A 72,089-nucleotide genomic window follows, 5' to 3' on the forward strand; every position below is an offset into this window, starting at 1 on the left:
GTGTTGGCAAAAACTGTCATGGTGGTTTTGGCCTTCATGGCCACCAAGCCAGGGAACAAGACAAGGAAACTCTTAGGAAAACCACTGACCAACTCCATTATCTTAGCCTGTCCCCTAATCCAAGCAGTTCTTTGTGCCACATGGCTGGTAAGATCTCCCCCATATCCCAACATGGACTTCCACTCCTTGGTAGGAGAGGCCATCTTGGAATGTAATGAAGGCTCAGCTTGGATGTTTTATACTGTCCTTGCCTACCTGGGTTTCCTTGCCCTTGTGAGTTTCATGGTAGCCTTTCTGGCTACCATGAAATATTCTCATGTTGTCTTTATTGTCAGTGTTTTTAAACATGATTGTTTGCGTGCATCCCTGATATTTTCCTGAGTTCCTTACTTAGTATTTCATTTCATTGATTATTAGATGGTTGTAGAGTTTTATTATCTATTAACATATTAGGGAAAGAAACTTTATTAATAAAGAAGATTATAATAAATAAGAATAAATAGAATAAATCATGACTTGTTCATTATAAAATAGGGTAAAAGACAAGATTATTTGTTTTTCTTTTGTTGTTTAACAACTTAAAGATAAAAGTACAGAAAACGCTTAGACATTTGCTATTTGGGTACGCAGTTGTCTGTGTACTTCTATATGAAGATGATGGTATGTTATCTAAGGCAGTGGTCCCCAACCCCCGGTCCGCGGACCGGTGCCGGGCCGTGGAGTACCTGGCACCGGGCCGCGGAAGCCGGGTGTTCGCTGTCCCAGGCGGCCCCGCTGCGGGGAAACGGAAGCCCCGAGAACAAAACAGGCGTCAATGCAGAGAACGGGAGCCTCGCAGAAACAGCCCTTCGGGCGCTTCCTCTGCAGCCAGAAGCTTCAGCGGCCAAGGCGGCTCCGCTTGAAGAGGCTCTTCGAAGCTTTTTCCGGCGCCGAGAGGAGGGCTAACCCGCCCTCCCTAGCCAGGGCTCCGGCTTCGCCACATGCGATGCTCGGCGCATCCCCCGCTGCTGCATGGCCTGCGAACCCCGGCAGCTCCGCTTTCCAGCTGCAGCGAAAGCGACAAGGCACCTGCCGAGCGGCCCCAGCCCAGTTGGCAGCGGGCATACGGTCCCAGCCCAGCCAGCCTCATCGCAGCGAGGGGCTCTTGGGGAAGCCGCCTTGCTCGCCCCCCGACCGGCTAATTTGCAGGGCGAGGCTTCCCTGGATGCGAGGGCGAGGCTTCCCCGGATGCAGTCCCGGCGACTTCCCTTTGGTTCGTTGGAGCTGCCCCGCGGCCAAGAAGTAGCCGGGAGGGCGGCCGCGGCTCCCCTGGGCAAGGCCTGACCGTGTCTCGGGAGGCGCCCACGCGAGCACGGCTCAGCCGGCAGCCGGGCGGGCCTCTGGAAGCGCCGGCGTTCCTCTTCAGTGGGATCGCCGAGAGGCCGAGGGCAGAGCCGCTCCCTTCCTCCCCATGGAGCCCACCGTGGGGAGGGGGCGAGGAGGGAACCGCCGCCCGTCCCGGCAGGTGGGGGCGGCGGTTCACCGGGGAGACGATCCGGAGGTAAGCACGGCTGACGACCACGCCCGCCCACCCACCTCCTTGCGGGCCACTTTGGCCTCGGCGTGCCGGAACTTGGACACCCTGAACAGGCTCATGCACCTTTCCCCGCACCTCTGAAGGACGCCGACCAATGACCGCCCTCTGGGCTAGTGCCCAGAACCGCTTCGCGGGAGCCCTGTGGGCGGAGGGGGTGGGCAGGCAGGGGCGCAGGGTCGCGAACAACGCCCCCCCACCCCTGCGCGCGCTCAGCGGGCCACGGTAAAATTATCAAAGGCTGACTGGTCCGCGGCGATAAAAAGGTTGGGGACCACTGATCTAAGGACTCAAATCATTTCCACCAATATTCCATAGATTTGACATATACAGACTTGTTTTATGTATTTGAAAACCAATATATCAAACACCAAGATCATCATGTCTGATAGAGAAATGGAGTGCCCAATCAAGGATGATATTTGTATGTGTGGTCCTTTGTGCTCTCTGACCTTGGTTGATTTCATGCAGACATTTTGTTATCCAAACTAGGTAACATCATCAATGTTAATGTTGATGAGCTAGCACTGATGATGTTATCTAGTTTAGGTCATGAAATGTCTGGAAGAAAACAACCAAGCACCAATGACCTTCAAATAGAAGGATTTATAAGAAACCCTTATCAGAGAGAACTGATCTATTCCCAATGTCTGCCTAGAAAAAATCATGCTAAGGGTAGGTGGATGAATTAGTGTACCATAAGAGAAGCATAAAGATTGAAAAATGGCTGGAAGAATTATGAGATGTGCAAACATTTGTAGAAACATTGTTGATAATATTCGGTGAGGAATGAATTTTGATGAAAAAGCCAATGTCATTAAGGACATTTGCTTAGAGGGAGTTGATGACACCCCCCCCAAAGAACCTGAAAGAAGGAAAGGGAATTATTTGGATTTGTTGGAAATAATGGAGGTCTATAGAAAGGAAAAGTAGACTGAATGGGGCTGGTGGAGATTAGTTTTTGCTAATCTTCCTTTGTTTATTTGCAATTCAAAACAGTCCTCAGTTCACTAGAAAAATAACTTTAGTACCAATAAAGTTGAGATCAAATACATTTCAGAGAAATTCTTCTGCAAATAGATTGGGGAACATGGGAGATCACAATGGAAGCTAATTTACAGTATAGGGTCCAGTGGTGGCGTTCAAATTTATTTACTACTAATTCTATGAGCATGGCTTGGTGAGCATGGCAGGGGATGGATACGGCAAAATCCCCATTTCCTCCTATCAGCTGGGACTTGGAAGGCAGAGAACAGATGGGGGCAGGGCCAGTCATAGATGGTATCTACCGGTTCTCCAAACTATACAAAATTTCTGCTACTAGTTCTCCAGAACTGGTCAGAACCTGCTGAATACCACATCTGATAGGGCCCGCATGAGAAAAGCAGGACCTGCGTACTTTTACACTCTTCAATTGTGACCAAAAGTGGACTGCTATTGCAGACATGGTTTAACGTCAGACCTGCACAGCTTGGGTGTCCAGGAAAGAAAGACCCTCAATTCCACTTACAGTGAAACATATATTTTTACTGAAGCCAAGTGGTTACAGCATGGCAAAGCCCGATCTGAGAATTTCTCTCTTAGTCACAATAGTTTTCCCTCCTCCCATGTCCTGCCTCCCTCCCACAGTCATCCTGGTGATGCCCAATAAGTTTCAAATTAGGTGTTTTGGTAACAGTTCCACATTTTGACATCTCTTTTGATGGGCGATCCACATTCCATTCCCAGGCTTGTGGCCTTGGATCTTTCAACCGTTGTCTCTGGATGGCACCTTTGGTTCCTGTCACTCCCCTTCTCTATCCTCCCATTCCCCCTCCCCGGACTTTATAGCAGGATGACATCAATGCAAAGAGAAGCAGGACTGAATCAGTTTGATGGCAGATCTGACAGCAGGGCTCTCAAGGTTTCTACCGGCACTCCATGGATCTGGTGGTCACGTTTATAGTTAGCAGTTTCAAATTATTTTTTACAAGTCCACTAAACTTCCCTGCCCTTATGAAATATTTTCTTACGCTGTAGGTATGCGAGTCTGTAACAAGAACATTATTCTTATTCCAATTCTTTTGACTTGAGTTTATGTTAAGCTGGTTAAAATATATTATCTGACTCTAATTTCATTAGTTTGGTCTCACCATTATTTCTTTTCTAAATAAAGTTTCCTGAGCTGCATTTTGAGGGCTACTCAGTCTTTCAATCACATCAAACAACAAGGATCAAAACATGGTTTTAAATGTGGTTACTCGAACCTTTAGCCATTTGACATTATTTCAATGAAATATCAGTCACCACGATTGGTAGTGTCTAGAATAAAAACAACATCTTTGGTAAACCTTCATCAGAATTACAGGAATTCTACTCAAAAAAGATAATCACAAATTTATTCCTTCTCAGTAAGTCTATTTTCATTTCATTTCTAACAGGGACAAATTTATTTTGGAATGGGTGGGCATTTGTTAGTGTCACCTCAAGGTATTTACTTTACCTTATTATGTGATGTCTTTATCAACATTTCATAAACGTTACTCCTATTTGAAACCAGCTCCTTCTTTATTTTAAAACTGGCTATGTGTCAGCATTCCAAATACCATGCAGAATTAAATCAGAGTCCAAGGCAGAGATATCCTTAAAGTTCCAATTTAATAAGACAGATATTTTGGCACATCTTTGGGAATCCCAATTCTGAAAACTTCCTGGGATTCCACCCAGTTGAACGTTCATGATCTTATCCCCACACCCATAAATCCATCACATGGGCCAATTTTCTTCGGCCACGCTGGCATCTCCACCCAGCTGGTTCCGGTCAGATGCAGAGGTGCAGAGACAAAAGATGACCTTGGCTTCTAGAAAGGAATGACAACAACACATTCCATAATTCTACTTCTTTCTATTCCCTCCTCCCAATTACTACACTAATGAAACAGCATAGTGAAATAATAGAAAGTGTGAAAAAAACCTCAATAAAATCTGAGATTTCTATTCTAAACAGCATCAAATATGGCTAGGCAAATTTAAACTACTGGCACATTTTTCCCTGTAATGTTCCCAATGCTTTCTTTACTATAGACCCATACCCAAGAGGTACCAGCAGATATTTGCTTTAGTGTTTGCTGTCACACAGATCAACAAAGATTTGCTTCTTCTCCCCAACATCACACTTGGCTTCCAGATTTGTGACAATAATCAGTTTGAGAGGATGATTTCTGTAATCAGCCTCTCCTTTCTCTCCACATGGGGCCAAATGGTTCCTGGTTATAAATGTGACAGGCAGGACCCTCTGCTCTCTGTCATTGGAGGTGACAACCCCAAATCCTCAAGGCAGGTGGCCTCCCTCTTCAGCATCTACAAGGTCCCACAGGTAAGGGGGATCCACTGAATATGGAGTAGACAAAGAACAGAAGCACATAGAGAAGTCAAGGATGAAAATGATGTTGTTGAAGGGGATATTTTATAGTTTAATTCATTTTTATAGTTTATGTTTCAAGATATATAACCCCAACAGAGAAATAATGAAATAATCCTGAAATATTGTACTTGACAGGAAGAATTAATTCCTGACTTTCATAAAAGTGTAGCCACAATTTCCCTGCAATTTATTACCTGGATCAGGTTGACAACTTCTTCCTTTGGCTTCTGACATATCCAAACCAGGCAAAGTATTGAGCTAGCAGCCCTTCCTAGGAAGGGAAAAAGCTGAAGCTTGTAAATTGAAGACAGCCTGAATGGTGGGTAAAAAAAATATGCAGCAATGACCCCTAAAATCATCAGGAAAGTTTAGTTTGTCTTTGAAAGAGGACTCTCTCTTCCTCCAGCTCGGTGTGGGCTTTGAGTTCTCTCTGGGAAAGAGAGGCGTTTATCCTTCCTTCTTCCGGATTAATCCCAGTGACTTTCCGGAGTGTGTGGGTTTAGTCCAACTGCTCCTGCATTTCCAGTGGAACTGGGTTGGGCTAGTAGCCCCTGAAGATGACACTCGAGGACAGTTCATCTCATCTCTGGTGCCAATGCTCAAGGAGAAGGAGATCTGCCTGGCCTTCATTGAAAGGTTGAAAGTTGATGGAAGTATTGATTTAATAAAAGAATTAATTGACAAAATTGGATTGAAAATTTTATTGAAAGCTGAAGTGATTCTTCCGTTCGGAGACTCCAAAGATATTGCAATTTTTTTGTCTATTCTGAATATTATTGTGAACTCCATAAAGATACCACTTCCAAATGTTTGGATCCTAACTTCTGACTGGAAATTTTCAATGATTGGGGATTCTTCTCGAGGGTTAAAGATCTTGCATGGGGCTTTGCAGTTTAGACACCACACTGGTGATGTCTCAGAATTCAGGCACTTCCTCCTGTCTTTATACCAGTTGATCAAAGAAGGGGCCAGCTTTCTCCTGGATTGGTGGGAACAAATATTTGGCTGCATTATCCCCAAACCAGGCAAAGTCCCTCCAAAAGGGAAAATACATTGTACAGGAAATGAGAATTTACAGGATCTTCCAGATTTTCTTTTCGAAATGAGCCTGACAGGTGAAAGTTACAATATCTACAATGCCATTTATGCTGTGGCACATTCATTACATTCAATTTATGGAGCAGGAGTCCAACGAGCCATGCTGAAGCTTGGAAAGAGGATCTCAAATCTCCAGCCATGGCAGGTAATCTCTGTGATATTTTATCCAGTCCACAGATCAAAAGAGAGGAAGCTACTCATGTATATTTCTTGAGTTACTGATGAACTATCTTTATACTATCTCTATATCATTGCATCTCAGAACAGATTAAAACGGGAATTATTTAAAAAAAATAATTATAATGTCTTTTTGAAAGAGGGTGCAAAATAGAAACAAAGGAAACAAAATCAGTTGTCCATAACTTCAGTAGAGGAAAGATCTTCATATATGGTCCTGAAAGTTCTTCAACAGTTCACTGAGTTTTATGGGGTTTCCAGGGAGGAAATGTAACCCCATAACAAGATGATAATCTGGATGCATTTGTGCCAGGTGCCTCCAGGACAGTTGAGGTCTTAATGGGCATATTTGCAGAACCCTCCTTATTTTCCCTCAGTATTTAATCTAAATTCAACCTGTAAAAAGATACTCAGCTAACTTAATTTTCACCTTCTTTTATGTTTCTCTGAGTTAGGATCCTACATGACCTCACAAGATTGGTCTTCTAGTCCATTCCCCTGCTCAAGCAGAAGACCCCATTTCATTCCAGACAAATGGCTCTCCAATCTTTTCTTGAAACCTCCAGTGTTGGAGCACAAAGAACGTCTGGATGCAAGTCATTCCACTAATTAATTCTTCTCACTCTCAGGAAATTTCTCCGCAAAAAGGAGAGGGTCAATTCATTTTCCAAGCATCAGAGGGCAGGATAAGAAACAATGGATGGAAACTAATCAAGAGAGAAGCAACCTGGAATTAAGAAGGAATTTCCTAGCAGTGAGGGCAATTAACCTACCTTGCCTTCAGAAGTTGTGGGTGCTTCATCACTTCATCACTGCAGGTTTTGAAGAAGAGACTGGACGTTAAGTTGTCTGAAATGGTATGGGATCTCTTGCTTCAGAAGGGGGTGGACTAGAAGACCTTCAATGTCCTTTCCAGCTCTATTCTGATTGTAACCTTTGTTCTATATTGTTTCTCACCTTGGTTAGTTTCCATTGCTTCTTGTCCTGTGTTCTTGGTGACATCAGCCTTCATCAACCTAAGTTGACAGAACAGACTCAAAGTGGACCTAATGGGTTCCTTGTCTGAAATTACTCAAAATGTTCTGCATTGTTCTGGCTAAAAACTAGACCTTTGGGGGCACTGAAGAGAGAATTCAGGCCAGGCACTTCATTGCATTTGACCCCACTTGATCACATCTGGTTCCTGCATTATTTTCTCTTGGATGATCAACTAGAGAAAGTCTTAAGAATTGTGCACTCTTCTGATATCAATTATTTAATCATTCAAAAAATGCAGTTGTTATATGGAAGCCTTTAAATGTACATTAAAAAAACTGTATAGCCAAATATCACGCGAGGAAAACCACAGTACAATAAAAATTTGGAATGTGGGCTTAAAGTTTTTGTATTTAACTACCGTAATTCTACCTTTGGTTAAATCTTGTGGAAGCCAAAATATAAAAGCCCAATTATAAAGAGAAACTTTTGCATTGTTATGTCAAAGGAGCCAAATATTTGGTGTTACTCCTCATTGCTCAGATATCAAAGAAGGGACCAACTCTTATTTTTTAGTTATATACCTGTTTCCTAAGATGATGGGCAGCAAAGAATTATAGAAGCCATAATGTCTCACTTCTGACTTTCAGCTAATTGCTCCCATTTCTGAAGATCCTTTTTCTTTCAGATTCTTGCTAATTTGAGGAATGTCCACTTCAACAACAGTGCTGGAGATGAAATCTCCTTCTCACAAAATGGACTGGGAACTCCTCATTTTGATATCGTCAACTGGGTTATCCACCCCAATAAAACTTTAGTCTCTGTGAAAGTTGGGCACAAGGATCCCAGGGCTGCCCCAGGCCAGGATTTCACCATTAACTCTGATGCGATCATCTGGGCCTCAAAGGTGAGCAGGAAGGAAATGTTGTAAATTCAGTAAAAGAATCACTCTCTCCTGGCGATGCTGAACATCCTTCTAAGGTCTATTGAATCTGAAAAGACTTTTGGTATTTGGTGAATTATCTTCATTTGAGGTTAACACATTTCAGGTCTAATTTGTGAAGGGTTCATCAATGGGTGGGAGTGGGAAGAACCTCTCCTTGAAACTAGGATGCTATTTGATCAGGCAGTGGTTTTCATGGACCATTCCTGTTCAGTTGGCTCTTCATCATTCTTTCTTTAAGAAAAGCTGTAGCTCAAAGTAACAAGCCTTCCTTTGCACTCTGAGGTTCGAGATCCAAACCTTAGATATTCTCAACAGCAAAATAGGAAATGAATAAATGGAGTATGTTCATTGCACAGAACAGATCATACATTTCTTATTTTCTCTTTCAGAAGGTGCCCTTTGCCAGGTGTGGCAGGGAGAGATGCCAGGCAGGAGAGAGGAGAAGAGTTCCAGAGGGCGAGCCGGTTTGCTGCTACCAATGTGCCCCTTGTCCAGAAGGAACCATCTCAAATCAGACAGTTAGAACACTTTTCAAATGCAGATTTCCCAGGATCTAAGAGGTCATTGAGTAGATAAAGATGTTAATTTTATCATTTTTGTTAGGATTGACCTACTTTGGAGATTTCATACCTACCTACCTACCTACCTACCTACATACATACATACATACATACATACATACATACATACATACATACATACATACATACTGTACATACATACCGTGTTTCCCCCCAAATAAGAGAGGGTCTTATTTCCTTTTGACCCCCAAAATATGGCTGTGGCCTTATTATCAGGGGATGGGCGGGGCCGTGAGACTCCTCTTCAGTTTCTGAAAAGTGTCGCTGCCAAGCAAGCGAGTGAATCTGGCTGGCTATGATGGCTTGGGTTCATCAAAAAAAAGAGAGAAAGAGAGAGAGAGAGAGAGAGAAAGAAAAAGAGAGAGAGAGAGAGAGAGAAGGGCAGGAGAGGAAGGGAAGGGAAAGTGGTGTTTGGGAAGGTGCAGCTTAATGGGATATTAGATATCCCGCAAGGGGCATTTCTTCCCCTGGGACTCCCCCCCCTTCTCCTCCTTTTCTTTTCTTTGCAAAAAGCAGAGTCGCGCCAGCTGGACAGGGCAGAGACGAGGTGGAGGGTGTGCTTGGGATGGGGCTGGGAGACTGCTGACAAAAAAGAGGGAAGGAGGGAGGGAGGGCTTTGACTTTTTCAGCGCCTCTCCCCTTCTCCTTTAACCTCCAAGCTCCCCCACTTGTGCAGCCTCCTCTTCCTCTTCCTTTTCCTCCTCCTCCTCTGATAGAGGGGAATAGATGACATTTGCAGCTACTTGCAAGGGAGGCTCTGAACTCCTCGAAAAGCCGCCCGGCTGCTCCTGGACATGGTGACAGTTGTCAGTCAGTGCGGAACACCCCGCGTCCACCAAAGTTGGCTCCCAAAAGCAAGGAAAGCTGAAAAGCCTCGCCGCTGCCTGCTAAGAACCGCAGCGATCACTGTCGGAGCATTCAAAACCCGGTTCCCAGAGTGAAAGCAGTCTCCCTCTGTGGGAGCAGTGCTTTCCAAAAGGCACCGAGAGGAAAGGGAAGGGCGAGCGACTTCAGTGGCCAACTCTGACCATCACCCCTTTGGCCATTTGGGCACGCTTAAACAAAAGGTAAAAACGCAACCTGGCTGCCCAAAGGAGGCGCGGCACCCGCTTGGCATGGGCTTTGCCAGGCAGCGTCCCGAGATGTTGATGAGCCACGTGGAGAAAGCGAGAGAGACAGAGGGGGGGCAGGGCTGTTGGGTTTCCTTCGCCGGACTTCTTCTGCATGACTGCTGGGGGCGACGTGTGATGGGTTGGGCAAAGGACATCATTTTTCCGGAGCCTTGCTAACCTTTGGGGGCAAGTTTCCTCCCCCACTTCTCCCTCGTGGAGGTAGTGGAGGGCGACTAAAGAGCTGCGTCCACCTGACCTCTGCCCCCAAGTTGCTGCAACGATCCAACACAGGACTGAAGGAGACCTGGATGCAAAACGTGACACGTTTAAACATGTGCAAAAAAAAAATCACAACCCACTCCTTTCATCCCACTTCCCCCCACATTACCCCCACCTTTTGTATTTGGTGAACTCCTGAAAAGCCTGCTGTCTCTCCTTGTGCATGCAATTAAGTGGTTGGGGGTGGGTGTCTTATTTTAATCCATGTGCTGAAAAGTCCGACTGGGCTACGTATCGGGACATGTCGTATGTTGGGAGAAACATGGTACATACATATATACACACATACAGGTAGTCTTCAACTTATGACCATAATTCCCAAGATTTCTTTTTTTAAAATGAGACATTTGTTAAGTGTGTTTTGTTCTGTTTTATGACCTTTCCTGCCTCGGTTGTTAAGCGAATCCCTGCAGTAATCTGGTTGCTAAGTGTATCTGGCTTCCCCATTGACTTTGCATGTCAGAAGGTCACAAATGGTGATCACATGACACCAGGATACAGCGATGGTCCTAAGTATGATGCCGTTGCCAAGTGTCTGTATTTTGATCACATGACTCTGGGGATGCTGCAACGGTTGCAACTGTGCAAAAAAAGGTCATAAGTCACTTTTTAAGTGCCATTGTAACTTTGAATGGTCACTAAATGAACTTTTGTGAATCGAGGACTACTTTTCAGCAGGAAGTTTATGGACCTTGAGCTGCTCTGCCCCAACAGGCCACTTTTCTGTTCCTCGATAATTTGATGCAGGATACTTTGAGGGTAGAGTGTATGGGTCCCCTCCTAGCCTTCCCTGTTGTCACATCCCATCAGTAAAAGCATCTGCCAGGTCTCTGAAAGAGGGGCTACTGCGAGGGAAGATTTAGCACTCATTACTTAAGGTGTCCCTCTTCTGTCGGCATCTTCTGTCCCCAACAGAATTGATACACCTGTTGGAGAACGAGGAGATCCACCCTTCTCTCTCTACTAGCTGCCAAGAGCCGCCTTAGAAGTGAGAGAGGGGGCATATAATATGTAATAGATAATAATAAATAATAACCCTTAATAAATAATAATAACCCTTCCTGCAGAATAAGGCTGAATGAGCAGATTTGAAATAGAAAGCAGAGAAGCATGAGGAAATCAGGAAATTCAAGCAGTTCAAATGAACATAAATGCTTGTTGTAATCTTAAGATCCATTCAAGAATCTGAACTACTAACAGTCAAAGCGAATTGGCGGTGAATAAGAATCCATGGTATTCAACATGAGCTGGACTTAGATCTCTTGTGGGTGTGAAGGGACTCATGACTGATGATGCATTTCACCTCCGCATCAGGCTGGCTTCTCAGGGGTAACCAACAAACAGTGTGCACACAAACTACAGGATTCCTGGCTGATAGATCTTCTGGGGATTCCAGTTTAAAGTGGAAAAGGAAAGTTTGCAATCTCTCCCACACTGAAAGCCACAGCAGTCACAAGTTAGCAGTGAATGGAGATGGACTTTTCTTTCTCACAAACACTGACCAAGCCAGTTGGAACTGAACAGATTCTATTCTCTGGCTTACCTTTCCCCACAATCATCCTGAATGACGCATGATTTCCCTTTTTTGATGCACCATCAATTACATTTTATCACTATGTACATCATTTGTGGGTTGGCCAGAGCAAAAAAGGGACAGTCATGTCAATCCTTGGGGAGGGATAATGCTCATGGCAGATGAAGCTGATATCCTTACACAAAATTCTTACTTTCAGATGCAGCCCACTGTGACCCCTGCCCAGAAGACCAATATCCCAACAAGGAGAAGGACCACTGCATTGCCAAGAAGATCCACTTCCTCAGTTATCAAGAGACCCTGGGATACATTTTGACTTCTCTAGCTCTTTTCCTTTCTCTGATCACATCTGCAGTACTGGTGATTTTCCATAAACATCATGAGACACCGATAGTCAAGGCCAACAACTGAAATCTCACCTACATCCTCCTGGTCTCCCTCCTGCTCTGCTTCCTCTGCTCCTTCCTTTTCATTGGTCAACCTGGGAACTTCACCTGTCTCTTACAACAAACTTCCTTTGCCATTCTCTTTTCCCTTCCAGTTTCCTCTGTGTTGGCCAAAACCGCCATGGTGGTTCTAGCCTTCATGGCCACTAAGCCAGGGAACAGGACAAGGAAACTCTTAGGAAAACCAGTGACCAACTCCATTGTCTTAGCTTGTCCCCTGATTCAAGCAGTTCTTTGTGTCACCTGGTTAGCAACTTCTCCCCCATTTCCCAACTTTGATTTCCACTCCTTAGTAGGAGAGACCATCTTGGAATGTAATGAAGGGTCAGCTTTAATGTTTTATGCTGTCCTCGCCTACCTGGGGTTTTTGGCCCTGGTCTGTTTCACTGTTGCCTTTCTGGCTAGGAAATTGCCTGACAGCTTTAATGAAGCCAGGTTCATTACTTTCAGCATGCTGGTCTTTTGCAGTGTTTGGATCTCATTCCTCCCCACCTACCTGAGCACCAAAGGGAGGTCCATGGTGGCTGTGGAGATCTTCTCCGTTTTGGCCTCTGGGACTGGTCTCTTGGCTTGCATCTTTTTCTCCAAATGCTACATTATCCTATGCAGGCCTGATCTGAATTGTCGAGAGAATATAATGAGACACATATCTGATTTATGTAGGGTCTGGGAACTTTATTTTGACTTTTGGAAATTTTTATATCTGATATTATGTCTGATGCCCATATCTCATTTTATTTATTTTAATCATATGAGATTTTATTTTAAAATTCTCAGGTTGTTTTTATTGTCAGTTCTTAAACATGCTTGTTTGCATACATCCCTGATATTTTGCTGAGTTCCTTACTAACCTTTTCATTTAATATAGTATTAGATGATTCTAGAGTTTAAATGAGCCATATTGTTTTATTCTCGATTAACATACTAGAGAAACAAACGTTAAGGAATATAATGTGAAATAGATGTCAGTGGATATTTTCTTATCATTGGCATTGTTAATTAGTATTTTTAATTGGTAAATTATTATCGATAGGTGTGGATCAGTGGTGAAATCTAAAAATTCTCTCTACTGGTTCTGTGGACGTGGCTTAGTGGGTGTGGCTTGGTGGTCATGTGACTGTATAGGCATGGCCAAGTCGCCATCACTTCTTTGCACAAAAGAACCCTTTACATAAAAACAACATAAAAGCAACACAACTGGCTCACACACAACACCCAGAAGCAGCTGTACCTCACAGAAACTGACCCCTGCAACAGACTTAATAGATTTAACAGATTTAACAAATTAACAGATTAACAGAGTTGGAAGGGACGTTGCAGTTCATCTAGTCCAACCCCCTGCCCAAGGAACAGTGCAACAGCACATAAAATGGCCCCTGCCAAAAGCAGGAAACTTAGCCACAAAGAGCTCAAAAAGCAACTTTCACACTTAACAAAAACACAGTGCTATTGTGCAACTTTCATACAAGTTAAAGACACACAAAATGTACCCTGCACCAACAAGCAGGAAACTCACACTCACAGAGAACTCACAAAACCAACTATCACAAGCACAAAATGTCACATAAAGCTTGGTGTGATTTTTGTGCTTTGTGTAGTGAGTGTGAAACACTACACAAACACATAAAATCTCAGAAAGCTCCACAAACCTAAAAATGTAAATCTAGATAAAAAAGCAGTCCAAAGAGTGAAGGTAAACAAGCTGGAAACTGGGGGAAAAGTTGGTAGTTAGCTGACAGTGAAAAAACATGGTTATGGTTAACAGCAGGTACATTAAAGAAAGAAACAGGGTCACTAATCCTGGCTGTGCAAGAACAAGCTATCCGCACAAATGCCATTAAGGCCAAAATTGAAAAATCCTCTGATGATGCCAAATGCAGACTTTTCAAAGAAGCTGATGAAACTGTTGATCACATACTTAGCTGCTGTAAAAAAAAAAGTGCAGACTGATTATAAATTGCAGCACAATTCAGTAGCACAAATGATCCATTGGAATTTGTGCAAAAATTATAATATTAAAACAGCAACAAACTGGTGGGAACATCAGCCTGAAAAAGTCACTGCAAATCAGATGGTCAAGATCTTGTGGGTTTTTCGTATACAAACAGACAAAATACTAGAACCAGACATCACACTGGTTGAGAAAAATAAGGTTACAATCATAGTCATCGCAATACCAGGTGATAGCAGGGTCGACGAGAAGGAACATGAAAAAATTGCGAAATACCAGGACTTAAAAATCAAAATTCAACAATTATGGCACAAACAAGCAGTGGTAATTCCAGTGGTAATTGGCACACTGGGTGCTATACCAAAAGCACTGGAATTACATTTAAAACAGTTAAAAATTGACAAAATCACCATCAGTCAAATGCAAAAAGCCGCACTGCTTGGATCCGCACGCATATTGCAAAAATATGTTACGACGTCCTAGGCCCCTGGGGCCCGACTAGTAATCAATGCCAAATCCGGTGAAACAACTGGCCGCTGTGATACAATTCTGTTGTTGCGATAATAATAATAATAAAGAAGTAAGTTGAATACAATTAAAGTTTTGATTATTAGGGGAAAAAGTTGTGATACAGGATATAGTCAAATAAAAGAGGGATAAGAATAACAACGTTTATATAGATATGGGTATAACATAAAGAAACTGGATGTAAACTTTAAACAGTGATTTGGAAGGGAGGATTAGAAAACTTTGTTATAAAAAAATTAGGATGTTTAGGTAGAATAGGACATAAGGATTTAGTGTTAGTGGAGGATTTTAGAAATAGTAATTGAAAGGCCAGTGTGTGGTTATGTATTAAATTTTGGTATATTTTATGATGAAGGACACTTAAACAATTATAGTCAAATGAAAATGGAGATATGATGATGGTAACATGTATAAATATTTGAGTTAAAATACTTAAATTAATATGAATTATGTTTGTTGACTGTGGAAGAGATGCACGAAAGTCTTTTTGTAATCAACTGATACACTTCCTATAGCATGTAAAGAAAGATGCTGTATTTGTTTTAAATTAAAAATTAAAAAAAATGTTATTAAAAAAAGAATGGCTAGAGCAGGGGTGTCAAAATCAAGGCTATCTCTTTCTCATTCTCTCTCTCTTTCATTCTCTCTGTCTCATTCTTTCATTCTCTCTCTTTCATTCTCTCCCTCCTTCTCCCTCTCCCTCTCTCTCTCATATTAAAAGAGAATTTGACAACTAGACAGATTCTTTGGGTATTAAAAGTTTCTTTACCATGTGGAATGGGAAAAAAGGAATGATTACCCTTAAGATTAGTTGTTCTGTTTGCTTCACTTAACTAAAACAAATGAAACAGGATATTTGTACCAATACCCCCTGTGGGGAGGTAAATGAGTAATGAATGTCATGTCTCTGTTTTGGGAGATTGTGTATGAGGTCTACATGACACAGGAAAGGGGTCTATGTGACAGAGGAAGGCCAGGTACTTTGGGATGATCAATAAGTTGTCTAAGAGTATAAAAGACTGTAAACAACTGCCATTCGGGGTTCAGGTTTTGCTCCTGAACCTTTGCGCAAATAAACCTTTCCCTTTGACAAAGAGCTGGTCTTGTCTCATTTTCTGCTACAATATTGTCCCTCTCTCTCTCTCTCTCTCATTCCCTCTCTCTCTTTCTCATTCTCTCTTTCTCATTCTCTCTCTTTCATTCTCTGTCTCATTCTTTCATTTTCTGTCTCATTCTTTCATTCTCACTCATTCTCTTTTCCTCCTCTTCCTCTCTCTCTCATATTGTTCCCTCTCTTTTCTCTCTTTCTCATTCTCTCTCTCTCTCTCTCTTTCATTCTGATTCTCTCTCTTTCATTCTCCCTCATTCTCTCTCTCTTGGTCCAATCTTCTTCTTCCACACTGGCATCCACACCCAGCTGCTTCTGGTCAGGTGTACTGGTGCAGAGACAAAGGATGATCTTGGCTTCTAATAAAGAATGAAAACAATACATTCCAGAATCCTACTCCTGTCTATTCCCCCCTCCCATCAACTATACTAAAGAAACAGCATAATGAAATAAGAGAAAGTGTGGCAGGCCAAAATTCTAAAAGGAATATAATTGCAGGCCTGGATCAGTTGGGATCATTACTTCTGTACCAGCCTTCCTGTTGCACAGCAACCTCCTTGTCTGAGCCTCTGGAGGGCATTTTACAGTTGACTGGGGGGTTCCCCAGACTTCTGGTCTTGAGAGAGTTCAATTTGCCATCCCCAGAGCTGGCCTTAGAGCCATCTCACCATGGCCCCCCATCAATCTTGGCTCAAATCAAAAGAGACCACTTCCAATGGGATCTGAGCAGGAGCTATCCTTGTCCCCTTTGTCCTGGCCAGAACATGGCCTGATGACTTTGATTATACCTGAGGCTCTGCTGCATGGTCCTTCTGAGGTCTTGGCCACTACCTGGAACAGGAAAGCTACTCAGGCATTGGAGGGGATCACTTACATGCAGCATCTCTTCATCCAATGTTCCCAACTTACTCATTGATTTAACTGAGGGAGCGGAAAGGATCAAGAGACATCCAGAGCTCTGCTGAAGGAACATGAGGGAAGAATCTGACTCAACATGAGCTAGAGCAGGGGTGTCGAAGGCCATTTCATTGAAGGCCAGATCAGGATTGTTGTTGCCCTCAAGGGAGCAAGGGTGTGTGTCTGTGTGTTATTCTGTGGTTGTGGCTATGTTGGCGGCCATGACCAGAATGGGTGTGGCCAGAGTTTATGTGGCCTGTTCAATGTCCCTCATGCCAGGGGTTGGGACCAGGGTGAGCGCCATGCCCTGATCCACTGGAGGAGCCTCACTGACCCTCTCAGGACACTTGGGCAGTTCACAGGGCACCAGGGCTTTCTGGGGCCCTCAGCAGCTGACACTTGAGTTCACAGGGCACCGGGACTCTACTGCCCAGCCCCACTTCCCTGAGGGGATGCCCAGGCCTGCTTCCCCCTGATCCTGGCTGCTGCTGCTGTTGCTGCTGCCACTGCTGCAAGGCATGGAAGGAAGCAAAGCAGGGGGGTGGCCTGGCTTCAGGGCCCTGATGTACATGGGTGCAGGGCATGTGGGTCAGCTCTGGGGCTGGGCTCAGGCAGGGCAGAGTGGGAAGGGAGTCCCAGCTGCTACTTATGGATGGGGCCTTCCTGCCCTCCTGGACTCACAACTCTTTCTGGTGCTATAGGTTGTCAGCAATTTCCTTCTCCAGCACATGGATAAATACACCTGGAAACATCTACCTACCTACCTACTCTCTCTCTCCCCCTACTTATCTACTGTATTTCTCTCTCTCTCTCTCTAGCCCTCTACCTACCTACCTCTCTTCCTACCTATCTACTCTATTTTTCTCTCTCTATCTCTCCCTATTTCTCTCTCTTTATCCCTCTACCTACCTACCTATCTACACACACTCTCTCCCTACCTACCTACTGTATTTCTCTCTCTTTTTCTCTCTTTCGCTCTCTATCCCTTTATTTACCTACCTACCTAACTACTCTCTCTCTCCCTACCTATCTATTGTATTTCTTTCTCTCTATTTTTCTCTCTATCCCTCTACCTACCAACCTACCTACCTACTCTCTCTCTCTCCCTATCTACTGTATTTCTCCCTCTCTATCTCTCTCTATTTCTCTCCCTCTCCTTTCTTACCTATCTACACATACTCTCTCTCTCCCTCCCTCCCTACCGTATTTCTCCCACTTTCTCTATTTCTTTCTCTCTTTATCCCTTTACCTACCTACCTACCTACCTACCTACCTACCTACCTACCTAACTAACTAACTAACTAACTAACTACTCTCTCTCCCCCTACCTACTGTATTCTCTCTCTTTCTTTCCCTCTCTATCCCTCTATCTGCCTACCTACTTTTTTAAAAAAACTGCCTCTTCAAAACCTGAGTGCGTCTTATAGTCTGAAAAATACGGTAAATGGTTGTCCACTAGGACTACAAGATACCTCTCATAGTCCCACTATTGAGCAAGGTACCACATATACCTGTGCATTAAAGTCGTCTTCTCCTTCCTCTTTGTCCCTTGCAATCTCCCCCAATATATCTTATGTCCTATATTCAGGGTCCCCAACCTGTGGCCCTGTGGCCCACTACCGTGGCGGGCCATGGGCTATTTGCAACTGGCTCACTGTCACTTGCAGCCCCAGTCATGTGAGTAGCGGCCACCGGTGCTTGCAACCAATGTTCCCTCTAATTTTTTTTCACTGTGAGCAGAAAAGTATAGTGTTTGAGTGGCATATTTTTATGCCTGAGCACCTGAATTTTTTTCACATATGTCACCTAAGACAACAAAATCAGTATTATTTGAAACTCAAAGTTATGTTTATTCAAGGTACCCGCTTAATTAAAAGTGTTATATAATATCAGTATCACTTAACAACGCTCCTGCTTAGCAACCAAAATGTTGGCTCAGAAAGTCTGGCATTTGAAGCACGCAAGTCTTAAAGCTGTTGTTACAAGACCCTTGCACCCCTAACCCTTTAGGGGAAAAAAAAACCCAGGGGTCTTCAAACATGACAGCTCTAAGACTTGTGGACTTCAACTCCCAGAATTCCTCCCTGAGGGGAATTATATATTTGGACTGTTTCATAGTTACATTAGAGAAGTACATTGTTAGAACTTAGCACAAAAGATACCTTTTATCTGAAAATCCAAATAGAGTAAACCTGCTATTATCCCAGAGCACTAATGTCATTTGTCCCAATCTGTTTTATGAGTCTGTATTAAAATAGATATTTTCACTAAATTTTATAGATCTATATTTCAGGAACCTATCAGAAGTTAGGGCAAGATAAGAGTGGAAGAATGAATTTTGTTGCAGGTCATGGGGATTTTTTCAGCATCTTAAAAGTGGAGCGCATGTGCATTGAACTAGCAATACCCATTTAATAACAAAAGGAAATGGCTGAATTAAATTTGGTAAAGTTGCAAGCGAGCTGTAAAAAGCTTGTGGTTTTTAAAATCATAGAATCAGAAGGGATACTGGAGGTCTTCTAGTCCAGCCCCTTGTCCAAGGCAGGAGTCTTTATATCATCTGAGACAAATGGCCCTCCAGTCTTTTGAAAACCTGTAGCAAATGAATTAAGATTCCATTGATTTTAATTGTTCTTACTGTCAGATTTCTCCTTATTTCCAGCTTGAGTCTCCTGACAAGTTTCCATTGGTTCTTGTCCTGTCCTCAGGTGCTATTGCTGCCTCCTCCTCCTCCTCCTCCTCCTCCAACAGCACCAACACATTTGCTGCCCAGCGCTGCAGCTGAGGTGAAGCCGCCAAAGCTCCCGCTGGCGCCCCTGCAGTGTTGGGCGGAAATCCGGCAGTGCTGTTGGAGGAGGAGGAGGCAAACCAGCCTGCCACCACCGGCCACCGCCAGCCCCGCCGCTCTTCCCACCCCCTTCCCAGCCCCACAGTCCAGCGGTCGCAGCAGAAGCAGCCCCGGGGCTCCGCTGCCGCTCCCCGCATTTTCTGGATGGGGATCCCTTGGAGAGGGGATTCTTTCCTGCGAGACCCCATCCATAAAATGCGGGGAGTGGCAGCGGAGACCCGGGGCTGCTTCTGCTGCGACCGCTGGACTGTGGGGCTGAGAAGGGGGCGGGAAGAGCAGCAGGACTGGCAGTGGGCGGTGGTGGCAGGCTAGTTCGCCTCCTCCTCCTCCAACAGGCAACAGCACTGCCGGATTCAGTTGTAGCCGCCTGCAAAGGACTTCCACACGTTTCCTTAAGAAATCTCTGCGCGGCAGATAAAAACTGCTGTGCGGGGTTTTCTTGTAACGTGCGCGGCCGCGCAGGCGCGCACCTTAGAGGGAACAGTGCTTGCAACCCCACTTGTGCGAGTGCTGGGTGCCGGCGTGCAGTTCACACAAGTGAAACTAAGCATGCACGTGTGCATGTTGTGCCCTGTCCCTTGCACAAAATCATTCCACCTCTTCTCACCGTCACTGCCCCCCCCCCAACACACACACACTGGGCTGCCAACCCAGAAGTGTTGGGGAATGCTGCCCTGTTTGATTGGGAAGTAGATAATTCCCCTTCTAAGTAAGAAAAGGCTTTTGTAGGAGTTAGTGGGGGAGGGGGAGGGGGAGGAAGTATACCTTTAAAATTGCAGACAATTTAAACATGGAGGTGAACTGGGTTACTGCCTTTTACTTGCTAAATGGGTGAATGCAATTTTCTCTTTCTTTTTTAAAAAAAGATTTTATTGATTTTCTATTGTTTACATTTTGTTAGTGTTTAAAGACAGTGTGTATTCTGGGTTATTTAATCTGTTTAACAGTACAGATGACATTCTTAATCTCCACCTCTTTTTTCCAACCACTGGTAAAGCCCATGTTTGATAATGTTCGGTGTCTTCTTTCTGTTCAATCTTCAACCTAAATCCGTCCTCTTTAACACATTGCAAAGTACACAATGTACAGAACAGGCTAGCAAAGGAAAACCACAAGAGTGCATCTCCTCCCTGTATTTATTCAACTTCTATGCTGAGTATATATATCTTGAGGGAATTAATATATACTGTAAGAAGATGAGCCTGGATTTAGGAACAAGCATCAACCACCAGTATTACGCTGATGTCATCATGCCCACAGCCAAATATGCACAGGATCTGCAGGCTGTAGTAAAACGAAAAGTCAAACCACGCCGAGAAAGACTGGGATTAACAAATGAGGTGAGAAAAGTCACAAAGCCTTTTAAGATCCACCATCAACACCCAAGGTCAGCCCAGCCTCAACTTGGGAGTATGATGGAGGCCTAGTGGACGATAGGTTAAATATGAGCCAGCCCTGAGCAGCAGCAGCTGAAAAAGCTAACGCAATTCTGGGTTGTATAAACAGAGGCATTGAATCAAAATCACATGAAGTCTTAGTACCTCTTTATAAGCTTTAGCAACCTGGATAGAAATTGATGATTGTTTAAAAATGGATTTTTTAAAAATTTAAATTGGATTCTAAGGATAATTTTCTATTGAAGATACATTAATAATTTAATTTATTCAGCATGGAGTGCAGCTTAGTTATGTAGCATGAGGCTGTAAATTCTGCAACATTAGGACTGTCAGTGAGTGAACAGCAGATCAGAGGAGGAAAGAGTTAACAGTTGTTGTTTAAAAATTAGGATTTAAATTGAGTTGTTTTAAATAAAGGCTGTAATTGATTGTAATTGTACTAGTGATTGTAAATGATGTAAATTGACTTGATTTAAATCAAATCCAACCTGAACCTTAGTAAGGCCACACCTGGAATCCTGCATCCTGGGTAGTTTAGAGAAAGGAAGGACTGGGGGGACTTGATAGCAATATTTTAATATTTGAGGGGTTGCCACAAAGTAGAGGGGGACAACTTATTTTCCCAACTCCAGAAGGCAGGACAAGAAACAATGGATGGAAACTAATCAAGGAAAGAAGCAAACTGGAATTAAGGAGAAACTGCCCAACATTGAGGACAATTAGCCAGCGGAACAGCTTGCCACCAGAAGTTATGGAGGCTTTTAAGAAGAGACTACTAGACAGTCATTTGTCTGGAAAGGTGTAGGGTTTCCTGCCTGAGCAGGGGGTTGGACTAGAGGACCTCCAAGGTCCCTTCCAACTCTATTCTGATTGAAGTTGTGGACCTGGCACCCCAAAGAAAAAATATGCAAGGTCACTGAGAGCCTCACTGGGGGCTCGAGAGGTGCCGTTTTTGCTTGCTGCATTCTCTACACCTCCACTGCTGTGGTGGGGCAGTGCTTAGAAGGCAGTACTGCAGGGCTAACTCACTGCTCACTGCCAGGAGTTCGATCCTGACCGACTGAAGATTGACTCAGCCTTCCATCCTTCCGAGGTCTGAGAACTGCACTAATAAAAGAGAATATTTGTAGCTAAGGGTGAAATGAGAAGTACGTGGTGCTCTCTGAACTTGTTTCCTTGCAGACGTTTCATTACCCAACTAGATAAGATCATCAGTGCCAGAAGGGAGTAAGATTTGCAGAGTGGAGGGGAAGGAGTAGGAAGAGGAGGAGTGTGGGGGTCCTTGGTGCTCTCTGAGCTTGCAGACATTTCATTACCCAGCTAGGTAACATAACAATAGCAATAGCAATAGCAGTTAGACTTATATACCGCTTCATAGGGCTTTCAGCCCTCTCTAAGCGGTTTACAGAGTCAGCATATTGCCCCCAACAACAATCCGGGTCCTCATTTTACCCACCTTGGAAGGATGGAAGGCTGAGTCAACCCTGAGCCAGTGAGATTTGAACAGCCGAACTGCAGAACTGCAGTCAGCTGAAGTAGCCTGCAGTGCTGCATTTAACCACTGCGCCACCTCGGCTCTTCCGAGGTCATCAGTGCTAGAGAGAACATTTCAGACAGCCATCTCTAAGTGATTTACAAAGTCCGCATCTAATCCCCAACAATCACAGTACTCCTTTTACCTACCTTGGAAGGCTGAGTCTACCTTGAGCCAGTGAGAAATATTCCACACCCAGCTCCTTCTTCTCCTTTAAACAACTTTCACACCCAAGTTTCTTTTTTGAACCTCTGCCAAACAAGCTCTTAATAGAGCTAGAAAGTACAGAGTGTTCCCTGTTTACAGAACTTCTTAATTCATTAACCTAATTAGAGTTATTATCTGTGCCCTGAGGGTCGCCTAAGTCAGAGAACAAATGGGTGCGGAACCTTCTTGAAGATTGCTGAAAGGATTGTCTGGTAGACAGGAGGGGTTGAATCCTTTCCCGGCTGTTGACAGAGGGCTGGTCAATTTTAATACAGATGGCCATGTTGACCCCTCTTTCTATCCAATGGCCCTCTCTGTCCAGAACTATTCCACACACATTTGCACTCTGGTTCAGGTGACCCTGAAGGAATAGATAACGCCCCCCACCCAAAAAAGTGGCCTCAATGACTCTCAGAAAAAGTGCTAATGACCAGATACACGTAAATCCTAATAAAGAAGAATATTTGTAGCTCAGGGTTGACAGGAGGGGTCCTTGGTGCTCTCTGAGTTTGCTTGTTTCTTACTGATCATGTTACCTAGTATGGGTAATGAAGGTTCTACAAGACAACAAGCAAGCTCAGAGATCACCAAGGACCCCCAATTCTCCTCCTCTTCCTCTTCCTCCTCCTTCTCCCCACCATTCCCTCCTCCTTCTCCTCCACTGCAAACCCCACTCCCTCCTAACACTTTTTTTAAAAAAAAATATTGAATAAACATTACAAGCATTGGACATAGAGCGATCTTTCGGGCTTTGTCATTTCCATACATATTTTAACATAACAAGTATAGTTTCTACTTATCGTATATAGCTACATTAATCTTATTAACACATCCCTTATCCTCCTTTATATAGGTATCTATGGATGATCCAGCTCCAATATTACAATCCTCCCAAATGTTCTGTTCTGACTCCTCTTCCTCATTTCCAACCATTGATCCATTTTGTTCCAGATTTCATAATATTCTGTCTCATCTCTATTTTTTATTTCTAGTGTCAGTCTGTCCATTTCTGCACAAATCTAAAATTTTCTTTATTATCTCTTCTTCAGTGGGGACATCTCTGTTTTTCCAATTTAGCACATATACTAATCTTGCTGCGGTTATCATATGCAGCATTAAATATGTTCCCTTCTTTACTATATTTTTCTTTTATTATTCCTAATAGGAGTAGTTCTGGTTTTAAATCTATTTTTTGATCTAACATCTCTTCCAACCATGTCTTTATCTGATGCCAAAAATCCTTGGCTTTTGTATATAATCACCACATATGATGAAAAGGTGAATAAGTTCTCCCCCTCTACTTTGTAGAAGCCCCTCAAATATAGGAATATTGCTATCAAGTCCCCCCTAGTCCTTCTTTTCTCTAGACTAGCCAAACTGTATGTTATGTTGGCTCAGGGTTGAAGTGAGAGGTTCTTGTGCTCTCTGATATTGTGTAAGGTCCTGCCTCACCGTCTTTCTCAGAAAAGCAGAACTCTTGAAATGAAAAGCATTTCAAAAGGAACTTTTATTGGAGGGCAGTGATAGCAGAGAGAGTGTAGGCAGGATCTGAATTTCCCACGCCAAAGTGTTAGGTTAAGCCGCTTTCCCCGAGGCCCCTCCCAATGTCTAGTTCAACTTCCAGCCAATCCCAAGGGGAGAGCTAAATAGCTTGAAATAGATCTGTATTAGTTTCCCTTTATATCTTTGTCGGTAAAACATAAATTCAACACAAAAATGGTTTGTCCCAAAATCGACTGCCTGAGAAAGATCCTAGATCGGGGCTGAAAGGCAAAAATGAAAATGGAAGCAGTACACTCCATCCCATAATTGGGTAGACCAGGTTGCCCTTACAAAAAAAAAGTACTTCCTCTCAATTTCATTAGTTTTATAGGAAATACGGCTAAACTCAGCAAAGCTCTTCATACCTTTCCCTTCCTTCAGGCCACCATAGTTTCCACCAAATCTGTACAGCACAAAATAATTGTCCTTCCTTCTTTCAGGTTCTTTTGGGAGTCTCTCCTCAATTCCCCCCCCCATCCATGACCTTTTTTTTCCAGATGGCAAATGGGAACAAAGGTTCTGCAACACTCTGGCAAGGGCTTCATCTAAATAGTTTGCTCCAGTGGCCAGTTCTGACCACTTCTGGCAAACAAATAGTGAAAAAATTGAGTAGTTTGGAGAATCAGCAAATACCACCTCTGGTTTGCCCTGCCCCCATCTATCCTCTGCCTCCCAAGTCCCAGCTGATTTGAGTCCCAGCTGATTGGCTGGGTCCTCTTATGTCGCCTTGCACCAGAGAATGGAGCTGGAAAGCAGGTTAGTGGAGTGGGGAGGGAATGGGGATTTTACGGTATCCTTCCCCTGGAATTGGGTGGAAATGGAGATTTTACAGTATCCTTGCCCTGGAGTGGTGTTGGAATGGAGATTTTACAGTATTCTTCCCCTGGGGTGGTGTTGGAATGGACATTTTACAGTATCCTTCTCTTGGGATGGGGAGGGAATGGAGATTTTACACTATCCTTCCCCTGGAGTTGGGTGGAAATGGAGATTTGACATTATCTTTGCCCTGGAGTGGGATGGAAATGGAGATTTTGCAGTATCCTTCTCCTGCCACACCCACCAAGCCATGCCCACCAAGCCACACCCACCGAACTGCTAGTGAAACAAATTGAATCCCACCATTGGCTCGCTCAATTCCTCTGCCAAATACAACTGTTTTGGTATTTGATATATTAATTTGCAAATATATTCAACAAGTATGTATTTCAAATCTAGGAAACATTTATTTTGACTTCTGAGAAAATATTTATTCTCATCCATGCTTCTTTCCTTTCTTCCATTCATCTCTTCATCCTTCCTTCTTCATCAATAAACCATAAAAAGCAGTAACAATTAGCAGGGACAGAAAATATTGTTAATATCTACTTCTCATATCTGCTATTGTTATTATCTTATATCTTCATAAAGTATTTTTCAGTTAATAGAGAGAAGACCAATGTGGATTATTTGAATTCTATAATTTATTTTAAAAGAACTAGTAATCAGTTGAATGAAAAAAATAAGAAGAAATTCAGCAAACTTTCAGTGATCTATGGAAACAAACGTGCTAAAAAATAATGATAGTAAATCCACCCCAACATATTTTCCTAGACACTTTTGATTCAAATAAATCCATCATTTTGGAAAGGAATATTTACATCTTTAACATCCAGATTTATTTCCAAGATGATCAACTCAAGGGGATTGACTCAGAAGAGAAAATAAAAAAATAAAAAATAAAAGGGAAGTGGCTGTTTCAGATTAACAGGTACTTTGTAATGGTTTGCATCATCTGATTATTTCATGGAAAAATCCTTTCCTCATTTCATATTTTAAAGAAAGCTGATAAAATAAAGAAGTCCAAAAATCAAATAAAAGTTCTCAAAAACTACATTAGTCAGAGATTCTTAGATCTCATTATGTTTTCTCTACAATTTAGAATGGGTCTCAGTAGAATAATATAACATTTGGGGAAAAAGATGCAAGCCAAGAGACCAGCCCCAGATGCCAAGATGGAGAAGATCTCCACGGCCACCATTGACTTCCCTTTGGTGCTCAGATAAGTGGGGATGAAGGTGATCCAAACACTGCAGAAGACCAGCATGCTGAAAGTAATGAACTTGGCTTCGTTAAAGCTGTCAGGCAAGTTCCTAGCCAGAAAGGCCACAGTGAAACTCACAAGGGCCAGAAAACCCAGGTAGGCCAGGACAGTGTAAAACATTAAAGCTGAGCCTTCATTACATTCCAAGATGGCCTCTCCAGTCAAGGAGTGGAAATCAAAATTGGGAAATGGGGGAGTGGTTATCAGCCAGTTAGCACAAATAATTGCCTGAATCAGGGGACAGCCTAATACAATGGAGTTGGTCAGTGGTTTTCCTAAGAATTTCCTTGCCCTGTTTCCTGGCTTGGTGGCCATGAAGGCCAGAACCACCATGACAGTTTTTGCCAAGACAGAGGAAACTGCAAGGGAAAACAGAATGGCAAAGGCTGTTTGTCGGAAGAGACAGGTGAGCATCCGAGGTCGCCCAATGAAAAGGAAGGAGCAGAGGAAGCAGAGCAGGAGGGAGACAAGGAAGGTGTAGGTGAGATCTCGGTTGTTGGCCTTGACAATTGGCGTGTCATCATGTTTACGGAAAACCACCAGGACTGCAGATGTGGTCACAGAGAGAAAAAGAGCAAGAGAAACTAAGATGTATCCCAGAGTCTCTTGATAGGAGAGAAAGTGGAGCATCTTGGCAATGCAGTGGTCCTTGTCCTTGTTGGGATACTGGTGTTCTGGACAGGGGTCACAGTGAGCTGCATCTGAAATCAAGAGTCATTTTGTATTTCATGATGGATCAAAAAGAGTTAATCATCCTTTACTGATGACCCTGATGACAGGTTAGCTAGAGGCAAGGATGTTTTCACCTCTTTGGCTCAAATTCTCTGCTTTGTGTTTTGCAATTACACTTTCAGGATTTTGTTGCAGAGGAGAATACACAGATATAGCTGGATATAACTTCTCATTCTGCAACAGGTCTATCAATTTTCTGGGACTGAACAATCATACTCTAGATAATAAATATTGGAGCTTGAACCTCACACTCCTTCATGAAAAGATTTGTAGTGGGATTTCCCAATGGATTGTAAGAGAAGGAGTTGTCAGCCTCTGCTTTGCTGCTGCTTCGGCTGCCATTGAAACGGGGAGCGGGGGCATGGTATTTGGGAGGGGAATCATTTGCAACTGTTCATTTATAATTAGTAAAAGTACACTTGATTTCAAATCAAATGGAGTCCAGTGGTTTTCTTTCCTGATTACTGAATGAAGTGATGCTGACAATAAGCTGAGTCACATTTTTTCACCCATCCCGGAGCTAAAACCTACCAAGGGCGGTGCCCTCACAAGAAGAAAAGAAATGTCTTTGCATGTAAGTGACCAGGAGGGGGCAATGTCGGGACCATCTTTAACTGAAAGACTGGCTGAACTAAGAATGGAAGAACCTGCCGTTCGTCCCAGATGGACTTGGGGTGTGGGACAAAAAGAGGAGCCTGAGGAATTGGATGCTGGAGTCACGAGAAGAAAAAATCAGCTGATTGGGGTGACTTTGGAGAAGAAGATTACAAGCTTTCCCAAGCCATGAGACTTTTCAAAGAAGCATGGACTGAACGCAAACACCGTGAAAGGGAGCTGACAGAGGAATTTGAGCAAAGGTACTCCATGCATAGTTTAAGGGAGGGTGAAGGGGCCGAGGGGGTGTGTGTGCAAGAAAACCCAGAACCAGCCTCCCCCCTCCAGCTAGAGTCACTCAAAGAGTGGGGGGGGGCAGGCGACGCCGAATGGCAAAAGTCCCTCCCTTAACTTATAATTCTGGTCTGGAATTATATGGAAATCTATGGACCTGATTTAGAGACAGATGAAATGAAAGTGAGGATGGTGTTGATGTCCTTAGAAAAGAAAGCAGCCGAATGGATGGTCGGCCTGCACAATTGCAATTCCCCACTCCTGAGGAATTTTAATGACTTTATGGCAGCCATGAGGAGGAGGTTTGATGACCCATTGACCGAGAGACGCGGGCGCGTGAAAATTATGGCTCTGAAGCAGGGAAGCAAATCTGTGCCAGATTATGTCCAGGAATTTCAAGAGTTGTCAGCTTACATGAGGGGGTGGTCGGAAGAGACTTTGCTGGATCAGTTTGCTGAGGGATTGAATGAAAAAATATACCAACAGTGCATAAACAGACGCCTTCCCCATCGTCTAACTGCTTGGTATGAGCATGCGGCAGACATGGAGTTGGATTTAGCCAGGCTTCAATGCATGAAAGAGGGAGATGTGGAGAAATCCCCCCCAGCAGCCCCCAACCCCCCCCTCCGGGTACTTGAGAGACCGCCTTCTGCCGATTACCTCCCTTCGACCGATTAGATCGCACAGATTGGGCCTCCTCCGGATTCCATCTGCCAGTCAATGTCGACTGGCGACTACACGGAGGAGAGCCTTTTCTGTTGCAGCTCCGACCCTGTGGAACGACCTCCCCGTTGAGATTCGTACCCTCACCACCATCCAGACCTTCCGCACGGCCCTTAAGACCTGGCTCTCCCAGCAGGCCTGGGGATAAGTTTTAAATTACCCGCCCGAGTGTTGACTGTTGAATGCAAGTTGGTGTTTTATTATCTATCTTGTTTACTCACTGTTTGTCTTGTATTATTGCACCCCCCTTCCTGTGATTGTAAGCCGCCCTGAGTCCCCTCAGGGAGAAGGGCGGCCTATAAATCGTAATAAATGTCTAAAAAAAAATGTCTAAAATGTCTCCGCCCCAGGAGTGAGGGAAAAGGAGGTTTCACAGGCAAAGCCAAGCCTTTCGCTTGTTTCCGCTGTGGGAAGGAAGGCCACCGCACTGTAAATTGCCATGTAAAATTGCCTCAGACCACCACCACCCCCCGGAGAGAGGGAAAAGCAATGAAGGCCCCAGGCAAGAGGAGGGAGGCTGCATTTGCCGCTGAAAATATTCCCCAGCACTTCTAGCTGGAGGAGGAGGGAGGCGTGAGCCCCAGCTCGTCTGACGAATCGGATGAGGAGGAATCTCATCACTGGATAAGTTCCAGAACGGGCCCCATGCTTATCCCAATTGAGATGAGAGTGCCATCTTCTGGCGCGACTGAGAAACTTTTAGCTCTCCTTGATTCCGGCTGTTCTCACTGTATGATAAGTCCTGAAATGGTGGAGAAACTAGGCTTAAAATTGAAGACTTTGAAAACCCCTATTGTTTTTTGCCAAATTGATGGTTCTATTGCAGGAGGTGGCCCTGCTCATTTTTCTACTGAGCCCATAGAGATGAAAATGGGGACCCATCAGGAGTTAATAACTTTTATTGTGGAACCTGGCGTGAACCGGCCCCTTATTTTGGGACTCCCCTGGCTTCGTAAATGGAACCCTCGCATTAACTGGAGAAAGGGGTGGTTACGCATTCACACAAACATACCCCCTGAACGGGAGGTTGAGACTCCAGATTCTGCCACTACTAGCCCTACATTGGCAGCCAGGGGGCAGGAGAGAATCGAAGGGGAGGAGAGGATTCCAAAAGAGTACTGGGATCTTAGAGGAGTTTTTAGTGAAAAATCTTCTAATAAACTACCCCCCCCCCCCACAGACCCGCTGATTGCACCATTGATATTTTATCTGGGGTGAAGCTTCCAAAGCCCCAAATTTATTCGATGTCCCCTAGAGAAATGGAGGAAATGAGAAAATTCATCGATAAGAATTTGGAGAGGGGGTTCATTGAACCGGTGAGGCCCAAGGTAGCGGCTTATGTGTTATTCAGAGAGAAGAAAGATGGCTCCCTTAGATTGTGTGTGAATTTTAAAAACTTAAATGCAATATCATCTCAGAACCTCTACCCGTTGCCACGGATGAAGGACATGCTGGCCCAATTGGGGAAGGGTCGCATCTTCACTAAGTTGGACTTGAGGGAAGCATATTATAGGGTCCGTATTAAAGAGAGGGATGAATGGAAAACTGCTTTCAACTGTCCCCGTGGCTGTTTCCAATTTTGTGTGATGCCGTTTGGCCTACAGGGGCGCCAGCGGTCTTCATGCAGCTAATTAATGAGATTTTACATGACCATCTTTACAAGGGCGTTATCGAATATTTAGATGATATCCTTATTTACACGGAAACACGTGAGGAGCACATGAAGCTGTTTCGTATTGTGCTGAAGAAACTTTGGGCAGCTGAGCTTTACGCCAAATTGTCCAAGTGTGAATTCCATCAGGAGAAGGTTGACTACCTGGGCTATCGTATCTCCCACGAGGGTGTTGAGATGGACCCCGCTAAGGTGAAAGCTGTTACCGAGTGGGAGGCCCCTCGTACACGCAGGCAATTGCAAAAAGTGGGTTTTGGGTTTTGCTAATTTCTATCGCCAGTTCATCCCCTCTTTTGCTAAGATAGCTCTTACCATAACTAACCTTCTGAAGTCCAAAGCGAAACCCAAGCCTAGCAAGCTGCTGGATTGGACCATGGAATGTCAAGCTGCCTTCGAGAAGTTAAAGTGGTTTTTTGCAGAGGAACCGGTCCTCAAACACCCGGACATGGACACACCTTTTGTAGTTCAGGCTGACGCCAGTGACGTGGCTGTGGGGGCCGTATTGCTTCAAGCCAATAGTCAAGGTAAATTACAACCCTGCCCATACACCTCTCACAAACTAACGGACACGGAGAGATGTTGGGCCATTTGGGAGAAAGAAGCGTTTGCTGTTCGTTGGGCTTTGGCCACATGGCGCCATTTTCTGGAAGACGCCAAACACCCTTTCGAGGTGTGGACTGACCATAAGAATTTGGAAGCTTTGAGAACTTCCAGAAAACTTTCTCCTAAACAGATGCGTTGGGCTCAGCATTTCAATCTGTTCAATTTTACCCTGAAATACATTCCAGGGAGAAATTTTTTTATGGCTGATGCTCTATCCAGACTTCCTCAATACAACTGTTCTAAGCTCAGTGTGGTCCAGTCTGTCATTTCCATGACAAGCCTCGCTGTTCCTGTTGTTACTAGGAATCAAGCGCGCTCTAAAGTGGAGATGTCTCAGGACTTTCTTTCCAACCTGAAAAAAGCCCTCCCTGATGATGAATGGTTCCAGCAGCACGTGAATGAGTGCACTATGTGAGATGAATTGCCCTGGATTGGGGTGAAACTATACGTTCCTGCATCTCTTAGACTCATTGTTCTTCAGCAAGCTCATGATTCCCGAATGGCAGGACATTTTGGGTTCGTCAAAACACTCCATCTCGTCAAGAGACAGTTTCGGTGGCCTTCTTTGAAAAAGGACATTGAAAGATATGTTGCCAGTTGTCCCGTTTGTGCTGCTGCTAAATGCCTCCCCCCCCCCCCGGGTAAGCTGCAGGGATTGCTCCAGGCTGTAGCTCGCCCAGTCGCCCCTTGGAAGGATATCTCTATGGACTTCATTGTTGAACTTCCTGAAAGTCACGGGCACACTGTTATCTGGGTAGTTACCGACTTGTTCTCCAAGCAGGTCCATTTCATCCCCTGCTTCAAGATTCCTTCTGCTAAGGCTCTTGCTAAGATGTTCATCTCCCACATTTACTGCTTACATGGGGTGCCTGATCGCATCATATTGGACAGAGGTGTGCAATTCACCTCCATTTTCTGGAAAGAATTTCTGAAGCGGATTGGCTCCGCCCAGGGGTTAATCAATTACTCAGATATTGGGATCTCTCCCTCTTCAATCACTTGTGTGATTACTTTGGGGTGTTTTTGTAATGGAGGTTGGAGCCTGATTTTTTTTTCTCACCTAAGAATCCAGACTAGAGAAAAGAATCAGAATCAGAATAGTGGTGGAAGGGACCTTAGAGGTCTTCTAGTCCAACCCCTGCTCAGGCACAGAGACCCTATACCATTTCAGATCAGTGGCTGTCCAGTCTTTTCTTAAAAGCATGCAGTGATGAAGCATCCACAACTTTTGAAGGCAAACTGTTCCACTGGTTAATTTTCCTCACTGTTAGGAAGTTACTCCTCAATTCCAGATTGCTTCTCTTCTTGATTAGTTTCCATCCATTGTTCTATTGTCTGGCCTTTTGGTGCCTTGGAAAATAAGTTGACCCCCCCCCTCTTTTTTCTGATAGCCCCTCAAATACTTGGAAGCTGCTATCATGTCACCCATAGTCCTTCTTTTCTCTAGGCTGGCATATACCCAATTCCTGCAACTCTTCTTCATATGTTTTAGCCACCAGGACTTTAATCATCTTGGTTGCTCTTCTCTGCACTTTTTCCAAAGTCTGAACATCTTTTTTGTAATGTGTTGACAGTTAGGAGAGCAGCCCTGCCAATTCTCATTACTCAGTGTTAGGAAGTTAGGCTGGCGGGGGGGGGGGAGGGCAGGTAATTTGCATCGCTGTAATGAAGACTCTCAAACCTACCAGGAATCACCCCAAATCTCTTAATATATTGATCTACTGAATGGCTTCCTTGATCCTGAAATAGCAATAGCAGTTAGACTTATATACCGCTTCATAGGGCTTTCAGCCTCTCTAAGTGGTTTACAGAGTCAGCATATCGCCCCCACAGTCTGGGTCCTCATTTCACCCACCTCAAAAGGATGGAAGCCTTGAGCCGGTGAGATTAGAACCGCTGAACTGCAGATAACAGTCAGCTGAAGTGGCCTGCAGTACTGCACCCTAACCACTGCGCCACCTCGGCTCTTCAAATGTCGACATTTGTAGTATACTCTACCTGTCTGATTGGAAATGGTCCCTTCTGGACAACCATCACATTGATAGCAGCAAATCTGCTTGCCCTCCAGAACTCTTCTCCTCTCTCCTGCATGGCACCTCTTCATGCCACACCTGGCAAAGGGGACCTTCTAAAATATAAAAGAAAAATACTTGAGATGTCCTGTTTAATGGTCATGCATCATTAAATCCCCACATTGATATTTCCGTCTTCAAATTTTTTTTTAGGATTGGATATGGCACAAGTCAGACTTGAATCTGTTTCTTGAAAAGCACATCATTCACCACACATCTGCCTTCTTTTCTGATTCAATGAACTTTTTAAAAAATATATTGAAAAGCATCCCCGGGAGAGAACAAATCTTTCTTTGCCTTTGCCTGAACGAGTCATTTCTGTCTAGCCCACCTTTTTGGCCCAGATGATTACATCGGAGTTGATGGTGAAATCCTGGCTTTGGGGAGCTCCAAAATCTATTTGCCCAACTTTCATGGGGACAAAAGATTGATTGGGGAAGAAAATCCAGTTGAGAATATCATACTGAACAGATCCTAGTCCATCTTCTGAGAAAAAGATTTCATTTCCAACACTGTTGTTGAACCGGACATTCTTCAAGTAGGCAAGAAGCTGAAAGAAAAGAGTTTCTTAGGAAGTGGAACAAGTAGACATGAGACATCCTGGCTTCCAACATTCTCGGATGACCATCATTTTAGAAGTTAATTAGTAGATAGTCCAGTGTTGCCCAAGTATTTATTTATAGGGGGAAAATGTCTGGACCAAATGTAATTTCTAATGTTGGATTTTCCACCTTACTAGAGGGAGCCCCCTTGTGGAGTACTGTGAAGCAGTTACCATGGCAACTCTACTGTGCTGCACATTAGAAGCCATTTTAAGGCACAACAGGTCCTATATTAACAAAACACCCACCCCCACTAAGTGGTGTTAGGAGTGTCTTACCACCACCACCCCCACAGTATTTGTTTCCAGAGAGAAAGTCATCTGTGTACCAAATTTGGTTGAAATTACTCAAAGCGTTCCAGAGTTATGCTGAAATATACACACCCACAGCCGTTTTTATATATACGTATATATAAGATTACAAATCTTTAAAGCTAGGCATGGTTGGTGGATATCTGAGTGATCAGGAGCAGCATCAAATTCCAATAATCTATTCATGGGGCATGAGAGGTTGACCGCCAACAATGTAAAATATTCTGTTATCTAGTGTTCTTTACCATGGCTTCTTTAATAAATGTTTAATAGAATAAAAGTACTCCTCAGGTTACGGCACCATTCAAAATGACCACACACACCCTCCAAAAAGCCCCTATTGATCCATTGCTATACAATTTCAGACAAGTGGCTGTCCAGTCTTTTCTTAAAGACCTCCAGTGATGGAGCATTCACAACTTCTGAAGACAAGCGGTTCCACTGGTTAATTGTCCTCACTTTTAGGAAGTTTCTCCTGAAGTTACTTCTCTCCTTGATTATTTTCCATTCATTGCTTCTTGCCCTGCCTTCAAATGCTTTGGAGAATATCACTGTGTTGTAACTCAAGGACTACTTTTAGTTAATTTATGCATGAATCCTCTTAGACTCTGCCTGTCTTTCCTGCTTTTTGGTAAGTGAATGTGTAAAGTAAAGAACTATTCTATTCTATTCTATTCTATTCTAGTCTAGTCTAGTCTAGTCTAGTCTAGTCTAGTCTAGAGCAGCCATGCCTGACCAGATGCCAAGCAGGGTCTCTGGCTAACAGAGGACATTGTCTGTCAAAAGGAACAGGTTGCCCTGTCTTTTCCCTCCAGGATCAGGAGGCCACGCAAGTAAAGCCGTTGATGCAGAACATCTGGATGAATTTCAGAGAAGGAGAAATCCTGCAAACTGCTTTGCACTGGATCCCTTCTGTGGGTGCACAGATTAACAGAGGCTGGGCAGTGCAACAGATACTTTCCTAAATAAATGGTCAATGTGCACACAGAATCCTAAACCATTAAAAATAAAGCAAGTTAAAATGAATCGAGGCTAACGTCTTGTTACATGTTGCATTCACACTTTGGCGCTTCAGCAAATGTGGGCAGTGTGACGTCTCATGATCTGTGCAAGCATGTTGCACAAAGAAACACAAATCGCCCTTTTCCTCTGGGCTGACACTCCTTTCCTCAAAGGGCATTTCATCCTCTGAATCTCCTGTAACTATGTTAAAGACGTTTCAGGACCTTAAAGGAAGAATATTCTTTTGTTGATGTTGGTTTGCCTCCCCCCCCCCTTTTTTAATCAAATCAACATTTTATACTATTTTATTAATTGCTGATTTAGTTCGTTTTCAGATTTAGCTACAGATGCTGTTAGATGGGCGGCATAGAAATATGTAATGAATTAACCAAGGAACATCCATGGGAAGTTCAAAGAATCTGTAGACTGGATAACATTCAGAGAAATTACCTGCCATGGGTAGACATTTGAGACCCCTTTTGCAAGCCTCATCATGGCTCGTTGTGCTCCTGATCCACACATGGCATGCAAAGCATGTGCCACAGCATAAACGGCATTGTAGATATTGTAACTTTCGCCCGTCATGCTCGTTTCAAATATGTAAGATGGCAGATTCTGTAAATTCTCCTTTCCTGTGCATGGTTTTCCCTCCTTTTGAAGGATCTCTCCTGGTTTGTGGATCTTGCACTCAAAGACATCTTCCCACCATTGTGGAAGAAAGACATCTCCTTGAGGGTTCAAGGGGTCTAAAGACAGAAGAAAGTGCCTGAATTCTGGGACTTCATGACTATGATCCGTAAAATGCAAAGCGCCATGGAAGGGCTTTCTGAATTCCAAAGTCTGGTGATATGCACTGATTTCCCAATGGGAAGTCAGGATCCAAACCTTTCTAAATGCAATCTTCGTCCATATTTCAAACAAATACAGAGCGGGATATAGAGTATCCACACACTTTGATTCTCCAAGCAAAAGGATCACTTCAGCTTTAAACCAAGTTTTGATTATAGAAATATATTTTGAACTTGCAAAACCGTAAGATTCATATGCCAGCAGATGACTGAAGGCCAGGCAGATCTCCTTCTCCTCCAGCAATGGACTCAGAGATGAGATGAAATGTTCTCCACTGTCACCTTCAGGGGCAATAAGACCAACCCAGTTCCATTGGAAATGCAGGAGCAACTGGATTAAACCACCATATTGAAGAAATTCATTGGGGCTGATCCGGAAAAAGGAAGGAAAAACAATTCTGTCTTCCTGAGTGAACTTGAGGAAGTCAAAACCGAGCTGCAGAAAGGGAGAGTCTTGCTTTACAAATGGATTTTTCATGGCAAGGTCATATTTTATGCTGAGCTTAAAGCTCATCGTCCTCTGTTTTTTGTTCTTGTGCCCATCAGTCTGAATCCCATGAAGTTGTACAATAAGCTTCCAATTACATTGAGGTAAAACTGAAGATCATGCAGCTGAATGCTTTTCCTTTGCTATGGATAATCAAGATTGCTTTATTCTACAAAGTAAACTCTCTCATGTAAACTCTCCTCATAGCAATAGCAGTTAGATGTATACCACTTCCAGGAAAGCATTTTAGAAATTTCCTATTGTTCCATATAAAGGAACACACATCCTGACACACAACATATAAGTTCACCCCTTGCATGAGTTCTGCACATCATGTAGTCCTGATTTTCTCCAAGTTAATTTGGTCTCATCTTTGGCTTTTATGCTTGCATCTTTTCTCTATCTGCTCCAAACTGGTACCCTATGGAAGCCCCTTACCTGTGGAACCTTGAAGATGCTGAAGATGGAGGCCATCTGCCTTGAGTACTGAGAGGTGAGATCTCCAATGACAGAGAGCAGCATGTCCTGCTTGTCACATTTGTAATCTGGAACCATCCGGCTTCGTGTAGATAGGAGAGAGAGGCTGTTCCAGGAAATTCTCATAATGGTCTCTTTATTGTCATAAATATGGAAGCCGAGGGTGATGTTGGGGAGAAGAACCAAATCCTTGTTGATCTCCGTGATGGCAAGTACCAAGGCCAAGAAAAGCTGGTAATTCCTGAATGTAATGCTATAATGAGAAAACATTGGGGATTATTATACAAAAGCTTTTTTGTGCTGATGGAATTCACCTTTCCTTGAGTGTGTTTGTCTGTGTGTTCTCCTGGACTCTGAGGCGATGGATCCATACATTGTGAGCCATTGGACAAGACAATGTGATTAAGAAGATTGTGTGGTTGGTACTGCCATGAATCCATGGTTAATGTAGAGAGGGATGTACCACATCTGCAAACCTAAACAGCCATGACTCATCCACATGAGAAATATCTTAGGTAGCTTTGGCAGTTGGATGTCCTTTTCAAGACTGTATCAGCTATGGGAACCACTCCTGTTCATAATAGTCCACTGGAGGCCACAAGATAGTTTTGCTAAAGGCCATTACAAATGACCTAGAACTAGAATAACAGAGTTGGAAAGAGGTTTTCTAGTCCAATCCCCTACATCACTTCAGACAAGTTTTTATCCAACATCTTAAAATTTTTCAGTATTGGAGCATTCATAACTTCTGAAAGCAAGTTGTTCCACTTATTAATTATTCTGTCAGGGAATTTCTCCTTAGGTCTACGTTGCTTCTCTCCTTGATATGTTTTCACCATTGCTTCTTGTCCTACCCTCAGGTGCCTTGGAGAATAGCATGACTCCCTCTTCTTTGTGGCAGCCTAGCCCTTCTTTTCCTTAAACTAGAGATACCCAGTTCCAGCAATCGTTCTTCATATGTTTTAACTTCCAGTCCGTTAATCAAATGAATCCAAAACTGGGTTTGTCTTTTCACATGACACCACTACATTGTAAATGGATTGACCTGCTCTTTGAGTTTTTCCCCTTGGCTTTGTGTCTAAATTAATATTAAAAGTCAACTTCTTCACTAAGTCACCACAACTTCTAACATGTATCCCATTGGTCACTTTTTATGTTCTTTATTTCGTCTGTAATTAAACTGGAATATTCTAGTCTATTTCATGAGCATGGTTCTTTATCTAGGAAACCACCAAAGTTTCCGCCCTGTAGCAGACCTTAGAAATGCTACCAGCACAAGAATTTTGAAAAAGTGACTGAATCCCAAAGAAAGCAGAACATCTTTTAATCCATTCCCTTCCAGGGAAAACATACCTTCTTAAAATTGCTGACTTTGATGGCTCACAGTTAAATTCCATCATTTCAAAGAGAACAAACTTTTCCAGGACCAAATTCGCTCCAATAATGAGATCTCCAGGCCTGTAGTAGTCCTCCACAGTTCGTAGAGGATTCCTCGCTACACATATGCTTTGTATTACCTTATGAGTTGTTACAGGCAGGAGCCAAAACAGAAGCATCAGGAGAAGCAGCCCATTCATTGTTCTCACCTTCTTTCTCAGATCATGATCAAAATTCCCATCAAGACTTTAACAAAGAAAGAAGCAGGCGGGGACTCTTGGGTGGCCTTAATATCAAGTGTGCTTTCTCTTACCTAGTTTGAGTTGTCACTGAAGGACAAATTTGAGTTCAGTTTCATGGATCACAAGAAATCATGTGTCTGCAAAACAACCTAAAGTAGCATTTCCAGACCCTTTGGGAAAGCTCAGGGTGTCTTTCATGTAAGCAGGTTCTATCTTGGAAGACACGGGGTTGAAATCTATGAGGGATAAGAATTAGTGTTCTTTTGATAATTGCAAGGAAAAGCAATTGTCCTACCCACTGAGCAATACTCTTCAGACACCAGAAGGGGAAAACAAGTTTGTGTGCCTTGTTATTGATCCTACGAGCAGATGGAGTTGAAGGTCAAGGTGCAGGTCAATGTATTCGGCCTACCTGAAACTGAGCATCTGCACCCCAGATGGATTCTGGCCTATGCAGGAGTTTGTTCAGATAGTAGGAGGGCTAAGCATGGCGATCAGTTGTAGCCTTGTGAAAGTGATCAATAATGCAGTTGTGTGTGTGGAAGAACTGCCTTATTTATTCCTGTGTGGTTAGGGATGATATTGAAGGAGTATATGAATCAAACTAATATTGGCTATTTGCTTTTATCAATCAAACTAATATTGGCTATTTGCTTTTATCAATCAAACTAATATTGGCTATTTGTTTTTATTATGAATTGCTTAAATCTACTATATAATTGTTACTTATTAAAGCAATATTGGCTCTTTGTTTCTGATACAATAAATCTCTAGAAATTATTTATTAGAACAGTGTTTCCCAAACTTTTGACATATGTGTACCCCTTCTATAATTTTTGTAACGCTGAGTACCCCTCATAAAAAACATATGCTTTAATAAAAATCAAAATATTTTTATTTTTTATTTTTTTGGTACATACGCAAAATAAACGAAAGTTATATTATAAAGAACATTTATTTGATTCAATGAGAAGGATGAAATTGTTTATGTTGAGATGACAGATCATCATAATTTGGTTCCCTGGTTGTTAATTTTAATCTGAGATGCAGTTCCACATCCAATAGTCTGTTCCTTTTTTTCGACTTAATGTCTACAAATGCAGAAAAAGCAACTTCGCATAAATATGAAGTTGGAAAAGGCAAGATGTATTTCAGGACTTTTTCTGTTAAACCGGATACACATGTTGCATTTGTAACCAGAATGATGTTAAAGTACACTCCTTATGTTTATTTCTCAAGAATCCGTCCGAAGCTAACTCCAACAATTGCGCTTCTTCCGCATACGACAAACCTTCTGACATGGATGTTGTGTTAATGTTGAACGGATATCTTATCCATTCAATATTTTTGTTTAAATCAGGGAAATAGTTTTTCAAGCCAACTTGCAAACTCTCCAAATGCTGCATTATGCATTTCAGAGTATCAGCCTCAATTTTAGTAGCCGAACTTGTTATAAACTCATGAAGAGAAGCAAATGAGTCTACTTCTCCATTCCCAACTCTCTTTTGCCATAAATTTAGTTTTGCGATGGTAGCGTTCACTTTATCTTGAACGTGAAACAATGAAATTTCTTTGCCTTGTAACGATAAGTGGAGGCAATTTAAAACAGAGAATATATCTGCTAAGTATGCTACTTTACAAAACCATTTCCAGTCATGTAAACAATTTCTCAACTCAAATCTATCATTAAGAAAGCATTGAAGTTCATGTCTAAGTTCAAACAATCGGTTTAGAATTTTTCCCCGAGATAGCCAACGAACATCGGTATGAAAAAGCGGCTGGGTATGACTACTTCCCATTTCTTCACATATTTGTGAAAAAAGTCGTGCATTCAAAGGATGGCTTTTAATGTAGTTAATGATTTTCATGCTTTCATCCAGAACTTTCTGCACATCAGCGGGCATCTTACGTGTTGCCAAAGCCTCTCTATGTATGCAACAATGTGTGGATATGACATTTGGAACAACATTTTGAATTCTTGCAACGAGTCCTTTATTAATTCCGACCATACTTTTTGCTCCATCTGTGCTTATTCCAACACATTTATTCCAATTAATTCTGTCAATTTTAAGTTGTCTCTGTAACCAAGTGCAGTATATTCACACCGTGTCACGCCTCACAAGACTGTCTAACCGTTAGATAACACTGCAATTCTCTGGCGTTTAAACAGCTCCGTGGCTCAACGTCAACTGGTAATGTTCCCGCAGTTTAAAAATGGCCGAACCCGAGCTGCGCAAAGGATGCGCAGAAGTTCCCGCCATAATGAGTTGTGATACGATGTACGATGGCCCCAGTTCCCATGTAAAAACTGTGATACGTGCCTAAGCAACAGGGAGAAAGCAGAACTATTTAACTCATTTTTTGCATCAGTCTATAGACAAAGGGATAAAACCGTCCAATCTATCAAAAACAGCACCACAAAAATCAGATTAAGAACAGAAGTTGAAATAGGGAAGAAAATGGTAAGTGAGCACCTGTCTACCCTAGACAAATTCAAATCACCAGGACCGGATGGGTTATACCCCAGGGTTCTGATGGAACTGGCAGACAAGATCTCGGAAACACTGAACTATATCATTCAGAGATCCTGGAGCACAGGGGAACTGCCAGAGTACTGGAAAAGAGCTGATGTGGTTCCCACCTTCAAAAAAGAAAAAAAAAAGTATATCCAGGAAACTACAGACCTATCAGCCTGACATCAATTACAGAAAAAATTCTGGAAAATATAATCAAGCAACGAATTAGCAAACATCTAGAAGTAAACAAAGTAATAGCCAAAAGCCAACATGGGTTTGTCAAAAACAGATCATGACAGACTAATCTTATTGCATTCTTTGACAAAGTGACAAAAGTAGTGGACCAGAGGAATGCTGTCGCTATAAATTACTTGGACTTCAGTAAGGCATTTGATAAGGTAGACCATAACCTACTACTAGATAAAGTAGAAGAAAGTGGGTTAGGCAGCATCACCACCAGATGGATTCATAACTGGCTGACCAACTGCACTCAATGTGTAGTCCTCAATGGGACTGCATCTATAGGGAGGGAATTATGCAGTGGAGTACTCCAAGGCTCTATTTTAGGCCCAGAACTCTTCACCATCTTCATCAATGATTTGGATGAGGGAATAAATGGGGAACTCATCAAATTTACAGATGACACCAAGCTGGCAGGAATAGCCAACACTTCAGAAGTGAGGCTTAAGATACAGAAGGATCTGGACAAACTTGAAAATTGGGCCCTATCTAATAAAATAAAATTCAATGGTTTAAAGAATAAAGTCCTACATTTAGGCAAGAAAAACAAAATGCACAAGTACAGTATAGGTGGTACCTTGCTCAATAGTAGTAACTGTAAAAGAGATATTGGAGTCCTAGTGGACAATCATTTAAATATGAGCCAGCAGGGTGCAGCCAACACAGTTCTAGGCTGCATAAACAGAGGAATAGAATCAAGATCACATGAAGTGTTAATACCACTTTATAATACCTTGGTAAGCCTACACTTGGAATACTGCATTCAGTTTTGGTCTCCACGATGTAGAAAAGATGTGGAGACTCTAAAAAGAGTGCAGAAAAGAGCAACAAAGATGATTAGGGGACTGGAGACTAAAACATAAGAAGAACGTTTGCAGGAATGGGGTATGTCTAGTTTAATGGAAAGAAGGACTAGGGGAGACATGATAGCAGTGTTCCAATATCTCAGGGATTGCCACAAAGAAGAGGAAGTCAAAGTATTCTCCAAGGCACCTGAGTGTAGAACAAGAAGCAATGGGTGGAAACTAATCAAGGAGAGAAGCAACTTAGAACTGAGGAGAAATTTCCTGACAATTAGAACAATTAATCAGTGGAACAGCTTGCCTCCAGAAATTGTGAATGCCCCAACACTGGAAGTATTTAAGAAGATGTTGGATAGCTATTTGTCTGAAATGGTATAGGGTTTCCTGACTAGGCAGGGGGGTGGACTAGAAGACCTCCAAGGTCCCTTCCAACTCTGATATTGTATTGTATTGTGTTGTGTTGTATTGTATTGTATTGTATTGTAATGTATTGAAATATATCCAGGTCTAAAACCTGAATAATAAGCAGAGGTGGTATTCAGCAGATGGGTGCAACTGGCACATAAAAAAAGTTGTGAAAAGGCCCTTCTAGCCATAACTGCCACTTGATCCTCAAGCAGGAGTTGTGAGTCCAGGAAGACCACAAAGCTCTTATGGGGTCTGTTTGGGGCAATGCAACACCACCCAGCACTATAGATGATGTAGTCCTAGAACTAGAGATCCCCCAAACCCAAAGCTATTCAGTCTTGCTGGGGTTCCTTAGAAGCCTGTTTTTCCCCATGCAGACACTCATAGCCTCCAGATAGCAGGACAGGACATGAACAACACTGCTTTATTTACCAGAAGCACCGATGTTCAATTGGATGTCATCAATATTTTGAGGGTACTTCACCACATGGAGATGGATGAGGTTACCCTGGGATCTCATGCAGAGGTGGAATAGGAGAGGGGCCAGCACTGGCCCCTGTGGCACCTCACATAAAGAAGCTCCAGGGTGTGATCTCTCCTCCACAATTGCCATTGAATCAGTTAAGACAAGGATGGACACAGTATCTTAGCTGTTCACTTCATTCTTCTGAGCCTAGAACTCTACTGTTGTTCCTGGGATCTGCTGGAGCTCCTTTTCCAGTTTAGGTCACCGCCCAAAATATCCCTATCACTAGGACCACTTTCACCTTGACTTTCCACATCCTCTCCAGTTCATCCTTTAGACCCTGGGACTTTTCCAGTGTTCCATCCTCCTTCTTCCCGATCTTGCTGTCATTTACAGATACTGATTAACAGAGTTGGAAGGGACCTTGTAGGTCATTAAGTCCAACACACCACCCAAGCAGACCCTACACCATTTTTGACAGATGGCAGTCCATTCTCTTCTTGAAAGCTTCCAGCGATGAAGCTCCCACAACTTCTGAAGGCAACTTCTGTTCCATTGGACACTGCTTCATCTATCCCCACCTCTGTCTACTTCTCCATGACCTCTATGTCTGGTTCATTGGCCAGGACCTGCATGTCTGCTTTGATCTGGAAGTCCCAGAGGCTCTTAGCCCTATTATTCTCCATAACTTTGTGTGGAATATCACAACTGGGTTTTAGAAGGTTTAGCCCATACTCTGTGCTTATGTTCCTGTTCCAACTACTTGGTGGTGTCATTCAGTGTATGCTGTCCCTGCCTGCATCTTATATCCTGTTACTTTATGTATTGGATTATCTCTGAGGCTGGATGCAATATTCAGGTGTGATCTAGCCAATATATAATAGGGATCCATATCCATTGAGTCGGAAACGACTCTTGGGATTCTATGGGCCAGGTCTCTCCACACCTTCTGATCCTGCACTACATTTTTGAGCTGTTTTATGCTCCAGCTGCTGTCACTTTTTTTAGTGTCCAGCCATGGCATTTTTTGGTGGCCTGTTTTTCTTTTACTGCTAACTCTTCCAAATATAACTACTTTCTCCAGTGAATTTCCTTACATGATATGACCAAACTAAGTGAGACTCCATTTCATAATTTCCTTCCAGCATCATGGTTGTTGTTTTGTGTTCCAGTGCTTGCTTGTTAGTCACAGTTACTGTCCGAAAGGTTGTTTAATGTGTTATTCTAATTAGTTAAGCATTTCACATCACAATACTGAGACCTAAGGAGAAATATTTTAATACTCTAAATTGTATTATACCAAATCTGAAATGCAAATAGAAGGGATTTCAAACAGGAACTAAAATGATGTGTCTTTGGACAGAATTGATTATAAAATAAAAATAGCAACAGCACTTAGGCTTATATGTCACATCACAGTTCTTTTAGGCCCTCTCTAAGAAGTTTACAGAGTCAGCTAATTGCCCCCAACAATCTGGGTCTTCATTTTACTGACCTCGGAATGAAGGAAGGCTGAATTGACCTTGAGATGCTGAAGATAGAATCCCTGGGAATCGGCAAAATTAGCCTGCAATTCTGCATTTTAACAAGTGCACCATTAAATATTTCCATGATTTCCAATCATTGGAAGGACAAGCCACTCTCCTATTTCGTTATTGTTAAGAAACCACATCAAATTAAAAAAGGGAGCAAGGGCAAAATAAAAGTTACAAGTTTGCATATGAATCAAAGATTCTAGTGCCCCATTATATTTTTTCTCTCATTCAGATCTGGCTTGAATAAGATAATGTAGCATTTAGGAAAAAAGATACAAGCCAAGAGACCAGCCCCAGAGGCCAAAATGGAGAAGATCTCCACAGCCACCATGGACTTCCCTTTGGTGCTCAGGTAGGTGGGGAAGAAGGTAATCCAAACACTGCAAAAGATAAGCATGCTAAAAGTAATGAACTTGGCTTCGTTAAAGCTGTCAGGCAATTTCCTAGCCAGAAAGGCGACAGTGAAACAAACCAGGGCCAAAAACCCCAGGTAGGCGAGGACAGCGTAAAACATTAAAGCTGACCCTTCATTACATTCCAAGATGGTCTCTCCTACTAAGGAGTGGAAATCAAAGTTGGGAAATGGGGGAGAGGTTGCCAGCCAGGTGACACAAAGAACTGCTTGAATCAGGGGACAGGCTAAGACAATGGAGTTGGTCAGTCGTTTTCCTAAGAATTTCCTTGCTCTGTTCCCTGGCTTAGTGGCCATGAAGGCCAGAACCACCATGACAGTTTTTGCCAAAACAGAGGAAACTGCAAGGGAAAAGAGAATGGCAAAGGCAGTTTGTCGGAAGAGACAGTTGAGTGTCCGGGATTGCCCAATGAAGAGAAAGGAGCATAGGAAGCAGAACAGAAGGGAGACCAGGAGGATGTAGGTGAGATCTTGGTTGTTGGCCTTGACAATTGGTGTATCATGATGTTTAAGAAAAATTGCCAGAACTGCTAATGTTATCATTGAGAGAGAAAGTGTGAGAGAAGATAGAACATATCCCAGAGGCTCTTGATAGGCAAGGAAGTGGATCTTCTTGGCAATGCAGTGGTCCTTGTCCACGTTGGGATATTGGTCTTCTGGGCAGGGATCACAGGAAGCTGCATCTGAAATCAAGAGTACTTTACAATATCACGGAATATCAAAAAGGAGAAATCATCCTTCAATATTGATTATCCTGGGGACAGGTCAGCCCGAGACAAGATTGCTTTCACTGCTTTTGCTCAAGTCTTCTGCTTTGTATTTTGCATTGACTCATTTTATTTTTAGATTGAATCTTTCTTTTATCATTTTCATACCATTATTCCTTTTCTGGCCTTCAGGTGCCTTTGACAATTGCTTGACCATTTCCTCTCTGTGGCAGCCCCTCAAATATTGGAACACTTCTATCATGTCTCCCTGGTCCTTCTCTTCACTAGACTAGCCATGCCCAGTTCCTGTAACCATACTTCATTTGTTTTAGTCTCAAGTCCCCTAATCATCCTGGTTGCTCTTCTCTGCACTTTTTCAAGAGTCTCAACATCTCTTTTATAATGTGGTGAGCAAAACTGGATGCAGTATTCTAGTTGTGGTCTTACTATAAGGCTTTATAGAGTGGTATTAGTACCTTGATCTTAATTGCATCCCTCTGTTAATGCAATTAAGGATTGCATTGACTTTTTTGCCTGCTGCAGCACGCTGTTGGCTCATTTTTTTTTCAAAATTTCTATATCTTTAATTTTTTTTAGCAACAATCCAGCTTTCAAGGTACAATACACATTTAGAAGGCTGAGTTTTTCCACCTTCTGCTTAAGCACCAGCATGATCATGCATAGTACTGGAATCATTTGTGCGGGCAATATGTCCCCCAAATTTTATCCAACTAATATTTATTTTTGTAAGATGCATTCTATCATCATTTATAATGGGACCTGATATTCAAAAAAAACCAGTCAAAATCTCATATCTTTAAGTTTATCTTCAGCACTGATCCCATCCTGTTATAACTAATCCAAGATCCCACTTGTTGAAAGGAGAATGGTTAATTTCTAGCATTACAACTTGATAGTTCTTCAGTGCACAACAGGGCTTCAATCGTTTACCAGTTATTAAATGGTACCTTGGAAAAATATGTTGCAAAGTTGTGTACAGAAAGAGTATATTTGTCACTCATCCACTACCTGTACAATCCCAGTTGCCAACCTTTCTAAGTCAACCAAGACTGTTCTACAAATTTTAGGACAAAAATGCCACTTAGCACACTCAGAATTAATCCATCTTAGCTTCAGACATTACTATATACCTCAGAAATCTTTTGTCAGCCATGGGCTGTATAGCAAATACCACTATCTACCATTACGAAAACAAATTACACGTCACTTCTGTTAGACTCAAGAGAGACAAGACAAGAAGTTTGAGAAAAGATTGGCTGAAAAAAAATGAAGTACATAAGGTGCTCTTTTAATGGTAGTTTTGGAAGTACAGTCAATCTCAAATTGTGCAGTTCACAAGCATGGAAAAAAACCAAAGATAACAGACATGAGTTCCAAGTAATTAAGGAGTGAAGGAAAATTGAGCTTAACCAAGCACTAGACTAGACTTTCCCCCTGGTGGATTTCTCCTGGATAGTGCTGGGTTAGGATTCCTCCCAGCTGCTGGAACTTCTGGGCTAGGAAGAGGCACAGCTGGTAGGGGCTTTTCTTCACTTGAGCCTGAAGCAGTTTCTTCTGTGTTTTCAGGAGCCTCACTTTCCACACCCTTTGGAATTACATAGTCACCAGAGCTTGTATCAGAAGAACCTCTCCTTTCAGATCCAACTACCTCAGAATTATCCTCAATTTCAAGATGGTGGATTTTCTTCTGGAGTCCCAAAAATGGAAGATGCCATCTTGTTCCTTTTTCCTCCTTGCTGATCTTTTGGCAAATCAAACACTATGTCGAAATTAGAACCACCACCTGGGAGCCGGAGAACCCTGGAGCTACTTCAGCCACTGGGGTCCATCCCCGTGTAAGTAGTGGTGGTGGTCATGATGGGGAAGAAGTTGGAGGAAACTGCATGGGTGCGAAGCCAGCGGAAGATGACATTTCCACGCTCAGCTCCTGGTGGCTACAACTCTGTTGGCTCATATTTAGCTGGTTGTCTACTAAGGCTCCAATGTCGCTCTCATAGTTACTGCTATTAAGCTTGGTTTCACCCAGTCTGTATGCGTGCTTTTGATTTTTTTCTTGCCTAAGTATAAGACTTCACTTTTCTCTACGTTAAATTTCATTTTGTTAGATAGGGCCCAGTGTTCAAGTCTGTCAAGGTCCATCTTGTTTTAAGGGTAGGACTAGAAAGTCCTGTAGGGAACCCATTAATTGTGCTCTGGAATTACCCTGTAAATTGCTGAGGAGCAGAAAAGCTGTCTGGGGGGGAGGGATGAGGAGAGTTTAGATCCATGAACTTAGAGGTTCTGCTGAAAAGCATGAATTGTTTGAAGAATGTCAATCTACCAAACAATGACAATACATTTGACATTTGCTTTTTTGATCCTGGAAGGTCTACATTTAAAGTGTTTCTACCTGTCTGGTTAGAAATGGTTCCTTCTGGACAAGGGACGCATTGATAGCAACAGACCTGCTCACCCTCTGGAACTCTTCTCCTCTCTCCTGCATGGCACCTCTTCATGCCACACCTAGCAATAGGCACCTTCTAAAAGAGAAAAGACAAATACTGTTGGTGGCCCAAACATTGAATATGCTTCTTTTATTGATTTGTTCATTCCTGATTCCATTATCTGAGTGTCTTCAAAAGAAATGATTACATAGGGCACATCACAAATCAAGAAAACCCATAGGAGGGTTAAGGCCAGTGCCACTCCGAACCACCCATGGATACTGGAGATTGGAACTGGGACTCAGCATGCAAAATAAGACTTATGAATTGAGATATAGTTTTCCTAAAACTAACAATCTAAAACAATTTTTGATCTGTCACAAATCAGACTTCAAACATGTTATATGTAAAACAAGTTTTTCATCAAATGGCTGCCCACAATTTTCTAGTAAGGAGGATTTTTGGAATCCCCAGAAGGGAACGAGTCTTTAGCTGGATTTATTTCACCTTCTAGCTCACCTTTATTGCCCAGACAATTGTATCAGAGTTGATGATGAAATCTTGGTCTTGGGAAGCCCCAGGGTCTATATGTCCAACTTTCATGGGGACAAAAGATAGATTTGGGAAGAGAACCCAGTTGAGAAGATCATAACGAGCAGACCCCAGTCCATCTTCTGAGAAGTATATTTCATCTCCAGCACTGTTGTTGAACTGGACAGTCCTCAAATAGGGAAGAAGCTGAAAGATAACAGACATTCAGATAATGTAGTAATTTGTTGAAGACAATAAATGAGGCATCATGGTTTCTATCATTCTGGGGTGGCCATCATCTTAGGAGATTGTGTGTATATCTGAGAATCTAGAAGAGTTTCTTTGGTGGAGATCTGAATAATCAGAAGTAACACAAAAATTTTAATTGCTTTCCCAAAACTTCAAAAACTCCTCTTTCACAATGGGCATTTTTATTATGGCTTCTTCAACTGCAATTCTGTGAGAATGATACCTATATGCAAAGAATTCAATGTATTATTTCACATAAATAGGAGTGGAAACTTAGAACCAATTGACACCAGAGATAATGGGTCAATCATCTGTCACTGAGATTAAGCTTGCTTGGGATCACATATCCATCATCTGACAAAAATGAAAAAAATAACATAAAAATAAATAAACTATAAAAATAGTAATTAAAATAAAAACAAATACAGAGATTAAAAAGAAAAGAAGAAAGAAAGGGGAGAGTCAATGAACCGCTATGTCTTTTTCTGCTGTCGGTTTCCATGTTTCTTTATTTCTATTTATTCTCACTATAATGAAATTTTTCCTTAATTCTAGGCTGGATCTCTCTTTGATAATCTTCCATCTATTATTTCTTGTCCTGCCTTCAGATGCTCTGGAGATAAATTGAGCCCCTCTTCTCTGTGACAGCCCCTCAATATTTGGAAAGCTGCATTCAGTTCACCCCTAATCTTTCTCTTTGTTGGACTAGAGTTCCAGTTCCCACAACCTCCAAAACTACAAAAGCCAAAAACCCACGTGAATGAAACACTGATGGACACAGGGAATGGGGCATGAGAGAAAGGGCATTGAAGTAGAGAACTAAAAGAAGGACGAGGCATTTGGTGAAACAAGCAAGGTGACTCTGAAGCTACAACGATAGAGTAAGATGTAGTTGATCCTTTCAGCCTTAGAAGCCTTCCTGAGATACAGACCAGCTACAGCCATCAGGTCACAAGAAACTCTTTCCTCCCAAGAACTGTGTGATGAAGAAGCAACTCACTCAAATGGAAGATTACAAGGCTTCAGTATCAAGTATCAAGGCTGGAAGATGTTGGATAAAGGGGGATTAAGCCCTGGAAAATGAACCAAATCACCCAATCCTTAAAAGTGAAGGCTAGCAAGGAATGGTGGTTATGCTGCTTTCATGGCTAAAATGGTGGTAGTTAAAAGAATATAGAGTGAAAAGGCAACTTTTAACTTGTTTAGCACTAGTAATAGCACTTAGATTTATCTACCACTTCACAGTGCTATACGGCCCTCTCTAAGTGGTTTACAGAGCCAGCCTCTTGCCCTGAACAATCTGGGTCCCCATTTCACCCACCTCAGAAGGATGGAAGGCTGAGTCAATCTTGAGCCTGGTGAGATTTGATCTCCCAAATTGCAGGCAACTGGCAGTCAGCAGATGTCACCTGCAGTCCTGCATTCTAACCACTATACCACACCGGTTTAGCTATTGTTATGGAATCCAAATGCAGGACTCAAAGCAAATAATCAGGGCTTAGGGCTGTGTTTATTGTTAACATGAGCATTGGAGGAATTCTCTCCAGAAATAATAGGAGGAACTCCTGCAGAGAACAGGACGATCTCGTATTTATGCATTTCAGAAATGAATTTTACACTACGTTAAGTCCTATTGAGTGTGCTAAAGTTAACAGAGATTGTGTTCATACAACCAGCTCTGCAGCGCAAGAAATGGCAAACTCAATACACTGGTCGACTCACATAAGTCAAGCCATACAGTGTTGGGTTGACAATTTTTCCACTATGTGTTTTGGCGCGCTCCCATAAGCGCTCATGTGTATGAGCAATGATTCTGTGCACACACAGAAATGTATGGGTGGGTGGGCAAAGCCTCCCACTGCCACTACTGTACTACTGGTTCAGCCAAATTGGGCTGAACTGGGAGCAACCCACCACTGAAGCCATAGAAACTAAGCCACAGTTAAAATAAACTGAGTTGAGTGTCTTTTTGGAAAGGAGAGCAAGATCGGAAAATGTGGAGGGACCTGGCGTATAGGATTGCAAAGAGTCGGACAGGACTGAATGGATAAGAACATCACCATCATCATAATCACCACCCAGGCTACATCCAGAAGGAAACTGAGATGGTTCTGAAAATATACCCACTAGGACAGTTGAAACATCTGGCAGAATCTTGTTCTATGTTATTCTGGGATGATGATACCTCCCTGGAATGATCACTTTATGAAACTCAATCTTTGAGGACCTTTTTCAAAGGGCTTCCCTAAATGGAACCTATGGCCAATGATTTTTTTTCCCCTTCTACCTTTTTTCAACAAAAACTACACGAAATTCACTTGATAATTGTTTTTTTTAATTAGTTTCCATTTGGTTTGATGCCAATTATATGCAGTGATATGATGCCATGTGCATTTTATTTCCAGAAATGCACATGGGAAACTTCTTCTTGAAAGATCTATGGACTGGATTTTAAAAAAAGTCACCAAAATTACCTGCCATGACTGGATATTTGAGATCCTCTTTCCAAGTCTTAGCATGGCTGGTCGCCCTCTGGACTCATACATTGCATGTAATGAATGTGCCAGAGCATAAATGGCATTGTAGATATTGTAGCTTTCACCTGCCATGCTTGCTTCAAACACGTAAGCTGGCAGATTCTGCAAATTCTCCTTTCCTGTACAGGGTTTTTTCTCTTTCGGAGGGACCTTGTCTGGTTTGTGGATCTGGCAGTCAAAGACCCACTCCCACCATCGCGGGAGAAAGACATTCCTTTGTGGGTTCAAAGGGTCTAAAGACATGAGGACACAGCTGAATTCGGAGATATCCCTGGTGTGGTCTCTAAAATGCAAAGCCCCATGGAAGGGCTTTATAGCTTTCAATAGATATTCAGATTTCATCACATTAAATTTCCAATTGGATGTAAGGATCCAGACATTCAGAAATGATTTTTCTGTCAATGTTTCATAAACTAACACCAACAGTTGTACATTTCTGATGGTACTAGTGTCTCCAAATAGAATAATCACTTTGGCTTTAGACCAAGTGTTTAAAATATGGATTACTTTCCAACTTGGACTATTAGCAAAATCAGAATTCATCATTTGAGTGAAGGCCAGGCAGATCTCCTTCTCCTTGAGCATTGGCATCACAGATGAGATGAAATGTTCTCCACTGTCATCATCAGGGGCCACCAACCCAACCCAGTTCCACTGGAAATACAGGAGCAGCTGGACTAATCCCATATACTGAGGAAATTCACTGGGATTAATTTGGAAGAAAGAAGGATAAACTCTTCTGTCTCCCTCAGTGAACTCAAACCCAACACCAAGCTGGAGAAAGTGAGAAACCTCTTTAAAAGACAAAGTATATTTTAATGCTGACTTTAAGGGTCCCCATTGTATGTTTTATTGTCCCAATACTCAGGTTTATCCACTTTCAATGGCAGGCTTCATCTTCCTCCCTTCTTAGGAAGAGCCACCAATTACCTATTTTGCCTGGTTGTGATTGATCAGAAGTCAAAGGAACAAACCATCCACCTGATGCAGAGAATAAACTGAACTGAAAGGTACAGAAACATGATAAAGTATGAAAGTCAGGAAGTGCTTCTTCTTTCAGAATTATATCAATGTTACTTAGTGGTTATGTAAAAATGTATCTTGACATATAAAATGTGTCCCCCCAACACCTCCTAGATTTCTGTTGTTTTTCTATTACATATTATATTCCCCTTACCTGTGGTACCTTGAAGAGGCTGAAGATGGATGCCATCTGCCTTGAGGATTTGGCGTTGTCACCTCCAATGACAGAGAGCAGGGTGTCCTGCCTGTCACATTTGTAATCTGGAACCATTCGGCCTCGTGTAGACAGAAGAGAGAGGCCATGTGAGGAAATCTCCCTTGGAATCTGGGCATTCTCATAGACCTGGAAGCCAAGTGTGATGTTGGGGAGGAGATCCAGATCCTTGTTCACCTCTATGACAACAAACATCAAGGCCAAGATGTGCTGGTAGTATTGGGGTGTGAGTCTATGGAGAGAGAAATATTGGGGAACATTAAATTTTGTGTGATTTTGTGTGCTGGTGAAGTTGGACTTGCCATTTTTGTGTGTCTTTGGAACCAGAGTTTCATCACTGGAGGCTTTCAAGAAGACATTGGATTTCCATTTGTCAGAAATGGTGTAAGGTCTTCTGCTTGGATGGGGGGGGGGTTGGTCAAGATGACCTCTAAGATTCCTTCCAAGTCTGTTCATCTGTAATCTCTTTCATTCAGCTTGGATTGATTTGTGAGGAATGAGAAAAGCGTGTCTGTCCATATCTCATATCATTTTATCACCCTCTGTTCTCCCTCCCTTCTTCACTTGGCTGAAGCCCTCCACAATGGGGGGAGAGGCACAGATTTACTAAGATTTACTAAGAGCCATTATTCATAAGCTTTGCTGACTTCTAAACTGAGTGGGTTTTTTTGTAGTACCCCACAGTGGCAAAGATTGAACTTTTCTTTGAGGGTTTTTTCCTGTGACTTTATGTTCAAAGTAATATTACAAGTCAACTTCTTCACCAGGGCAGTGAGTATCATAGGTGCTGTCCCTCCTAACCTTTAAGTTGTATCTCACTTTTCTCAGGAAGAGTTCTGGCAAGTTAGGAAATTCTAGCCTATTTATCAATTTTTCCTCTTCATTGAGACAAGGACAAAGATCTGAAGATCCCTAGAACAAGCATTTCTTGTCCTAACACTATTTTATTTGGACTAGATGACACATACAAACCTGGTATCACAAAGGTTTGCAACATTATCAGTAACCATCATACACCAACCATCTCCCCTGATGAAATCATTGGAATTTCCAGAGTTCAAGAATAACGATGGCTGATTGGCCCCACAGTTTTGTAGAGGTTTGCAAGAATGAGTCCAGCAAATGCAAATTCATTTATACAATAAACTCAATTGCGAGTACCAACTGCAACCATAACAAATTTTGCTCATGGCCTGACCTATCCATACTGCAACGAGCCCACTCTCGCAAACTCTGTGCAGAACTCAAAAGACGTCAACATCAAGGAGATACTGACTTATACATTGACTACCACACTGATTGCATCAAAAGTAAGTCCCATAGCCCATCACCCAGCATCCAACTCCCATCATCCAAAACTAGGTACATATGCCCCTAACTTCCTCATTACCAACCACTACTGACCTTAAATGCAAGCTAATTAACACAAGAAGCATCATAAACAAAATGCCTGAGTTCCTCCTCTAACTACATATGGCTATGTTCAACATTATATTTGTCTGCAAAACATGGTTGAAACCACCCCTCCCTGACTCCATTATCAAAGTAAGAGACTCCCATGTTTACCGAACTGATTGTGAAATCCGTAGAGGAGGTGGAGTTGCTATCTTCTATAAAAAGTCACAAAATCTAAAAAATATTCAAGTTAAACATGAACACGCTCTTCCTAAGACCATCATATGCGGGTTGTCCTTAAATACCATACTTTGCTTCCTACTATGTTACAGAGCCCTTAATTAGAACATCGTACATGCTAACAAGTTAACTTCACTACTAACATGGGCCACCTCCTACCCACACCCTTTTATCTTTCTGGGTGACCTCAATCTATCTCTTATTAACTGCCCTAAATGAATGTACAACTGAACCCATATATGCAACCGATACAATGCTGTTACTAATCTGGGACTGGATCAACTAGTAATTAACAACACTAGACTCAACAACTGCCTTGATCTCCTCTTCTGCAACAGTTTAAACTCAGTTTATGGACTACAAATAAAAGAACCCTTTTCCAACAGTGACCACAGCATGATTGACTTTTGTCCCAATATACGCCCTTACAAAAATCACCATAAAGATGGGATACCTGATTATAACTTTTTAAAAAGCCAACTATGATCTCATAGACACTGATCTCTCATCTCCTGATTAGCAAGTTCTATTCACTGACTGTAATACTGATCATTATAACATTTTTTTGCTCAAAGTCAAAAAAGTCGTTAATCTTTACGTACCACTAATAACCCCCAAAACCAGGAAAAACAAATTAACCAAAACAATAAGGAAGCTCCAATCCCGCCCCCCCAAAAAAAATATCTTTGGCAAAAAACCCAGACTGGCTACTTAGCTAACTTTAAAAGCCATTACAAAAACTTATGCCATCAAATAGAGACTGAATGCACCAATTATCACATCAATCAAAAAGAAAATCTTCTGCACATGAAATCCACCCACACCTTCTATAATTTTGTAAACAACCAACTTAAAGACTCGAGATCCATCCCATCCCCAACAGGACCCAATGGCAAAGACTGTAATGATGAAGCGGTTAAAGCAAACCTCTTTAACATATTCTTCAGCTCAGTCTTTGTAAACAGGAATGCCCAATATTTCCTAGTTGTAACACAAATAATTACAATGAACTAACACAAATCAATTTTACAGAAGATAATGTAGAAAAGGCACTATGCAGCCTAAAATTGTCTCTATTTATTAGACCTGGTGGAGGATGTGCATACTTCTTAAAAAAGTTTCCACTGCCATGGCTGAACCTCTAATCATAATCTTTGAAAAATATTTCAGGACCAGCTCCATGCCCAACCTATGGTCATTAGCCACAGCCATCCCTATCTTCAAAAAGGGGGAGCCCAGCCTAGTTGAAAATTACAGACCAATCTCTTTATGTTGCATCACTTGCAAAGTCATGGAGTCAGTCATAAACCAATCCGTTACCCTCCACTTAGAAACAAACAAACTACTCTCTAACAAACAATTTGGTTTCAGAAAAAAGTTGTTTTGTAATCTGCAACTCCTACACTGCAAAAAAATATGGACAACACAACTCAATCAGGGCAAGGCAATAGACGCAATCTACATAGACTTCTGTAAAGCCTTTGATTCAGTGGTACACTACAAACTACAACTAAAACTGAAATAGTATGGTGTCTCTGAACCCCTACATAATTGCATAGCTACATTCCTGTCAAACAGGCAACAAGTGGTCAAAATAGGGAGTTCCCTATCAAATCCTGCACCTGTTAACAATGGTGTCTCCCAAGGCAGGACCAACACTCTTTATACTTTACATAAATGACCTTTGTGAGGTCATTATAAGCAACTGCATTCTCTTTGCTGATTATGTAAAACTATTTAACACCACCGGCAATGCCACCCTTCACCCTTCACAAAGACCTTGACTATGTGTCAGAATGGTCAAACAATTGGCAACTACAAATCTCAACTGACAAATGCTCTGTCTTACACATTGGCAAAAAGAATCAGAACACCAAATACAAGCTGGGTGGATACGACCTTGTAGATTATCCTCACTCTGTCAATGACCTTGGAGTAGTCATATCTAATTATCTAAGCACCAGAGCCACTGTAACAACATTGCCAAAAAAGGCATAAAGAGTGGTTAACCTAAACTTGCATAGCTTCTTCTCTGGTAATATTATACTGTTAACCAGAGCACACAAAACATTTGCTAGACCAATTCTCGAATACAGCTCATCTGTCTGAAATGCGCACTGCATATCAGATATTAATACAATTGAGTGAATCTAGAGATATTTCACGAGAAAAATCCTCCACTCCTCTGCTCACAACAGAATACCTTAGGCCACTAGGCTTGAAATTCAGTCTGACCTAAGCATAGTACACAAAATTATCCGCTACAATGTCCTACCGTCAATGACTGCTTCAGTTTCAACCACAGCAATACACGAACACACAATAGATACAAACTCGAGGTAAAGCACTCCAAACTTGATTGCAGAAAATACAACTTCAGTAACAGAGTGGTCAATGCCTGGAATGCACTACCTGACTCTGTGGTTTCTTCCCTAAAGCCCCAAAACTTTAACCTTAGACTGTCTACTGTCAACCTCACCCCATTCCTTAGAGGTCTGTAAGGGGTGGTACATAAGTGCACCAGCATGCCTACCGTCCCTGTCCTAATATTCCCTTGTATTTGTATTTGTACTCATTTCAAGTATTCATAGTCATGTTTATACTTACAGTGTATTTGTTATCTAATAAATGCTTGATGAAATGAATGAATGAATGAATGAATGAATGAAAGAATGAATGAAAGAATGAATAAATACATACATACATACATACATACATACATACATACATACATACATACATACATAAATACATAAAAATTTCTGAAAGGAGGCCTTACATCCAGAGGGAAGAAAACAATCACCTACATTTTTCCCCTCCAGGTAAAACTTACACAATGCCAATATTAAGCCGCAATGGGTACCCATGAAAATCTGGTATTTTGGACTTCACAAAAGTTACCAGGGGCAAATTCCCTCCAATAATCAGATTTCCAGGTCTGTAAAATTCCCATTGATCTCGGACCTTTACATGTTTTGGCAATGCACATATGGTTTGTATCCTCTTAGCAGTAACTGAAGGAAGGAGCCAGAAGAGCAGAAGCAGTGGCAGGAGAGGCAGCCCAGCCATTCTCCTCACAATCCGTCCTAGATCAAAAATCAAGGTTAGTGCAGAAGCTGAATTGCAGGGAGCATCAGAAATCTCACCAGATTTACATAGTTGAGCCTTCCTTGTCAGCTGGATGGCGCCAGGGCAAATTATCTGATGTCTCTTCGCATTAAAACATTTGTATTGTATTGCTTTATTTGCTTCTATCTATCTTATTCTGAAATTAGACTATGTTCTGTATTCTATTGCAATTATAAGGTCACAAGAATAATCCATCAATGAACTACTATTATATCAATCATGAAGGTCAGTTGAGTCTCAACAAACCCCAAAGCTAGCTTTTTGGAAGACAAGGTAAGGTCCCTCCCCACTGAAAAACCAGAGCATGGTTTGTAAAGCAAGTTTTATCTTCTAAGATTCTTCTGGGTTGAAATCCAGAGGGAATACACGAAGAATTATTGTTCTTCTGCTAATTATAAGGAAAACAAATTGTCCTACTTACTCAGCAACAGGTGTTGGTTCCACCTGAGATAGGAAAAACATGTTTGTGTCTCTTGTTGCTAATCCACAGAGCAGATGGACTTGAGAGTCAAGGCGAAGTTGTGGTTTTGATTGACATGAAAGTGAGCACCTGCACACAAGATGGAGTTTTGCCTGTGCCATAGTATTTTCAGACAGAATGGGTTCTAATGGGGCATGGTAACAGTCAGCTGGACCCTAGTAAGAGTGAGCAATCACACCAATGTTTAAGTGTAAGAACTGGTGTAGTTACACCCACAAGACAAGGGATGGAACGGATTAATTGACTCATGAAATTTATATGGCAATCCATGTCGTGCAAAATGATTCTCAGCAGCATACAACAGTCCAGTAAAAACTGCAAATAAAGAGGACAATTATTGCTTAAAACCTTTATACAACATTTATTAAAAGGAGTTAGAATTATCGGGGTTCCCAAGTCTTCTAGCATGAACAGATTTGAGGGAACTTCAGAAACTTTGAGTAGAGTTGAGGCCAACCAATGGAGCTCAGCAACCAAAGGTATAATGAGATCTACCAGAAATATAATTGTTCTTATTCATGCATTTTGCACCAGCTGAAGTTTCTGGGTGGCCCATATGGAATGCATTGCAATAGCCCAACCAGGAGGTGACTATGGCATCCTTTGTCCTAGAATGGGTGCAACTGGCACATAAACAAAGTTGTGAAAAGGCCCTTCTAGCTATAACTGCCACTTGGTGCTCAAGCAGGAGTTGTGAGTCCAGAACAACCCCACATTTCTTGCAGGGTCTGTTTGGGGCTAATGCTACCCCACCCAGCACCATAGAGTGTGTAGTCCTAGAACTAGAGATCCCCCAAATCCAAAGCCATTCATGTCTTCCAAACATCATTGCTTTCTCCAGGGAATTTCCCTGAATGACATGGCCAAAGTAAGTGAGACTCAGTTTCATGGTTTCCTTCCAGCATCATGGCTGGTGTTACGTGGTCCAGTACTTGATTGTTAGCCACAGTTACTGTCCAAAAGGTTGTCCAATTAGTTAAGCATATCACATCACAATACTGAGACCTAAGGAGAAATGTTTTAATACTCTAAATTGTATTGTACCAAATCCAAAATGGAATTTCAAACAGGAACTAAAATGATGCGTCTTTGGACAGAAATGATAAAATGATCATCTAAACAAATAATTCCCTCAACACTGTCAAACTATTCACTAAGGCTGTGTTAATATTACTATTAGTCTTCTCATCATTCCTATCACCCATGCGCTACCACTTATGACTGCATGACTGTAACTTTGTTGCTTGTATCCTTATGATTTATATTGATATAGATTATTTCCTGATTGCTTATTTGTACCCTATGATTATCAATAAGTGTTGTACCTTATGATTCTTGATGTATGTATCTGTCTTTTTATGTACATTGAGAGCATATGCACCAATCACGGCCAATAAAGAATTCTATTCTATTCTATTCTATTCTATTCTATTCTATTCTATTCTATTCTACTCAACTCTACTCTACTCTACTCTACTCTATGGTTTGGTTATGGTTTAATTTATTTGTATGCCACCCTTTTCCCTGAAGGGACTCAGGGCAGCTCACAACTCAAAAAGTACAAACAGAGTTACAAAAACATAGAAACCATACATAGTTAAAAGCACAACAATCATACCATTCGAAGTGGGGCAGCGAGTCTTTAGCCCCAGGCCTGTCGGAACAGCCAGGTTTTGAGGGCTATGCAGAAGGCCTGGAGGGTGGTGAGGGTACGAATGTCCACGGGGAGTTCGTTCCAGAGGGTCGGAGCAGCCACAGAGAAGGCTCTCCTCCGGGTAGTCGCCAGTCGACACTGGCCGGCTGATGGAATTCGGAGGAGGCCTAGTCTATGGGATCTAATTGGTCTAGTGGAGGTAATTGGCAGTAGGTGGTCTCTCAAGTACCCAGGTCCAATACCATAAAGGGCTTTGTAGGTGACAACTAGCACCTTGAAGCGTACCCGGAGATCAACAGGCAGCCAGTGCAGCTCGCGTAGGATAGGTGTTACGTGGGTGAACCGAGGCGCACCCACGATCGCTCGCGCGGCTGCATTCTGGACAAGCTGAAGTCGCCGAATACTCTTCAAGGGCTGCCCCATGTAGAGCACGTTGCAGTAATCCAGCCTGGAGGTCACAAGGGCACGAGTGACTGTTGTGAGAGCCTCCCAGTTCAGGTAGGGACACAACTGGTGCACCAGGCGAACCTGGGCAAATGCCCCCCTGGTCACAGCTGACAAATGGTGTTCAAAAGTCAGCTGTGGGTCCAGGAGGACTCCCAAGTTGCGGACACTGTCTGAGGGGCGTACTGTTTGACCCCCCAGCCTGAGAGGTGGAACACTTGTCCAATTAGTAGGAGGGAAGCACAGCAGCCACTCGGTCTTATCTGGATTGAGTACAAGCTTGTTAACCCCCATCCAGTCCCTAACAGCCTCGAGGCCCTGGCACATCATGTCAATCGCTTCATTGAGTTGGCACGGGGCGGACAGATACAGCTGTGTATCGTCCGCATACTGGTGGTATTTTATCCTGTGCCGTCGAATGATCTCACCCAGCGGTTTCATGTAGATATTAAAAAGGAGGGGGGACAGGACCGAACCCTGCGGCACCCCATACGTTAGGGGCCTAGGGGTCGATCTCTGCCCACCGACCAACACCATCTACTCTACTCTACTCTACTCTACTCTACTCTACTCTACTCTACTCTACTCTATGCAAATACAATAGCAGTATTGGAAGGGACCTTGGAGATCTTCTAGTCCAACCCCCTGCCTAGGCAGGAAACCAGAAATCAGATTGAAATGGTAATTTTCAGAAAAAGAAAGCAAATTCAGTATAATATTCTGTTGGAAAGAGGTTGGGGGGAGGGAAGATAAGTAAACTAAACCACTTGTCCATGAGATTCATGTAGGAAAGACCTTCCTAAAAGTTCTTTCAAAGATTGTCTGAGTTTTATAAAGTGGTCATTCCAGAGTGGAGATATGAACCTCAGAGCAAAAGAGAACATAGAGCAAGATGACCATTCTGACAGATGCTTTAATGGTCCTAGTGGGCATATTTGGAGAACCACCTCAGGTGGTTTCCTAAGGTTGTTTCTATGGATTAGCATGCTGTGTGACCCACCCCGTGTATTTCATTTGCAATGTTTTTCTAGTTGTGTGAAAGCAACCTCTGTCAACTTTAGCACACAGAACACGACTCAACCTACTCCAAAATTTATCAGATTTTTTTTTTATTTCTGCATCAAAGAATAAAGAATGGCTCTCTCTGGCCAGTGAAGTCATAAATCAGGGCAGGCACTGTGAGGAAAATAAATCCATAGAGGAGTGGGAGAGTGTTAGCAAAACAGAAACAGAGAAGGAATGTTTCATAATTGGCATATCAAAAGGCAACCTTCAAGTGTCTTAGCAATATTTATACGAAAATGTAAGTCATGTGTTTCCTTTATTCAGGCAATTCCACCCCCCCCCTAGGAATACTAACAGTAGAGGTTTAGGAAAGTAACTTGGCTTTTGGTCATTGTGAATATTTATGCTTACCTACTTTATTACTTATGCCTATACATGAAATTGCCTGAAAATCATAGAGTGGAGTAGAGTAGAATCAAAGAGAACAGAACAGAACAGAATAGAAATAAAATATCATTTTCTTCTGCTATCTGAAATGCATAAATATGTGTTCATCTTTTTCTTTGCAGGAGTTCCTGCATTATTTCGGGAGAGAATTCCTCCAGTGCATATGTTAATCGTAAATATAGCCCAACCTAAGTTGATGAAAAGTCCTACCAATGGGGAGGCCTGAGAGGAGAAAAATGTCGAAGACAACCCAATGGTGAGTGCACCCATCCATCCCTTCACCTTCCAAGCCAAGCTCAAAGTACCTGAAACAGGGGTGGAAGGGGAAGTTGAAGCAGTCGTGGACACCAGCTACACTCGATACTTAATCAGCATGTCGATTGTAAACTACGCATACACACAAGACCTCTAGCCTGGTGTGATGGTGGAACAATACACGTGGTGTTATGTGGACTATCAGCAAGACAACTGGTCAGACTTGCTGCCCTTCGCTGAAGTGGCATACAACAATGCGGTCCACAGGAGCACTGGATTAAACCCTTTCCAGATTACCAGTGGCATGGAATTTGTTCCAATGCCTGAGCTACCTAGAGAACCTCCCTCCTCCATGTCTCTGAATGAATGGATGGACACGCTAAGAAAGGATGGGAAAATTACGAAAAAGCTCTAGGAGATGCGGCAGAAATCTACAAGAAACAAGCTGATAAACACTGCTCACTCCCACTCCCCTTTCATGTAGTGGACAAAGTTTTTATATCTACCAATTACATAAGATTAGGAATGCCTAGCAAGAAATTTGGCCCAAAATTTCTAGGTCCATTCCCAATAGTGAAGATAATTAACCCAGTTACAGTTCAACTCAGTCTACCCAGAATTCTAGGGAAGATTTACCCAGGATTTCATTGTAGCTTGTTGAAACCAGTAATTGGGTCCAGCATAAGATCATTCACACAAGCTCCCCCTCCTCCTGTAGGGGTAAAAGGAGAAACACATTATGAGGTGAAAAAATCTTAGACTCCAGGCTGTATAGGGTCGCTTACAGTATTTAGTGCATTGGAAGGGGTACCCTTTGTCCGTAGCCACTTGGGTGAAAAGCTGGGACCTAAAAGCAGCTAAGTTAGTAAAACAATTCCATGATAAGTTTCCCGATAAGCCAAAGGATCTCCTTGGGGGTGGGGGAGAGGTGGTTAATTTTGTTATGTTAACTTTTATGTTATTCTCTTTTCAGGAAACGTTTTTCTTCTGAGGAGAGGCCGCCTGTCAGGCCTGCAGCCGGTTCCTTTTAGGATCTTTGGCCTGCCACACTCTCTCTTATTTTACTATGCTGTTTCATTAGTGGGGAATTGGGAGGGGGAATAGTAAGTTGTTGTCAAAATAAAAAAAATCCTTTCTAGAAAGCCAAGGTCATTCTTTGTCTTCGCATCTCTGAGCCTGACCAGAACTGGAGGGGTGGAAATGCCAGCGAGGCAGTGGAAGATTGGACCATGTGATGGACTTGTGATGTGGGGGCAAGATCATTTAGATTTTTTATTTAGATTTATTAGCATTTATAGGCCGCCCTTTCCCTGAAGGGACTCAGGGCGGCTTACAATAGTAAGGGAAGGGGAGTGAAAGACAAAATACAGGAAAAAAAAAATTGTGAGATAACTAAAAAGTACTAAAACACAACATTCACTCAGCATTCGGGAGGGGCAAGAAATTTATCCCCAGGCCTGATGGGCTAGCCAGATCTTGAGGGCTGTACGGAAGGCCTGGACTGTGGTCAGGGTACGAATCTCCACGGGGAGATTGTTCCATAGCGTCGGAGCAGCAACTGAGAAGGCTCTCCTCCGGGTGGTCGCCAGTCGGCACTGACTGGCGGATGGAATACGGAGGAGGCCCGCTCTATGCGATCTGATGGGACGCAGGGAGGTTATTGGCAGGAGGCGGTCTCTCAAATAGTCAGATCCACTACCATGGAGCGCTTTATGGGTGGTAAGTAAGACCTTGAATTGCACCCGGAGATCTACAGGCAGCCAGCGCAGCTCGCAGAGGATAGGTGTTATGTGGGTGAACCGAGGTGCTCCCACAATCACTCGCGCGGCCGCGTTCTGTACTAGCTGAAGTCTCCGGGTGCTCTTCAAGGGCAGCCCCATGTAGAGCACATTGCAGTATTCCAGCTTAGAGATCACAAGGGCTCGAGTGACTGTCAGTGAGAGCCTCCCGATTCAGGTAGGGCCGCAACTGGCGCACCAGGCGAACCTGGGCAAATGCCCCCCTGGTCACAGCTGATAGATGGTGATCAAAACTCAGCTGTGGATCCAGGAGGACTCCCAAGTTGCGGACCCTATCTGAGGGGTATATATTTTGTCCCCCCAGCCTGATTGATGGTACGGTGGTCAAATTATTGGGAGGAAAACACAACAGCCACTCGGTCTTGTCTGGGTTGAGCACCAGTTTGTTTGCTCTCATCCAGTCTTTAACAGCTTCCAGACCCTGGTTCATCACGTCCACCGCTTCATTGAGTTGGCACGGGGCGGACAGATACAATTGTGTATCGTCCGCATATTGGTGATACCTTATCCCGTGCCTCCGAATGATCTCGCCCAGCGGTTTCATGTATATGTTTAAATAGGAGGGGGGACAAGACCGACCCCTGTGGCACCCCATATGTTAGGGGCCTCGGGGACGATCTCTGCCCACCCACCAACACGACTGCGACCTGTCCGAGAGGTAGGAGGAGAACCACTGCAAAACAGTGCCACCCACTCCCACCTCCCGCAGTCGTCGCAGAAGGATACCATGGTCGATGTATCGAAAGCCGCTGAGAGGTCAAGGAGAACCAGGATGGACGCAAAAGCCTCCATCCCTAGCTCTCCAGAGATCATCGGTCAATGCGACCAAAGCGGTTTCTGTGCTGTAACCTGGTCTGAAGCTGGACTGGAAGGGGGTCAAGATAGTTTGCTTCCTCCAAGGTACGCTGAAGCGGAGGGCAACCACTTCTCAACAACCTTCCCCACAAAGGGAAGGTTGGAGACTGGGCGGTAGTTATTAAGAACAGCTGGATCCAAAGACGGTTTCTTCAGAAGGGGTCTCACCACCGCTGCCTTAAGCTCAGTGGGAAGTGCCCCTCCCGAAGAGATGCAACACAACCGCTGGATCCAGCCCTCGTGTCACCTCACTGCTGTGGCAACCAGCCAGGAGGGACATGGGTCCAGTACACAAGTGGAGGGTACTCACAGCTCGCATAGCCTTGTCCACATCCCCAGAGGCAACTTCCTGAAACTCAACCAGAGATGGTTTGCCAAGTCTTTCCCCTGTGTCTCAGCTGGCTCTGCAAGAGTGGAGTCCAGGTCCGCTCGAAACCGGGCAACTTTGTCCGCCAAGAACTGAACTAATCCTCAGCCTTACCCTGTAAGGGTCCCCCGTCTCCCTCCTATTTAGGAGGGAGCGGGTTATCCTAAACAGGGCTGCTGGGCGGGACTCGGCGGACGCTACCAAGGAGGCAATGTGTGTTCTTTTTGCCGATCTTAAAGCTCGAGTATACTCCTTGGTGCATGCTGTTACAAGTGCCCGGTTCAATTCGGACCTGTCTGATCTCCACAAGTGCTCTAGGCGTCTCCTCCGGCGCTTTATCTCCCGGAGCTCCTCGGTGAACCAAGGAGGCCTCCGGGGGCCGCTGACCCGGAGGGGCCGTAGTGGCGCAATCTGGTTTAGAGACCCCGAAGCTGCCGAGTGCCAGGCAGCGACAAGGTCTCCACCGAACTGTGGGCGAGAGGTATCTGGAATAACCCAAGCTCCGTCTGGAACCCTAACAGGGTCCATCAGTCGTTGGGGCGGAACCACCTGGTCGGTTCCTCCTCCCTACGGTGGGGGTTTGGCCTCCGGAAGTCTAGTCTCAGTAGGTAGTGGTCTGACCATGACAGGGGTATGATCTCATTACCCCTCAGACCAAGATCATAACTCCACTGCTCCGAGAGGAATACGAGGTCGAGCGTGTGACCCGCCTGAGTGGGTTGGGCCTCGAATTACCTGAGTCAAGCCCATGGCTGTCATGGAAGCCATGAACTCCTGCGCTCCATCAGAGCGTTCACCGAGCGAAGGCAGGTTGAAATCACCCAGCACCATAAGTCTAGGGAACTCAACCGCCAGCTCGGCTACTGACTCGAGAAGCGAGGAGAGGGCTGTGCAACGCAGTTGGGAGGCAGGTACGTAAGCAACAACCCACTTGACCCTCTGAGGTCCAGCTTCACCAGCAGGGACTCACACCCGACAAGCTCCGGAGCAGGGATCCTACGAGGTACTAAAGACTCCCGGGCTACTACAGCCACACCGCCACCCCTTCTCTGGGCCCTTGGCTGATGCAGCACCTGAAATCCATCTGGGCACATCTCTATGAGGGGGACTCCTCCCTCCGTGCCCAGCCATATTTCAGTAATACATGCCAGGTCTGCGCCCTCATCAATTATCAAGTCCCGGATGAGGGGGGCCTTATGAACCACAGACCTGGCATTTAGCGACAGCAGCCTGAGACCAGGGTCCTGATTACTCGCGCCATCTGACCTTGGAGTGGGACTCCTAGGGCCGGAAGGAGGGATCTCTGTAATATAGCGAACCCTCCTTCCCCAATGATGGCCTGCCCTAAAGTCCCCGCCATACTCTGCCTCTCCCTGTTATGACCGCAATGCTCCGACCCCTCTCCCGTGGATATGGCCCCCCCCAACCACCCCAATGGCCCCCATATAACCCGCCAGGTCCTCCGAATCACTCATACTCAAAACTCTCACACAAGCAGTCCTCACTAAAAGAATTAAAACACAAATACAGCTAAATAAAATAAAAGTGAGATCATTCATGCAACCAGACAATCCCATGCACTCGACATACCAGTTAAAATAAGAAATGATAGGGTTGTGCAGGTTCAAGATAGTATTAAGTTCGTAGTAGTCCAACGTAATAATCCACCCTCTCCTGAGGGGGGGGGGTTTACACCCTAATGGGGGGCTCCACTCTTCTCCTTCTTCTATGCCCCAAAGAAAAGTCCACAGCTGGAAGGTCAAAGTTCGATAGTATAAAAGGCAGTCGTGTGTAATAAAGGGAAGGCAAAAATGCCTGATATTATAAACAAAGATTGTTCAGTCTTATTCCCCTTAAAGTCCCAGAGGAAATCAGCGGACCACATAGGAGAAAGTCTCTTTCCTAGGGTATATAATGTCCATAGTCCGGGGGGCCAAGATCTAAAGCTGGCCCAGCTGCTCAAGGCAAAGGGGAGGAAAGCGATGGTTTTCTTGATACCCAAACCTTGTCCCTACTGCTGCCATGATCTGTTGTTCCCAATATTCCTAATAACAATAACAAAGGAATAATGATTGAGGCAGCTGCGATGGTAAATGGGACAAGGCTGGGGGGAGGGAGGGGCGTCCAGACCTTCTTCCTCCTCAGATTGAAACGTCCTATTCAGGGCTCCGTCTTCCGTCCTCCGTTCAGTCCCCTAGCCAAACAGGCAATCGGCCCAGGGACCCTAGGAGTGGACAGGCAGCTGGCAGCAGAGTCAACAGGGTAGAACGGGGGGGGGGATGGTCCGAGGGGGGGGCTACGAGATGGTAAACGCAGCCAATCACCCCAACCACCCCAACCACAACTCCCAATGGTCTTCAGCAAGTTAATCCTCGCCTTCAAGATGGTAAAAAGATGGTAAAAAATTAATTAATTGAGCCCCCCAAGCTCTCGCACCACTCCAAGCCTGTCACGACCAGCAGGGAGGGGGGGAGCGCCAAGAAGTTGCAAAACGCTGAAATTATCAGCGCGGCGTCGCCATCTTCTCTCCCGCGCCGCAGTCGCCGGACCAAGCCGCCGCAGTTCGTTACTCAGGGAGACAGCCACAATCAGTTACCGGTAAAATGCTGAGCCTTGTAAAAATCCTGGGACCAAATCCTTCCAGGGGGCTCCGTTGGTAGTACGAATGGACTCCGGAGGCTCTAGATATCTTTAGTCTTTAGCACTGGCTTCTGAGGAACAAGAAGCCAGGCAGCCATCCGAGTCCGCACATGCGCAGAACTTTCACTGGGTGGGAACCCCGGGAAGCTTTCAGACTCAGGTTTCCCGCAGAAGTACCAACATGTCTCTCTTAATAAATTGGAACTCTGAGGAAAGCTCTGCCTTGGACTCTGATTTAATTTTGTATGATATTTGGAATGCTGACACTCATTTTGAAACTGTAAGTTTCCTTTCGCATCTTGTAGTTTACTTATCAATTTCTTTTCTTTTTCTTTTTTCAATTTGTAGGCTAAACAACTTCCTGATTTATTAGCATTTTCAAAAAAGTTTTGTTTTGCTCTTATGATTTGTTGCGCCAATTCTTCCTTTTCTATTAAGTTCAGTTTGTGTTTTATTATTTCCATTCACTAGTAATTCTTACTTCATCTCAGTGGATTTCCAAAGATTAACCCTCCCTTAGCATAAAGAGGTTTGTGTCCAGTCCAAACATGTTTACTTAGCATGCTCTGAATAACATGGCTGGGTCTCTTCAGAGTTGGAGCTGAGATGAACGTTTATCTTGAAGACTTAAAACCTTACTTGAGCCCTCTGAAGTCATGAGAGCATCACACTCCCTACATCATCCTTTCTTGATTTGCTCTAGGAAGAGGGTCTCTCTCTGTGGCTGCCAATGATTTGGCTTTTAATGTTGCTATGGTCCTTGCCTGCAGCCGTCCAGATGGTCCTGAGGCCAAACTGCTTCTGGAGGAGACCTTTCCAAGCACAGAAAGACTATTACAGACCTGGAGATCTCATTATCGGTGGAAACCTGCCTCTCTCAATTTCTGTAGTCCCATTTTTTACTTTAGATGAGCGTCCTGGTGATTGGGATGTCTATTATCTGTAAGTCTTTCCTTGATTGTCTTTTTATTCAGGGCAACATGGAAAGGGCAGACTTGAAGATGGGGCAGATTTAAATCCCACCTAGCCTCACACTGTTTCTCCTTGATGATTCAATCTCCTTCTAATCCCCTTCTCAAGCCCTCTGACTCTTCAGTGGAGAAGAATAGCTTGTCATACAAGGGAGTCAACCTTTTCTCCATATTTCTGTAGGTAAAGTGCACGTTGCAGAGAAGCCAATTTGGACTGAACTTAGGGAGAAATAATGCCAGGATCCTCTATCTTATAGTTGGACTAAATTCATCTTCCCATCTCATTATTCTGATGATCTGTAACACCATGCTTCATGCTTTCATTATATCAAATATAGAGAAGGTCTGTCTTTTGTCCCACCATGTCTCGCTTACCATAAATCTCCTTTAAATCCTGGGCAAGCCAAGAGAGTTTCTTGGAGAATCCCCAACAGAAAGAGTTCTGCATTCTGAGGCATTAAAAGGGCTTTTTCTAAGTGGATGTCACCCAGATATATCAGCTTAATCGTTACTATCCAGCAAAAAAATAATCTGGTCAGGCATTCAATTTAATTCTAATTTAATTTAATTTCAATCTCCTCTTAATCCTGGGCCCTTCTAGGTCAGCCAAGTGAGCTTCTTTGAGAATCCCCAACTGAAAGAGTTCCACATTCTGAGACACTAAAAGTGCTTTCCAGATTTATTGGGTAAATCATTGCGGGTCAGCAAAAGTCAATCTGGTCAGACTCTAATTTATTGGATTTATGAAGCCACCAAATTGAAAAGGACTCTGATAACATGATGGGTGAAGGGTGGGAATAAGTCCCTGAGAATGCAAGTTGTCAGCCTGTAAAGATTTCCAAGACTGGATATAATAAAGTGTGTAGCTTTAGCAAGATGATCAGCCTCATTTCCTTAACTGGAGTGAGAAATACATTTTGGAAAAGTCAATACTGACTTAAACTGAGTTCATGCTGTAAATGATAATTTCTGCACCCGCTCATAGAAAGGTGCTTCAGACTGAGGGAGAGACAACTGATTGACAGTAACCCTGTTTTCTGACAGCAGTAAAATAAATTGTATTGATCTGTTTTATGATTAACTCCTAGAATCCTGATAATGCTTTCTTAACCAAAATCTCCCCTGCTCCTGTCTAATTTTTGTCCTCCAACACATCCTCCAACAAAGACCTATTCCCAAGAACTACCAACATGTCCTGGCCTTGGCATTTGCCATTCAGGAGGTCAACACAGACCCACAGCTTCTCCCCAACATCACCCTGGGCTTCCGCATCTACCAAGAGAACCAGTATGCAAGCATGACTGAAGAGGTCAGCCTGTCTCTCCTCTCCAGCTGGGGAAAATTGTTTCCTAACTATAAGTGTGACACACAGGACAGCCTTCTCTCTGTCCTTGGGGGTCTCAACTCTAGAACCTCATACCAGATGGCAACCGTGTTTGGCTGTTTCAAAACTTCTCAGGTACTTGGACATGTAACATGATGAAAGGGGGAATGCAAATGTAATGTTGTATGTTCTGTCTTGTGTGGTTACTTCCAATAACCTGCAGAGCCAATTCTGTGACCTGTAGAAAACATCTCATGAAAGAGGAAGGTTGTGGGGATGAGGTCTAGAATAGGATAACCTACTTGTCTAGATAGTAACAAAACAGATACTATTTTCCTTGTTTAACTTCTTCCTTTTTCTCCATCCCCAACCTCCCTTCAGCTAGGGTATCGCTTCTCTGACCCTGCTCTGAGGGATAAGACTCAGTTCCCCACCTTCTACCAGATCGATCCCCAGTATCACCTGCAGAATGCAGCCATTGTCCGACTCCTTCTGTATTTCCAGTGGAATTGGATTGGGATTGTTGTTCAGAAATCAGAGAGCAGTGACCATTTCATCCAGATTTTTGATGCCACCCTGTCCCAGTATGATATTTGCATACAATTTGTGGAACAGATCTTGCCCGTAATCTCAATATTGAATATATTGCACAGGACTCAAATATATGCTTCAGACAATTTTGAACAGTGATGCTCAGGTTGTGATTATTTCTGGGGACTCCAATGCTCTGCAAAGCGTTATAGTATCCCTCTATACTTATGAAGAAGAGAACCAGGCTTCTTCTGGGAAGGTCTGGATCCTGACCACCCAATGGGAATTTTCAGCTATTGGCTATCACTACGATTGGGTGAAATTAAAGTCCCTCCATGGTGCTTTGTCTTTCACGGTCCACACAAACCCAGTGTCAGGATTCAAAGATTATCTCTGGGCTCTGAATCCACACGAACCTCACGGAAACGTCTTTCTCCCTGAATGGTGGGAAGTTGTATTTGACTGTGATATGTTGAAGGCAGGTGTGTCCTCACCTGGTGGCCGAAGGGTTTGCACAGGGCGGGAGAACCTGGACACCCTCCCGGCTTCTGTCTTTGATGGAAAGATGACTGGTTTCAGCTACAGCATCTACAATGCTGCCTATTCTGTGGCACACGCATTACAGGCTGCGTATACATGGGAATCACGACGGGTATTGAAGAGGGGCAGAAAGAAGCCACAACTGCTCTCTATGAAGCCCTGGCAGGTAACTCTCATCTTCAGGTCTTCCCTTTTGGCCAAGGAATCTTTCTTTCTCTTGGTTACCTTCACTTTGCACTAAGTATTTCTTTGTCTGGTCTACCCAATTATGGGGCAGAACATACTGCTTCCATTTCTGCCTTTCAGTCCCAATCCAGGAGCCTTCACAGACAGTGACTTTCATGACAAACTATTTTTGTGTCGAATTTATGTTTTATTCCTTTATTTCTTTGTCTGTGAAACATAAATTCTTCACTTTGCACTCTTTAGGATTTATGAACTTTTGCCTTTAATCTCCACTGTCTTGTCTAAGTACTTCCCCACCCTCTTTTTACAAAAATCTCATATCTTGAAATTTACAGAAATTTTCCCTGTTGTCTCCAGACGATTCGTAAGGGAAACAATAAAGTAAATAAGAATGAGAAAACTTAGAGAAACTTCCAAGCAGGAACATGCAATATTGATGGATCTCATTACTTGGATTAACTGCTTAACCAATGAGATTTTACAGAGGAGTCACCTGGCTCTGCAGTTTTCCTATTAATTTACTTTTTCTAGCACTTTTCTTTCCCCTTCACAGTAGCGTTTAGGTCCAATCCTTGAAGCTGAAGATGTAGCCGCTCCAGAAATGGAACTTTCATTGTCTCAACTTCCATTTCAGTTGGGATTCTGGTGTAACAACAAGTCATCGTTTAAATGGAATTAAGTCTCAAATTTAATAGGTATATTTTGCTCCCTCCACGCTTTCATTTGACATGAAAATTGTTTTTCTTAACCTTAAAGTGAAATATATTTTCCTTATTTGCCAAACATTATTTTCTCTATCAACTAAGAAAACACTTGCTACTCCAGTTCTGCAGCTGCGTATAATAAAGTAAAAGGAATAACAGATTGTCCCTTTTTTTAAACAATTTTTATTTGTTTTTAAACAAAGACAAACAAAGATAAAAATAAAAATAAAAGACCCATCTTCCATTACAAATTGTAGAAAATATGTCAGTTGGTTACAGTATTTCCATGCATCTCTTCCATAGTCACCACCTGCTTTTCATATCAAATCGCATATTTTAAATTCACCTATATTCATGTATATCACAATTATTATATCTCAACCTGAATTTGACTATAATTGTTTTTATGTCCTTTTATATATAATATTCAAAATCTAGAATAGGATTACATAATAACATTCCATTAAATCATCCTAAAATCATCCAATCACAATACAACTTTATAACATATTCTAGATAAAGCTTTTAAACCTCCTCTCATAATCTCCATATATTGTTTATGTAAAATTTCATATTATCAAACTGATATATCTATATGTGTTATCACTATTAATCATTATTTACCTATAGCTAGTAAACTACATTTAGCTTAATTTTTATTATACATTTTCATTGCATCAACCTGTATCCCTCCAGTGATAGTACAATCTTATATCTCTTGCCATTTGCAGCATTAATGTTCTAGTTACTTTCTTAATAAATCTTATATAAACCTCCCTTGGCAA

At 43.0% G+C, this 72,089-nt stretch overlaps 2 protein-coding genes and 1 pseudogene across 2 annotated transcripts; all 3 read right to left on the bottom strand.

Moving 5' to 3' along the window:
* Positions 1-26,012: 26,012 nt before the first annotated feature.
* On the bottom strand, positions 26,013-43,461 carry LOC116506932 (vomeronasal type-2 receptor 26-like). The gene is made up of 5 exons (XM_032214825.1): positions 43,277-43,461; positions 36,595-36,886; positions 33,238-33,456; positions 32,520-32,574; positions 26,013-26,917 (listed from the first exon to the last, which is right to left on the bottom strand). The coding sequence occupies exons 1-5, from the start codon at positions 43,459-43,461 to the stop codon at positions 26,013-26,015; spliced, it is 1,656 nt and encodes a 551-aa protein (XP_032070716.1).
* A 958-nt stretch (positions 43,462-44,419) lies between these two features.
* LOC116506940 (vomeronasal type-2 receptor 26-like) lies at positions 44,420-46,035 on the bottom strand. The gene is made up of 2 exons (XM_032214838.1): positions 45,960-46,035; positions 44,420-45,315 (listed from the first exon to the last, which is right to left on the bottom strand). Exons 1-2 carry the CDS (start codon positions 46,033-46,035, stop codon positions 44,420-44,422), a joined length of 972 nt encoding a protein of 323 aa, XP_032070729.1.
* Positions 46,036-46,653: 618 nt separating this feature from the next.
* LOC116517602 lies at positions 46,654-47,216 on the bottom strand (annotated as a pseudogene).
* Positions 47,217-72,089: the final 24,873 nt, after the last annotated feature.

This window comes from Thamnophis elegans, chromosome 1 (genome assembly GCF_009769535.1).
Source record: "Thamnophis elegans isolate rThaEle1 chromosome 1, rThaEle1.pri, whole genome shotgun sequence".
NCBI lineage: Eukaryota > Metazoa > Chordata > Lepidosauria > Squamata > Colubridae > Thamnophis > Thamnophis elegans.

Coding starts and splice junctions, on each gene's coding strand:
- LOC116506932 (XM_032214825.1), bottom strand. CDS start 43,461: ATGACACCACCAAGTAGTTGGAACAGGAACATAAGCACAGAGTATGGG. Junction 36,887..43,276: donor GACATAGAGGTCATGGAGAA/GTAGACAGAGGT, acceptor TTCTCATTATAG/CATTACATTCAGGAATTACC. Junction 33,457..36,594: donor GCATCTTCAAGGTTCCACAG/GTAAGGGGCTTC, acceptor CTTTTCTTTCAG/CTTCTTGCCTACTTGAAGAA.
- LOC116506940 (XM_032214838.1), bottom strand. CDS start 46,035: ATGATTCCAGTACTATGCATGATCATGCTGGTGCTTAAGCAGAAGGTG. Junction 45,316..45,959: donor CAGCCTTCTAAATGTGTATT/GTACCTTGAAAG, acceptor TCTTGATTTCAG/ATGCAGCTTCCTGTGATCCC.